Genomic DNA, 72089 nt, shown 5'->3' on the forward strand with positions numbered 1-72089 from the left:
ACGAAACTTTGAAAGTTACGGAACCGTGGACCGGAGGAGTATAAAAGGGACAGAGAAACCAGAGAGCTCAGTTTGGCTCGAAATTCGAAGGAGCAACATCTCCTCACAGAAGCTTAATCAGGCTCTAAAACTTACCTTGTGTGTCCTGGCCTACCTGAAGAAGACAAAGAAATGTCGAAACGTCGTGAGCGCCACCTGCAGGCACACAAAAAAACAAGGGTTAACCAATACAAGAAAAGGAAAAATGGAAATATAAATAATTAAGCCAAACTGATAAGCAAAGAAACAAAGAAAGAAAAAAACAAAAAAACAAAAAAAACAAAAAAAAGAACAATTATACTTGATATAACAAAGGCGAACCAGACCAATATATAAATACAAACCTCAGTAGAGAAGATGGGAATGGGGGGCTGGCCATCCAGGTTGATGGACCGTGCATTTCCGGGAACCACGTGAGTGGATGCCCGGCTCTGATTCTCAAACCTAACCAGCCAGTGCCTCGCTTGGGTTAATGGTCAGTCCTCCACCCCATATTATGCTAACGCTACCCTGATCCCTACTCTAAACCTAACCAACCCCAATTGTGGCCCTAAACCTAACCCTAACCCTAGCCCCAGTTGTGGCTCTAAACCTAACCCTGACCCTGGCCCTAACCCCAACCCTGGCTCCCAAACCCTAGCCTCAACCTCTCCAAAGTCCAGAAAAGGATAAAAATAAGTCCAAGAAGAGAAATATGAAAAAGCTGAAGAAAAATACCAGCAGATACAGAGAGAGAAATAAACAAAAAGCTGAAGAAGAATGCCAGCTCATACAAGAAACAAAGGGGTCCATGAAAAACAAAGAAAGAAGGCTAAGGGTGAAGGATGGAGAGCAAGGTTACAGGAAGGGACAGAAGTTACGGGAAGAGGATTAGTAAATAAATAAACAAGGACAATAAAAAAATGACAAGAGGGTTTCATAAATATAATTTTATTGATTAAAAACAAGAAAGTTCATCATAAATTGACATAAAAGGGTTAAAACAAGCCAATTCAATGGCACAACACGAAACTTTGAAAGTTACGGAACCGTGGACCGGAGGAGTATAAAAGGGACAGAGAAACCAGAGAGCTCAGTTTGGCTCGAAATTCGAAGGAGCAACATCTCCTCACAGAAGCTTAATCAGGCTCTAAAACTTACCTTGTGTGTCCTGGCCTACCTGAAGAAGACAAAGAAATGTCGAAACGTCGTGAGCGCCACCTGCAGGCACACAAAAAAACAAGGGTTAACCAATACAAGAAAAGGAAAAATGGAAATATAAATAATTAAGCCAAACTGATAAGCAAAGAAACAAAGAAAGAAAAAAACAAAAAAACAAAAAAAACAAAAAAAAGAACAATTATACTTGATATAACAAAGGCGAACCAGACCAATATATAAATACAAACCTCAGTAGAGAAGATGGGAATGGGGGGCTGGCCATCCAGGTTGATGGACCGTGCATTTCCGGGAACCACGTGAGTGGATGCCCGGCTCTGATTCTCAAACCTAACCAGCCAGTGCCTCGCTTGGGTTAATGGTCAGTCCTCCACCCCATATTATGCTAACGCTACCCTGATCCCTACTCTAAACCTAACCAACCCCAATTGTGGCCCTAAACCTAACCCTAACCCTAGCCCCAGTTGTGGCTCTAAACCTAACCCTGACCCTGGCCCTAACCCCAACCCTGGCTCCCAAACCCTAGCCTCAACCTCTCCAAAGTCCAGAAAAGGATAAAAATAAGTCCAAGAAGAGAAATATGAAAAAGCTGAAGAAAAATACCAGCAGATACAGAGAGAGAAATAAACAAAAAGCTGAAGAAGAATGCCAGCTCATACAAGAAACAAAGGGGTCCATGAAAAACAAAGAAAGAAGGCTAAGGGTGAAGGATGGAGAGCAAGGTTACAGGAAGGGACAGAAGTTACGGGAAGAGGATTAGTAAATAAATAAACAAGGACAATAAAAAAATGACAAGAGGGTTTCATAAATATAATTTTATTGATTAAAAACAAGAAAGTTCATCATAAATTGACATAAAAGGGTTAAAACAAGCCAATTCAATGGCACAACACGAAACTTTGAAAGTTACGGAACCGTGGACCGGAGGAGTATAAAAGGGACAGAGAAACCAGAGAGCTCAGTTTGGCTCGAAATTCGAAGGAGCAACATCTCCTCACAGAAGCTTAATCAGGCTCTAAAACTTACCTTGTGTGTCCTGGCCTACCTGAAGAAGACAAAGAAATGTCGAAACGTCGTGAGCGCCACCTGCAGGCACACAAAAAAACAAGGGTTAACCAATACAAGAAAAGGAAAAATGGAAATATAAATAATTAAGCCAAACTGATAAGCAAAGAAACAAAGAAAGAAAAAAACAAAAAAACAAAAAAAACAAAAAAAAGAACAATTATACTTGATATAACAAAGGCGAACCAGACCAATATATAAATACAAACCTCAGTAGAGAAGATGGGAATGGGGGGCTGGCCATCCAGGTTGATGGACCGTGCATTTCCGGGAACCACGTGAGTGGATGCCCGGCTCTGATTCTCAAACCTAACCAGCCAGTGCCTCGCTTGGGTTAATGGTCAGTCCTCCACCCCATATTATGCTAACGCTACCCTGATCCCTACTCTAAACCTAACCAACCCCAATTGTGGCCCTAAACCTAACCCTAACCCTAGCCCCAGTTGTGGCTCTAAACCTAACCCTGACCCTGGCCCTAACCCCAACCCTGGCTCCCAAACCCTAGCCTCAACCTCTCCAAAGTCCAGAAAAGGATAAAAATAAGTCCAAGAAGAGAAATATGAAAAAGCTGAAGAAAAATACCAGCAGATACAGAGAGAGAAATAAACAAAAAGCTGAAGAAGAATGCCAGCTCATACAAGAAACAAAGGGGTCCATGAAAAACAAAGAAAGAAGGCTAAGGGTGAAGGATGGAGAGCAAGGTTACAGGAAGGGACAGAAGTTACGGGAAGAGGATTAGTAAATAAATAAACAAGGACAATAAAAAAATGACAAGAGGGTTTCATAAATATAATTTTATTGATTAAAAACAAGAAAGTTCATCATAAATTGACATAAAAGGGTTAAAACAAGCCAATTCAATGGCACAACACGAAACTTTGAAAGTTACGGAACCGTGGACCGGAGGAGTATAAAAGGGACAGAGAAACCAGAGAGCTCAGTTTGGCTCGAAATTCGAAGGAGCAACATCTCCTCACAGAAGCTTAATCAGGCTCTAAAACTTACCTTGTGTGTCCTGGCCTACCTGAAGAAGACAAAGAAATGTCGAAACGTCGTGAGCGCCACCTGCAGGCACACAAAAAAACAAGGGTTAACCAATACAAGAAAAGGAAAAATGGAAATATAAATAATTAAGCCAAACTGATAAGCAAAGAAACAAAGAAAGAAAAAAACAAAAAAACAAAAAAAACAAAAAAAAGAACAATTATACTTGATATAACAAAGGCGAACCAGACCAATATATAAATACAAACCTCAGTAGAGAAGATGGGAATGGGGGGCTGGCCATCCAGGTTGATGGACCGTGCATTTCCGGGAACCACGTGAGTGGATGCCCGGCTCTGATTCTCAAACCTAACCAGCCAGTGCCTCGCTTGGGTTAATGGTCAGTCCTCCACCCCATATTATGCTAACGCTACCCTGATCCCTACTCTAAACCTAACCAACCCCAATTGTGGCCCTAAACCTAACCCTAACCCTAGCCCCAGTTGTGGCTCTAAACCTAACCCTGACCCTGGCCCTAACCCCAACCCTGGCTCCCAAACCCTAGCCTCAACCTCTCCAAAGTCCAGAAAAGGATAAAAATAAGTCCAAGAAGAGAAATATGAAAAAGCTGAAGAAAAATACCAGCAGATACAGAGAGAGAAATAAACAAAAAGCTGAAGAAGAATGCCAGCTCATACAAGAAACAAAGGGGTCCATGAAAAACAAAGAAAGAAGGCTAAGGGTGAAGGATGGAGAGCAAGGTTACAGGAAGGGACAGAAGTTACGGGAAGAGGATTAGTAAATAAATAAACAAGGACAATAAAAAAATGACAAGAGGGTTTCATAAATATAATTTTATTGATTAAAAACAAGAAAGTTCATCATAAATTGACATAAAAGGGTTAAAACAAGCCAATTCAATGGCACAACACGAAACTTTGAAAGTTACGGAACCGTGGACCGGAGGAGTATAAAAGGGACAGAGAAACCAGAGAGCTCAGTTTGGCTCGAAATTCGAAGGAGCAACATCTCCTCACAGAAGCTTAATCAGGCTCTAAAACTTACCTTGTGTGTCCTGGCCTACCTGAAGAAGACAAAGAAATGTCGAAACGTCGTGAGCGCCACCTGCAGGCACACAAAAAAACAAGGGTTAACCAATACAAGAAAAGGAAAAATGGAAATATAAATAATTAAGCCAAACTGATAAGCAAAGAAACAAAGAAAGAAAAAAACAAAAAAACAAAAAAAACAAAAAAAAGAACAATTATACTTGATATAACAAAGGCGAACCAGACCAATATATAAATACAAACCTCAGTAGAGAAGATGGGAATGGGGGGCTGGCCATCCAGGTTGATGGACCGTGCATTTCCGGGAACCACGTGAGTGGATGCCCGGCTCTGATTCTCAAACCTAACCAGCCAGTGCCTCGCTTGGGTTAATGGTCAGTCCTCCACCCCATATTATGCTAACGCTACCCTGATCCCTACTCTAAACCTAACCAACCCCAATTGTGGCCCTAAACCTAACCCTAACCCTAGCCCCAGTTGTGGCTCTAAACCTAACCCTGACCCTGGCCCTAACCCCAACCCTGGCTCCCAAACCCTAGCCTCAACCTCTCCAAAGTCCAGAAAAGGATAAAAATAAGTCCAAGAAGAGAAATATGAAAAAGCTGAAGAAAAATACCAGCAGATACAGAGAGAGAAATAAACAAAAAGCTGAAGAAGAATGCCAGCTCATACAAGAAACAAAGGGGTCCATGAAAAACAAAGAAAGAAGGCTAAGGGTGAAGGATGGAGAGCAAGGTTACAGGAAGGGACAGAAGTTACGGGAAGAGGATTAGTAAATAAATAAACAAGGACAATAAAAAAATGACAAGAGGGTTTCATAAATATAATTTTATTGATTAAAAACAAGAAAGTTCATCATAAATTGACATAAAAGGGTTAAAACAAGCCAATTCAATGGCACAACACGAAACTTTGAAAGTTACGGAACCGTGGACCGGAGGAGTATAAAAGGGACAGAGAAACCAGAGAGCTCAGTTTGGCTCGAAATTCGAAGGAGCAACATCTCCTCACAGAAGCTTAATCAGGCTCTAAAACTTACCTTGTGTGTCCTGGCCTACCTGAAGAAGACAAAGAAATGTCGAAACGTCGTGAGCGCCACCTGCAGGCACACAAAAAAACAAGGGTTAACCAATACAAGAAAAGGAAAAATGGAAATATAAATAATTAAGCCAAACTGATAAGCAAAGAAACAAAGAAAGAAAAAAACAAAAAAACAAAAAAAACAAAAAAAAGAACAATTATACTTGATATAACAAAGGCGAACCAGACCAATATATAAATACAAACCTCAGTAGAGAAGATGGGAATGGGGGGCTGGCCATCCAGGTTGATGGACCGTGCATTTCCGGGAACCACGTGAGTGGATGCCCGGCTCTGATTCTCAAACCTAACCAGCCAGTGCCTCGCTTGGGTTAATGGTCAGTCCTCCACCCCATATTATGCTAACGCTACCCTGATCCCTACTCTAAACCTAACCAACCCCAATTGTGGCCCTAAACCTAACCCTAACCCTAGCCCCAGTTGTGGCTCTAAACCTAACCCTGACCCTGGCCCTAACCCCAACCCTGGCTCCCAAACCCTAGCCTCAACCTCTCCAAAGTCCAGAAAAGGATAAAAATAAGTCCAAGAAGAGAAATATGAAAAAGCTGAAGAAAAATACCAGCAGATACAGAGAGAGAAATAAACAAAAAGCTGAAGAAGAATGCCAGCTCATACAAGAAACAAAGGGGTCCATGAAAAACAAAGAAAGAAGGCTAAGGGTGAAGGATGGAGAGCAAGGTTACAGGAAGGGACAGAAGTTACGGGAAGAGGATTAGTAAATAAATAAACAAGGACAATAAAAAAATGACAAGAGGGTTTCATAAATATAATTTTATTGATTAAAAACAAGAAAGTTCATCATAAATTGACATAAAAGGGTTAAAACAAGCCAATTCAATGGCACAACACGAAACTTTGAAAGTTACGGAACCGTGGACCGGAGGAGTATAAAAGGGACAGAGAAACCAGAGAGCTCAGTTTGGCTCGAAATTCGAAGGAGCAACATCTCCTCACAGAAGCTTAATCAGGCTCTAAAACTTACCTTGTGTGTCCTGGCCTACCTGAAGAAGACAAAGAAATGTCGAAACGTCGTGAGCGCCACCTGCAGGCACACAAAAAAACAAGGGTTAACCAATACAAGAAAAGGAAAAATGGAAATATAAATAATTAAGCCAAACTGATAAGCAAAGAAACAAAGAAAGAAAAAAACAAAAAAACAAAAAAAACAAAAAAAAGAACAATTATACTTGATATAACAAAGGCGAACCAGACCAATATATAAATACAAACCTCAGTAGAGAAGATGGGAATGGGGGGCTGGCCATCCAGGTTGATGGACCGTGCATTTCCGGGAACCACGTGAGTGGATGCCCGGCTCTGATTCTCAAACCTAACCAGCCAGTGCCTCGCTTGGGTTAATGGTCAGTCCTCCACCCCATATTATGCTAACGCTACCCTGATCCCTACTCTAAACCTAACCAACCCCAATTGTGGCCCTAAACCTAACCCTAACCCTAGCCCCAGTTGTGGCTCTAAACCTAACCCTGACCCTGGCCCTAACCCCAACCCTGGCTCCCAAACCCTAGCCTCAACCTCTCCAAAGTCCAGAAAAGGATAAAAATAAGTCCAAGAAGAGAAATATGAAAAAGCTGAAGAAAAATACCAGCAGATACAGAGAGAGAAATAAACAAAAAGCTGAAGAAGAATGCCAGCTCATACAAGAAACAAAGGGGTCCATGAAAAACAAAGAAAGAAGGCTAAGGGTGAAGGATGGAGAGCAAGGTTACAGGAAGGGACAGAAGTTACGGGAAGAGGATTAGTAAATAAATAAACAAGGACAATAAAAAAATGACAAGAGGGTTTCATAAATATAATTTTATTGATTAAAAACAAGAAAGTTCATCATAAATTGACATAAAAGGGTTAAAACAAGCCAATTCAATGGCACAACACGAAACTTTGAAAGTTACGGAACCGTGGACCGGAGGAGTATAAAAGGGACAGAGAAACCAGAGAGCTCAGTTTGGCTCGAAATTCGAAGGAGCAACATCTCCTCACAGAAGCTTAATCAGGCTCTAAAACTTACCTTGTGTGTCCTGGCCTACCTGAAGAAGACAAAGAAATGTCGAAACGTCGTGAGCGCCACCTGCAGGCACACAAAAAAACAAGGGTTAACCAATACAAGAAAAGGAAAAATGGAAATATAAATAATTAAGCCAAACTGATAAGCAAAGAAACAAAGAAAGAAAAAAACAAAAAAACAAAAAAAACAAAAAAAAGAACAATTATACTTGATATAACAAAGGCGAACCAGACCAATATATAAATACAAACCTCAGTAGAGAAGATGGGAATGGGGGGCTGGCCATCCAGGTTGATGGACCGTGCATTTCCGGGAACCACGTGAGTGGATGCCCGGCTCTGATTCTCAAACCTAACCAGCCAGTGCCTCGCTTGGGTTAATGGTCAGTCCTCCACCCCATATTATGCTAACGCTACCCTGATCCCTACTCTAAACCTAACCAACCCCAATTGTGGCCCTAAACCTAACCCTAACCCTAGCCCCAGTTGTGGCTCTAAACCTAACCCTGACCCTGGCCCTAACCCCAACCCTGGCTCCCAAACCCTAGCCTCAACCTCTCCAAAGTCCAGAAAAGGATAAAAATAAGTCCAAGAAGAGAAATATGAAAAAGCTGAAGAAAAATACCAGCAGATACAGAGAGAGAAATAAACAAAAAGCTGAAGAAGAATGCCAGCTCATACAAGAAACAAAGGGGTCCATGAAAAACAAAGAAAGAAGGCTAAGGGTGAAGGATGGAGAGCAAGGTTACAGGAAGGGACAGAAGTTACGGGAAGAGGATTAGTAAATAAATAAACAAGGACAATAAAAAAATGACAAGAGGGTTTCATAAATATAATTTTATTGATTAAAAACAAGAAAGTTCATCATAAATTGACATAAAAGGGTTAAAACAAGCCAATTCAATGGCACAACACGAAACTTTGAAAGTTACGGAACCGTGGACCGGAGGAGTATAAAAGGGACAGAGAAACCAGAGAGCTCAGTTTGGCTCGAAATTCGAAGGAGCAACATCTCCTCACAGAAGCTTAATCAGGCTCTAAAACTTACCTTGTGTGTCCTGGCCTACCTGAAGAAGACAAAGAAATGTCGAAACGTCGTGAGCGCCACCTGCAGGCACACAAAAAAACAAGGGTTAACCAATACAAGAAAAGGAAAAATGGAAATATAAATAATTAAGCCAAACTGATAAGCAAAGAAACAAAGAAAGAAAAAAACAAAAAAACAAAAAAAACAAAAAAAAGAACAATTATACTTGATATAACAAAGGCGAACCAGACCAATATATAAATACAAACCTCAGTAGAGAAGATGGGAATGGGGGGCTGGCCATCCAGGTTGATGGACCGTGCATTTCCGGGAACCACGTGAGTGGATGCCCGGCTCTGATTCTCAAACCTAACCAGCCAGTGCCTCGCTTGGGTTAATGGTCAGTCCTCCACCCCATATTATGCTAACGCTACCCTGATCCCTACTCTAAACCTAACCAACCCCAATTGTGGCCCTAAACCTAACCCTAACCCTAGCCCCAGTTGTGGCTCTAAACCTAACCCTGACCCTGGCCCTAACCCCAACCCTGGCTCCCAAACCCTAGCCTCAACCTCTCCAAAGTCCAGAAAAGGATAAAAATAAGTCCAAGAAGAGAAATATGAAAAAGCTGAAGAAAAATACCAGCAGATACAGAGAGAGAAATAAACAAAAAGCTGAAGAAGAATGCCAGCTCATACAAGAAACAAAGGGGTCCATGAAAAACAAAGAAAGAAGGCTAAGGGTGAAGGATGGAGAGCAAGGTTACAGGAAGGGACAGAAGTTACGGGAAGAGGATTAGTAAATAAATAAACAAGGACAATAAAAAAATGACAAGAGGGTTTCATAAATATAATTTTATTGATTAAAAACAAGAAAGTTCATCATAAATTGACATAAAAGGGTTAAAACAAGCCAATTCAATGGCACAACACGAAACTTTGAAAGTTACGGAACCGTGGACCGGAGGAGTATAAAAGGGACAGAGAAACCAGAGAGCTCAGTTTGGCTCGAAATTCGAAGGAGCAACATCTCCTCACAGAAGCTTAATCAGGCTCTAAAACTTACCTTGTGTGTCCTGGCCTACCTGAAGAAGACAAAGAAATGTCGAAACGTCGTGAGCGCCACCTGCAGGCACACAAAAAAACAAGGGTTAACCAATACAAGAAAAGGAAAAATGGAAATATAAATAATTAAGCCAAACTGATAAGCAAAGAAACAAAGAAAGAAAAAAACAAAAAAACAAAAAAAACAAAAAAAAGAACAATTATACTTGATATAACAAAGGCGAACCAGACCAATATATAAATACAAACCTCAGTAGAGAAGATGGGAATGGGGGGCTGGCCATCCAGGTTGATGGACCGTGCATTTCCGGGAACCACGTGAGTGGATGCCCGGCTCTGATTCTCAAACCTAACCCTAACCCTAACCCTAACCCTAACCCTAACCCTAAACCTAACCACACCCCTATACATAAACCTAAACCTAACCCTTATCCTAAACCCAACCCTTGTTTTACCTTAAACCCAATCTTGGACTATACCTAAGCCCAGCCCTGGCCCTAATTCTAAACTCAACCACATCCCTAACTCTAAGCCCAATCCTGGCCCAAACCTAACCCTGAGCTCAACCGTAGCTCCTAAACTCAACCCTAGAAAGGTAGAAAGAAAGACACAACAATATAATATTATAATTTTAATAATTAAATAAATACATATAATAATAATTCACTTATCACTCTATAACAATTAATTTATTAAGGGGAATAATCTTTACATAGTATATAATACAACATTTCCAAAGCCATTTGGCATTTAGGGGGTTAATTACACACCAATTCAAACACTGGTTAGAAAAAGTTCCGTACGGAACTTGGGAGGGTATATAAGGGAGACAGAGAAGGCAGCTCATTCAGCCACTGCCCTTCGAAGGAGAAGCATCTCTTCATTCAAAACCTAACAGCTGAACATTTTTTTCGTGTGCCCAGGCCTGAGGAAGATCCTTAGCGGATCGAAACGTTGCCGACTGGCACACGCTTCATAAAAATCAATATTTGAATTCTTAAAACTCGAGTTCGAGATATTTTATTTACTTTAATTTGAGAAAACTTAAAAAAGTACAAAAAAAGTATAAAATTCAAAAAAATTCATAAAACAAAAAAATCACAAAAAAATATATTAACTAGAATAACAAAGGCTTCACAAAAGCATTATAACAACAACAACAACAACAATTCAATTGGATATACAAACCCGGACACTTACCTGGAAAATTAACATACTTACCTGCTACCTAAAACAAACAACAGCAACCACAATTGGATACATACAAACCTGGACACTTACCTGAAAAATAAATTTAAAACAATACTTACCTGCAACCGAAAAAAAACAAACAACAACAAAACATGGATGGACAATGGACCACAGTGTCCTATAGGAAGAGGGGTCCACCTTCTTACATGCAATATGGGAACAGGGGGGATGGTGCTAACTGGGGGACGGCCCGTGCATTCTCCCGGACCTACATTGGTGGGTCTGGGGTTTTGATCCATAACCCTAACCCTAACCCTAACCCTAACCCTAACCCTAACCCTAACCCTAACCCCTAACCCTAACCCTAACCCTAACCCTAACCCTAACCCCTAACCCTAACCCTAACCCTAACCCTAACCCCTAACCCTAACCCTAACCCTAACCCTAACCCTAACCCTAGCGCCACCTGCAGGCACACAAAAAAACAAGGGTTAACCAATACAAGAAAAGGAAAAATGGAAATATAAATAATTAAGCCAAACTGATAAGCAAAGAAACAAAGAAAGAAAAAAAGAAAAAAACAAAAAAAACAAAAAAAGAACAATTATACTTGATATAACAAAGGCGAACCAGACCAATATATAATACAAACCTCAGTAGAGAAGATGGGAATGGGGGGCTGGCCATCCAGGTTGATGGACCGTGCATTTCCGGGAACCACGTGAGTGGATGCCCGGCTCTGATTCTCAAACCTAACCCTAACCCTAACCCTAACCCTAACCCTAACCCTAACCCTAACCCCGCATCACCCGGGATTCATTCCCGGGTTCCTATATCCCCCAACCTAACCCTAACCCTAACCCTAACCCTAACCCTAACCCTAACCCTAGCCCTAATCCTAACCAAGCCTGATTATGGCCTAAACCTAACCCTAGCACCTTTGACCTAACCCTAAATTTGACTCCCAAACCCTAACCCTAACCCCCAATCCTATCCTAACCCTAATAGAGACCTTCTGTCCCCGAATATTGTCCCCTGAGGACCGACATCCCAATCTGGGATACACATGCCGCATGGCCTATGACCTCCCATATGGCAACTTCAACATGCTTGGCACTTTCCACATGGCCTATGACCCCACATATGGCAAATTAAACATGTGAGGTACGCTTGAATCCGGGATAGAAGTGTGGAAAGAAGGAAGGAAAAGTGAGGGGAATTGGATGACGGGGAGGGATGAAAACATATGGGAATTGGGAATTTGGAATAGGGATCGGGAAAACTAGGAAAGAAGACTGAAGGAATGGAAAGATGCCTTGTAAGACTCCCAAATCGGGAGCATAGAGAGATGGAATTATGATGGGAATATCGGAGAAAGGAAAAAGGTGGGATACCTGTTGAAAGTCAAAAACAACTAAATAAATACATTTTTATTAAATTAAAACACAAATAATACTTACCTTGGTATTAATAATTACAATTGGAATCTGAAAAGGGAAAAGAAAGGGTTAAAACACAATTTGACATGGGAATATGGGCCAAAAACAACTAAATTCAAGGGACACGGAAAAAATTCAATTCGGCACGAAATTACGGAGGGCGGGTATAAATAGAGGGATACTATGCAAGCAGCTCAGTTTGGCAGAGGCAGCGAAGGAGCAACATCTCCTCCTCCTCAAACAGGTCCAGGTGGCTAGCCTGAGGAAGTCCCAAACGAGGACGAAACGTCGCGAGCGCCACCTAGGGACCAAAATGAATATAGGTTAACCGATAATTGGACATTCTAAAAGCCAAACCAAAAAAATGAAAAAAAACAAAATAAAAAAAGAAAAAAACAAAAAGAACAAAAAAATATATATTTATACTTGATATAACAAAGGCGACTTGACTTAAACGCTATTTAGCAAGATGGGGAGGGGGACTGGCCATCCACAGTGATCGGACCGTGCATCACCCGGGATTCATTCCCGGGTTCCTATATCCCCCAACCTAACCCTAACCCTAACCCTACCCCTAACCCTAACCCTAACCCTATTATTCTGTATGTTACAGTTGGTTTGACATCATTCACTCAAATGGTTGAAGCACAATATAGTTTAGTATTTTGAATGTTGAATATTAAACTTACGTTAATGTCGCTATGAAAGGAAGCTCTGCCTGTCTGAGCCGTAATAAAGTGAAATTGTGTTTTCCTGAATGAACCTGATTGTGTGGTAAGGGACATGAGAGGTTGTGGTGTGTTGTTAGGTGTGGATGTGTGTCTATGTGTGGATGTAACTCTGAAAGTATTAAGCATGAACAGTGGAGGGCTCTTACCTTGTGGATGCTCCCGTGGTGTTTCCAGGGTGGGAGGAGATGGATGTTTTCTACCTCCGATGGAAGACAGGGTTGCTGGTAGGCTGATGTTTGTAGCTGCAGGCTTCAGTCTTATAAGAACTTTAAAGGCAGGTTTGTGGTGGATTGAGAGTCTTGATGCCGGTTCTGGGGCTGGCAGAGCCCTCCCCCATGGATTCAAATTAACTTTATTATTCTAATTTAAAAATGGTTATAGAAACCAATTAAGATTATTTTTCTAAATTTAAAAAAAGGCAACTGAGAAAAAACCACTGTAAAAGGAGGTTTTAAAACAATAAAAAAAGAGTAAATCCTTACACAGAAGAGCCGGGTCCTCAGGGGATGCTCCAGGATGGCTCTCTAAGTCCTATATGTAGTATATTCTGAGGGAGGGAGGTTGGTCCCTCCCCCAAAGGTGTGTGTAGGGTGGTGATTGGAGGAAAGGGACAGGTGGTTAGGGTGTCCAGATCTGATTGGGTTGTTGAGGGAAACAATCTGATTGGAGGTTGGTGAGAAAAGGCCGGTAATAGGAACCATGTGGTGGTTATGTGGTTCATGTGTGTAGCTCACCGGGTTTGTCCCAGCCGGTTCAAAACCCGGTGAGCCCAAAGGAATGTACTTCTTTGTGAGATGTGGTGACTTAACCAACTACAGTCATGTAGTACTAACCCTAACCCTTAAAAGCTTTTAAGCATAGTTGACAATCATGATGGATTCAATTCATGAAAATCTAACAATGGGAGGAAATAACATCTTGGAACACGATGACAACGTGACTGCTTTTAGTTTATAGCACTTATTATTAATAATTAATATATTCTGATTATACCCTGGAGACCTAAAGGCTGCAGATGGAAAGATAAACGGTAAACTGGACTAAGAAACATACAGTTTGACAATGTAATGAAAATAAAATAATAGGATTTAAACAATCAAAAGGCTGCGTGCTATTTAGTGCTGAGAGGCTAATATATAAAACTTAATCCTAACTCATCTTTTATCTGAGAAGTTGAACATTCATGTTATTTTTTGACCCCTTTCCTGCGTTGCCAACGTCCTGCGATATACCTGAGTATTTAATTTATTTCATCTCTCTACGACATTCCTGCCAAAAATAGTACAAATTGCAGTAAAAATTAAAGGTAAAGTCCCCCTGGAGCACCTGGCGCTCCATCTGAACCTTGGTACCCAGGAATAAACACCCTTCCCTGGATAAGAACCAGACCGAGTCCCTCTGGACCTCCAGGGATCATAGAAGTATTAAAGCCACAGTTATGAAGTTTATCTTTATTTACATGAAACTGTATGTATATACATATATTTATATCAATATGTAATAAGTCACATTTATAAACTTAGGGAGAAGAAAAGTTATTTTATTAACTGTTTTTTGTTTTCTGCTTGAACTTCAAACAAAGGGACAAATATAAAGCTTGAAGTTCATTTAAAGGAGCATAATAGCTAATAACCATAATATCATGTAAATCTGGTCTCATATTGGTTTTATTTCTATTTAAAGAGGAGCAATAATATGTTTGGCTACAAAAACATAAAAAACTAAATGAGAATAAACATTATTACATGTTTTAACAGAATATAAACACTTCATCCTGGACAGATGATTCAGAGTATTTAAGGTTTCCAACCTGAGAGTCGGGTCCTCCAATAGGCCACAAGATGAGTGTTTATGATGTTTCAACCCTAAATATACTGAAGCATTGTATCTAGCAGATATCGCTTTTAAGAGGAGCAGTTGATGTATCCTTCAGCTCGTTTGGAGATTTCCTGGCGAAGATCATCCACTTGTTTTAACAAACCAGCAACGACAGCAGCTTTCTGCTGTTTACTGCTGATTAGCTGCTGGATCTTCTTCTCCACGTCTGACAACACAGAAACACACACTTCACTACTCTTCATACCACTACTGTACAATACTGCTGATGATACTAACTGTATCTGTATATACAGTAGTTCAGGTTCTATTTACATAAGAAAAACACTTAAATAATTAAAAATGAGATGCCAAAGGTCAATAAACATATTAGGGAGGATGTTAATTAAAGGCCAGTCTATATAAGAGGTGGCCTCTTTCATTTCTGCAGGTAGGTTCAGATGCTAACCCTAACACTATGCCCTCAGTGTTTTTATGTGTGCAGTTCTGTGGGAGCAGCAGGTCATCAGAGGACCTCAGGGTTGGGACATTATGGGTTAGGGTAAGGGTTGAGCAGGTTGGGACCCTCCCATCAGGGTTAGGGTTGAGCAGGTTGGGACCCTCCCATCAGGGTTAGGGTTGAGCAGGTTGGGACCCTGCCATCAGGGTTAGGGTTGAGCAGGTTGGGACCCTGCCATCAGGGTAAGGGTTGAGCAGGTTGGGACCCTCCGATCAGGGTAAGGGTTAGGGTTGAGCAGGTTGGGACCCTCCCATCAGGGTTAGGGTTAGGGTTGAGCAGGTTGGGACCCTCCCATCAGGGTAAGGGTTAGGGTTGAGCAGGTTGGGACCCTCCCATCAGGGTTAGGGTTGAGCAGGTTGGGACCCTGCCATCAGGGTTAGGGTTGAGCAGGTTGGGACCCTCCCATCAGGGTTAGGGTTGAGCAGGTTGGGACCCTGCCATCAGGGTTAGGGTTGAGCAGGTTGGGACCCTCCCATCAGGTTAAGGGTTAGGGTTGAGCAGGTTGGGACCCTCCCATCAGGGTTAGGGTTGAGCAGGTTGGGACCCTCCGATCAGGGTTAGGGTTGAGCAGGTTGGGACCCTCCCATCAGGGTTAGGGTAAGGGTTGAGCAGGTTGGGACCCTCCCATCAGGGTTAGGGTTAGGGTTGAGCAGGTTGGGACCCTCCGATCAGCGTAAGGGTTAGGGTTGAGCAGGTTGGGACCCTCCCATCAGGGTTAGGATAAGGGTTGAGCAGGTTGGGACCCTCCGATCAGCGTAAGGGTTAGGGTTGAGCAGGTTGGGACCCTCCCATCAGGGTTAGGATAAGGGTTGAGCAGGTTGGGACCCTCCCATCAGGGTTAGGGTAAGGGTTGAGCAGGTTGGGACCCTCCCATCAGGGTTAGGGTTAGGGTTGAGCAGGTTGGGACCCTCCGATCAGCGTAAGGGTTAGGGTTGAGCAGGTTGGGACCCTCCCATCAGGGTTAGGATAAGGGTTGAGCAGGTTGGGACCCTCCGATCAGCGTAAGGGTTAGGGTTGAGCAGGTTGGGACCCTCCCATCAGGGTTAGGATAAGGGTTGAGCAGGTTGGGACCCTCCCATCAGGGTATGAATGTGTGTGAATGGGGTTAGGGTTATAGTGCGATATAAGTACAGTTCATTAACAGCATCTCGGAGCCAGTGTTGAGTAGCAGACATTGGTTGGATATTGGTTCTCATTAATAGCCTGGTGGCTGAGATCATTGCAGTAGTAAATGTGACTACAGACAAAGGTGTGAATGAAGGTTTTTAAATCTTATTTTGTTACAAATTATTAGACTCAAAATTTCTGAAGAGACAGAATTTATGTTGGAGTTAAAATTGAATTCAATCTAAAATCAGACCCAGGCTGAGATTATTAGCCAGGTATCTCATTATGAAGATTCCCTTCTTGGCCCAGTCAATAAAGTAAAAGAAAGTAATAATAATGGAGGAATTTACAATGGTTACAATGATGAAAGTATTCAAATGAAAGGTAATAATACTACCTTCTATGAGTCGCTGTTTGTCCTCCACTTGTCTCCTCAGCATCTCCACTTCGTCCACGATGTTCTTCAGACGTTTTCCAGCTTCGTCCTGAACTGTCTGGTTCCCTTTTTCCTGCTTTAAGACCTCAAACTGCTTCCTCACATTGTCCAGCTCCTGTTAAAGACAGGGTTAGGGTTAGTCTGTGGTAACCATAGCAACAATACTGCAGGTAATAACAGGTGGAACTAACAAAACTGACATAACCATGAGTTAAACTACTGATCATTGTGGTACTGGGTCTGTAATCTTACCGTCTCTGCGTCTTTACTGCTGTCTGTAGCTGAGTCCGAAGCCTCTTTGGCCTCTTCGGCTTGCTCTCGGTTCTGGTCAGTTTTCCTCTTGAGGGCGTCGATGTCGTCCAACAGCTCTTTAGGTCGAGGGCTCATAAGCTTCGTCTCAATGTCGCCCAGTTTGTCTGTAATCTGAGGACACGAACGCGTTTAGACAGGATGAATATACATTTAAAATGTTCAGTATATTTATCAATCTTTACTTCTCGGATTCGGTCTTTGGCCATATCCTTGTCTTCGCTGGCGGTCTCCAGGTCGTCGTTGGCTTTGCTTTGAGCTTTCTCTGCTTCATAAATATCTTGGCTGATCTTCTTCATATCGATGTTCTTCGTCTGTTCCCTAAACAACAAAACGCAACAACGTGGCTTCAACAAACAGAGATTTCTCCACTAGGAAGTAGACATTAGTTCATTATAGAGGAAGGTATAGAGCTAGGGTCAGGGTCAGGGTTTAATGGGTTTAATGGGTTAGGGTTAGGGTTTAATGGGTCAGGGTTAGGGTTTAATGGGTTAGGGTTTAATGGGTCAGGGTTAGGGTTTAATGGGTTAGGGTTTAATGGGTTTAATGGGTTAGGGTTTAATGGGTCAGGGTTAGGGTTTAATGGGTTTAATGGGTTAGGGTTTAATGGGTTTAATGGGTTAGGGTTTAATGGGTCAGGGTTAGGGTTTAATGGGTTAGGGTTTAATGGGTCAGGGTTAGGGTTTAATGGGTTAGGGTTTAATGGGTCAGGGTTTAATGGGTCAGGGTTTAATGGGTCAGGGTTAGGGTTTAATGGGTTAGGGTTTAATGGGTCAGGGTTAGGGTTTAATGGGTTAGGGTTTAATGGGTTTAATGGGTTAGGGTTTAATGGGTTTAATGGGTCAGGGTTAGGGTTTAATGGGTTTAATGGGTTAGGGTTTAATGGGTTTAATGGGTTAGGGTTTAATGGGTCAGGGTTAGGGTTTAATGGGTTAGGGTTTAATGGGTCAGGGTTAGGGTTTAATGGGTTAGGGTTTAATGGGTTAGACACCAACTTGAGCTCCTGGGCTTTCTGTAGCAGGTCCTGGGCATCCTTGGCCTGCTGTTCCAGCTTCTTCATGTCTGCCTGGAAGTTGGTGGCATTGGACAGTAGATCGTTGATGGTACTGATCATGGAGCGGATCTCATCAGGTGATCGTGGTAACTGGATGTCCAGCACTGCTCGGGCCATCTTCTCGATATCCTCTGGAGGAACCATCTCATCTGTCACATGAACAGTAACCCGGTTACAGCGGTACCAGAATCAGCACTGCTTCACATTAACTGTGATATTAAACACTGACCCAGCAGGTAGTCTTTGACTCGCTGAATGAGCTCCTTGGTTTGGTTCTTGTCTCTCTCCCAGCTGTCCGTGTTGTTGTTGATCCGATCCTGAAGGTTCTTGGTCAGAACTTTAGTGTTCTGAGCCACCTGTTGGGCGTCATTGATCTGAAACAGAATAAACACTCAGTACTATTAATGTGTTCATAGTCTCAGGACTGTTAATGTGTTCATAGTCTCAGTACTATTAATGTGTTCATAGTCTCAGTACTATTAATGTGTTCATAGTCTCAGGACTGTTAATGTGTTTATAGTCTCAGGACTGTTAATGTGTTCATAGATAGTCTCAGTACTATTAATGTGTTCATAGTCTCAGGACTGTTAATGTGTTCATAGTCTCAGGACTGTTAATGTGTTCATAGTCTCAGTACTATTAATGTGTTCATAGTCTCAGGACTGTTAATGTGTTCATAGTCTCAGGACTGTTAATGTGTTCATAGATAGTCTCAGTACTATTAATGTGTTCATAGATAGTCAGTACTGTTAATGTGTTCATAGATAGTCTCAGTACCAATAATGTGTTCATAGTCTCAGGACTGTTAATGTGTTCATAGATAGTCTCAGGACTGTTAATGTGTTCATAGTCTCAGGACTGTTAATGTGTTCATAGATAGTCTCAGTACTGTTAATGTGTTCATAGATAGTCTCAGTACTGTTAATGTGTTCATAGATAGTCTCAGGACTGTTAATGTGTTCATAGATAGTCTCAGGACTGTTAATGTGTTCATAGATAGTCTCAGTACTATTAATGTGTTCATAGATAGTCAGTACTGTTAATGTGTTCATAGATAGTCTCAGTACTATTAATGTGTTCATAGATAGTCAGTACTGTTAATGTGTTCATAGATAGTCTCAGTACTATTAATGTGCTCATAGTCTCAGTACTGTTAATGTGTTCATAGATAGTCTCAGTACTGTTAATGTGTTCATAGATAGTCTCAGTACTGTTAATGTGTTCATAGATAGTCTCAGTACTGTTAATGTGTTCATAGATAGTCTCAGTACTGTTAATGTGTTCATAGTCTCAGGACTGTTAATGTGTTCATAGTCTCAGGACTGTTAATGTGTTCATAGTCTCAGTACTATTAATGTGTTCATAGTCTCAGTACTATTAATGTGTTCATAGTCTCAGGACTGTTAATGTGTTTATAGTCTCAGGACTGTTAATGTGTTCATAGATAGTCTCAGTACTATTAATGTGTTCATAGTCTCAGGACTGTTAATGTGTTCATAGATAGTCTCAGGACTATTAATGTGTTCATAGTCTCAGGACTGTTAATGTGTTCATAGATAGTCTCAGTACTATTTATGTGTTCATAGATAGTCAGTACTGTTAATGTGTTCATAGATAGTCTCAGTACTATTAATGTGTTCATAGTCTCAGGACTGTTAATGTGTTCATAGATAGTCTCAGGACTGTTAATGTGTTCATAGATAGTCTCAGTACTGTTAATGTGTTCATAGATAGTCTCAGGACTATTAATGTGTTCATAGATAGTCTCAGTACTATTAATGTGTTCATAGATAGTCTCAGTACTATTAATGTGTTCATAGATAGTCTCAGGACTGTTAATGTGTTCATAGATAGTCTCAGGACTATTAATGTGTTCATAGTCTCAGGACTGTTAATGTGTTCATAGATAGTCTCAGTACTATTTATGTGTTCATAGATAGTCAGTACTGTTAATGTGTTCATAGATAGTCTCAGTACTATTAATGTGTTCATAGTCTCAGGACTGTTAATGTGTTCATAGATAGTCTCAGGACTGTTAATGTGTTCATAGATAGTCTCAGTACTGTTAATGTGTTCATAGATAGTCTCAGGACTATTAATGTGTTCATAGATAGTCTCAGTACTATTAATGTGTTCATAGATAGTCTCAGTACTATTAATGTGTTCATAGATAGTCTCAGTACTGTTAATGTGTTCATAGATAGTCTCAGGACTATTAATGTGTTCATAGATAGTCTCAGTACTATTAATGTGTTCATAGATAGTCTCAGTACTATTAATGTGTTCATAGATAGTCTCAGTACTGTTAATGTGTTCATAGTCTCAGGACTGTTAATGTGTTCATAGATAACCCTCCTCCTGCTCCTAACCCTCCTCCTCCCTCCTCCTGCTCCTAACCCTCCTCCTGCTCCCTCCTCCTGCTCCCTCCTCCTGCTCCTAACCCTCCTCCTGCTCTCTCCTCCTGCTCCTAACCCTCCTCCTGCTCCCTCCTCCTGCTCCTAACTCTCCTCCTGCTCCCTCCTCCTCCTGCTCTCTCCTCCTGCTCCTAACCCTCATCCTGCTCCTAACTCTCCTCCTGCTCCCTCCTCCTCCTGCTCTCTCCTCCTGCTCCTAACCCTCCTCCTGCTCCCTCCTCCTGCTCCTAACCCTCCTCCTGCTCCCTCCTCCTGCTCCTAACTCTCCTCCTGCTCCCTCCTCCTCCTGCTCTCTCCTCCTGCTCCTAACCCTCCTCCTGCTCCTAACCCTCCTCCTGCTCCCTCCTCCTGCTCCTAACTCTCCTCCTGCTCCCTCCTCCTGCTCCTAACTCTCCTCCTGCTCTCTCCTCCTCCTCCTAACCCTCCTCCTGCTCCTAACCCTCCTCCTGCTCCCTCCTCCTGCTCCTAACTCTCCTCCTGCTCTCTCCTCCTGCTCCTAACCCTCCTCCTGCTCCTAACTCTCCTCCTGCTCCCTCCTCCTGCTCCTAACTCTCCTCCTGCTCCCTCCTCCTGCTCTCTCCTCCTGCTCCTAACCCTCCTCCTGCTCCCTCCTCCTGCTCTCTCCTCCTGCTCCTAACCCTCCTCCTGCTCCTAACTCTCCTCCTGCTCCCTCCTCCTGCTCCTAACTCTCCTCCTGCTCCTAACCCTCCTCCTGCTCCCTCCTCCTGCTCCTAACTCTCCTCCTGCTCCCTCCTCCTCCTGCTCCTAACCCTCCTCCTGCTCCTAACCCTCCTCCTGCTCCTAACCCTCCTCCTGCTCCCTCCTCCTGCTCCTAACCCTCCTCCTGCTCCTAACCCTCCTCCTGCTCTCTCCTCCTAACCCTCCTCCTGCTCCTAACCCTCCGCCTGCTCCTAACCCTCCTCCTGCTCCTAACTCTCCTCCTGCTCCCTCCTCCTGCTCCTAACTCTCCTCCTGCTCCCTCCTCCTGCTCTCTCCTCCTGCTCCTAACCCTCCTCCTGCTCCTAACCCTCCTCCTGCTCCTAACCCTCCTCCTGCTCCCTCCTCCTGCTCCTAACTCTCCTCCTGCTCCCTCCTCCTCCTGCTCCTAACCCTCCTCCTGCTCCTAACCCTCCTCCTGCTCCTAACTCTCCTCCTGCTCCCTCCTCCTCCTGCTCCTAACTCTCCTCCTGCTCCTAACCCTCCTCCTGCTCTCTCCTCCTGCTCCTAACCCTCCTCCTGCTCCTAACCCTCCTCCTGCTCCCTCCTCCTGCTCCTAACCCTCCTCCTGCTCCTAACCCTCCTCCTGCTCTCTCCTCCTGCTCCTAACCCTCCTCCTGCTCCTAACCCTCCTCCTGCTCTCTCCTCCTGCTCCTAACCCTCCTCCTGCTCCTAACCCTCCTCCTGCTCCCTCCTCCTGCTCCTAACCCTCCTCCTGCTCTCTCCTCCTGCTCCTAACCCTCCTCCTGCTCCTAACCCTCCTCCTGCTCTCTCCTCCTGCTCCTAACCCTCCTCCTGCTCCCTCCTCCTGCTCCTAACCCTCCTCCTGCTCCTAACCCTCCTCCTGCTCCCAGACTGAACCGACCTTGTCTTTGGACTCCTGCAGTTTTCCAGAGAGCGTGATGAGTTTCTCTTTGGCGTTATCTGCCGTCTCTGAAGCGTTTTCACCAGGGGGGAACGACGCCATCACAGTTCGGACCGCCACACTTCCTGTTTCCCAGCGGCAGACGACAGAGAGCGCCACCACATCCTGAACAGTCCTCCTGTGCTGCTCCTGGTTCTCCACAGATCTGCATCAGACCACAACAGTCAGCCTTCATGTTTCTGCCAGATTCTCCTGCTGGAGGATAGTTTGTTAAACTGATGATAAAACTCACCTTGCGGTTCAGGCCGACCACGCTCAGCGCTTTGACCGACTTCTCCAGAGGTGCCAGGTCTCCTCTGCTGCTGCACATGCTCAGTTTGTGTTTGGCCTCCTGTCTGGTGTCCATGGAGTCCTCCAGAGCTTCGTTAGCGTTCTTCACTCTCTTCTCATCAGACAGGAAAGCTTTGTGAAGCTTCTGGATCTCATCCAACATTTCTACACATCACCGTTTCCAAAGAAACCAAAGAAGAAGAAGTGGAGCTCATACAGCTGCAGTATATAAATGCCATCAATCTCAAATACATTATTATTATCATCAACATGTTAGATAGATAGCACTAAGTAGTAAGCATCACTGTGCATATCACAGTTAAAAGGGTTAAGGATGTGAGAGCTAAGGTAGAGCATGGCCTCTGCATAGGGCCTGATATGCACAATAAGATTTAAAGACCCTAACCCTATATTCATAAAACTGCCACAAACATCATTAATGTAAAAATAGTGTAACAATGCTTTAAACCAGTAACTGTAGAAAAGAAGCTTCAACTCCAACATTATGCTACAGATTCGTTACACATACATATACATATATGTATATGTATATACATATATATATATATATATATATACATATACATATATGTATATGTATATACATATATGTATATACGTATATACATATATGTATATACGTATATGTATATACATATATGTATATGTATATACATATATATACATATACATATATGTGTATATATATATATGCTACACACAATCGGCCATAATGAGAAAGCTTTGCTTGTCGTCTCTTTGAGATAGCAGAACTGGATTAGACTCCAGCTGTGAAAATATTGAAATGTTAATACGTTTAAATAACTAAGAACAACATTTCTCTACCTTCCAGGTCTTCATCATCACCATCATCATCATCATCTGGCTGCCCCATGAGCTTCTCCTTCAGGTTGTTCAGCAGCTTCTTGAACTCGTGATGAATGTTGTCTATTTCAGTGTTGAGGAGTGAAGTCGGGCTGATCAGGATCATGTTGGGGTCGATACTGTCTTTCAGCTTCCTGTGAGGAAGGGTTAGGGTTAAAGGGTTAAAGGATTAAAGAGAGCACAGATCTGCTTCACCCCTAAAAACAGGTTCATTCTGTGTGACTGTATTGGACCGCCGGTTCTGAAGCAGGTTGTCACACCTCTGCTTTTAAAGACAATAGTGACAGAACAGTAAAGTCATTATAAGACATTTCAGCCTCATCATCAGTCATTCTACAACTTATTAAAATATTATTCATCATGTTAAACTCAGTTACTGATTTCTTGCTTCACTCATGATTTCTGTGTAGAAGTGAAATCAGACTAAAGTCTAACTGAGCTTGTTCCACACAGTAATTCACTCAATAAAACCAAGATTACTAAACAGGAAAATTGAAACTGAAATCAACAGTACAGTGACAGCACATCCTCCATCAGAGCTCTGCAGCGATGATGTCACTACTGTCAAATGATTGGTTCAGTTTCAGGGTAATAAAATAGTTCCTAATACTTTAGTGTAGAGACCCATCAATAACCGATATGGTGGCCAATATAATGAGTTTGAACTGGAATGTAAGTAGAGCTTTTCTATGTGGATCGCTCACTGACGAAGCTGCTTTATTAAACTAGTAACTAATGAAGTATTTCTAACATTGTTAAGCATTGCAAGAATAAATTAAAATAAAATAAAAATAAACATCAGTACTGAACGGTATCCGTCATTATTTCAATTGATTGAACTCCAATCAGAAATGCTTCTTTTCTTGTTATCAGTAAATGTCATTATCAATATTTCAGCATGTATAACTATAACTAACAGCAGAGATGAAGAGATGATCAGGGTCCTGAACACGTTACTGTTATATTAGTTATATTGACGGGCTCATTGTTTATTAACTTCTCAGTATGTGTTTCACAAGATGTTGGTAACTTACTGTGGAGGCGCCGTTACTACCGTTAGCTCTGATGCTAACTCCGCCCCTCATGCTAAAGGACACCAAGCATCAATTTCTGCATTAAATGTTCTGTAAAAAAGTTTTCATATTGGAAAACGTACGCCAATACTATAAATCTATGAAAGGCTCATATTGGCCGATAGTACCGGCCCGATTTATCGGTCGGCAATACTTTAGTATGAGTCCATCTTTTGTCTGATGCAATTCATTCATTTGTAACTTTTACCGGTGCGTCTCTTCTTGTCATGAAGCTCTTTCAGTTTGTTAAGCTGTCATTGTCCCTGAACTGTGATTGGCTCAGCTGCTTCAGAGGCATGAGAGCAGTGATGTGATTGGTACAGTCTCCCCCTTCTGTCAGTGAGAGGAATTACGCTGGCGACATGTTATGAAGAGAGCGAACTGGAAGTTCGGCTGGTGGAAGTCTGGTGAGCATTCAAACCACCAGCGTGTTAGATAATAACTGAACAACGTACCCGATCTTCTGATACAGTTTTGCCATCTTCTCCACCTTGGGCGGAGAAAGTGCCGTCAGGTTGGCGAGACCTTCCAGCTTAGAGTGCATCTCCAGCATCCTTTGCCGGTGGCGATTATGTCCAGGCTGATCGTCACCCTGGCGAGGAATGAAGGTTCTCATTCTCTGGGCAGCACGCTGGACGTCAGTAACGTTTTCGGCCCAGAGGGCCGTGCAGGGGTGACACTCCTCACAGCTGGGGAACTTTGAGTCGTAGCCAGGAGCGCATTCATCACAGAAGATACCGGTGACACCGGTCCGACACATGCACTCACCAGTTTCAGGGTCACATGACGGGCGCATGGTTCCCTCCATGTTGCAGTCACAAGCTAAGAACAACATGAGATTAAATAACTGAAAAACTAAGTGACACAGAAAGGTTTAAAGAAATATTCGAGGTGTTTGTGTTTTCTCTCACAGATGCACTGCAGGTCGGGGTTCCCAAAATGATTTTCTCCACATTCATCACACTGTCTTCCTCCGAACTCAGGACGACAGGGACACTGTCCCGACACCTGAATACATCACAGTTTAATTCAGTTTGATCTATTATTTCTGATTATTGAACAAATTCTCTTAAAGTATTACAGCATGTTTCACTTTGTGTTCAGCAGTGTGAGTAAAATACAGAATAAATGTCAGCATGTAAATGAAAAGGAGCAGCTCTGTGATTGGCCAGCGTCTTGCCTTGTTGCAGATGTTGGAGAAAGAGTTAGCAGGATCACAGCTGCAAGGCTGACAGCCTGACGCTCCGTCCAGGTTCCAGTATCCGTCCTCACACTCGTCACAGAGGACGCCCATTGCACCCGTCCTGCAGGGACACTGTCCGGTCGTCTGATCACAGAAACAGGGACTCCCCAGAGGACACCGAGTCACCTCTGTCCCCCGCCGGTCACAGGAGCACTCTGGGAAATCAATCAGAACTAAATATATGAAACGCAACACGTATACAGACACATTCAGTTTAATATTCAAGTTAAAAAAATGTGGTGATGAAAATAAATCCTCCTTACTTTTTAAGCCCTCATTTAAAATATTTTAAACTGTTATATTTACCTATAAACTCATGTTTACCTTTGCAGCCCTGCTCTAGGGCGTTGCCATAGTAACCCGGTTTGCAGTTTTGGCAGCGTGGTCCCATCGTGTTGTGGAGACAGTGCAGACATTTTCCGGTCACACTGTCGCAGGCGTCTCGGTCGTCGGGGTCGATGTTGTTGTTGCACGGACACTCTTCACAGCGGGCACCCGGCAACGTCAGGTCGCCATAGAAACCAGGACTGCATCTGTTGCACTGCGGACCTGAGAGCCATTGTCAGTTATATTTCCATTGGTGCATTTTGACTGTGTACACACTTTTAAGGTAAAATTGTATTGACTCTCTAAACACATGACTCACAAGATGAAAGCTACCTGACCTACAGGAACCTGAACTCCTGAGTGAAAGTAGAGCAGAGTAAATACAGGAGACACAGAGCTCCTACCTATGTGCCCCTCCCAGCAGCTGCAGGTCAGACCGAGGGTTTGTGGGTTTTGGTCGCAGGAAGAGGCGAAGAATCGTCCGCTGCCCTGAATGTCTGGACACAAGCATGGCTGACAGGGCTGTCTGGAGGCTGGGTTACCATAGTAACCCTCCACACACCTGCATCAGTAAAACAGGTTGGTCATCAAATGTCTAAGACTTTCTGTTATGTGTGGCCATGTTTGATTTTCTTTCCATCAGATTAATTTATTAAATAAAGGTTATAAATGAGGGAATGTGTTCATCCCAACCGAGGAGCTGCTCTGGAGGCTCGTGATGACCTGACTCCATACTAGGAGTTAGGGTTAACCCTAACCCTGACTCCATACTAGGAGTTAAGGTTAACCCTAACCCTGACTCCATACTATACATAATGTTTGACTGATTAAACTACAATGAAAGGTCAGCACAGTCTTCTGTAATGAGGCTCTGGGTTTGGACCCAGATGTTCTGTCATTCCTACATATAAATCTTATATATCTTTTTATAATACTGTGTAAATGTGTTTGGTTGGATTCAGGTCTGAATAACCCCTAACCCTTTATAGAGGATATTATAGTTTATAGTCAGTGTGTCATCTTTTCATTCAGTATTTTATTACACACATTTGCATTCAAAGTGCCATCAGTGTATAAATAAATGTCCACTACACCTTCAGCACACTCCCACCTCCATGTTTCATGGTCTCAGGACCAGGCAGTCACTGTGGTCCTGGTCAGGTCCACACCCAACATGCTGGACCCACCTGATCCAAACTCATTTATTTTAGTTTCTTCTGAACAGAGAATGTGCTGCCAGCGCTCAACCGGCTTCTTTTTATATTCTTTTGCAAAGTTAAATCTGCCAGTTTTCCTTTTGGGGCATTGCTCATAGAAGTTGATTCATGTACAAAGATCATCCTTGTACCATGTCAGGGTCAGGGTTAGGGTTAGGGCCAGGGCCAGGGTTAGGGTCAGGGCCAGGGTTTCCAATGCAAGGTTGCCTCAATAGCACATTGCACCTTCTGTTATTGGTACTAAGGATCCTCCTGTACCTTCAAACCACAGCTGCAGCTGTATTTGGGCTCCTGTTCAGTAGCCTATTAACCCTAACCCTCCTGTTCAGTAGCCTACTAACCCTAACCCTGACCCTGTTCAGTAGCCTACTAACCCTGACCCTGGTCAGTAGCCTACTAACCCTCCTGTTCAGTAGCCTATTAACCCTAACCCTCCTGTTCAGTAGTCTACTAACCCTGACCCTCCTGTGATCTTATATCCTCTCTCATCTTTTGTTTTCAACATGTGGAGTCATATTGCATCACAGCCCCGGCCAATGAGCACAGGTGAACTCACTTTGATGACTGTGTATATAATATGTATTTATATATATAACCTATCAGATATATAATATGTATTTATATATATATAACCTGTCACAGTGGGATCCGGTGGCGTGCTCTCTGCAGTTCTGGCACTCTCCGCTCTGATCATCACAAACGTCCGACAGGCCGTTGCATTCACAGGGTCGACAGCGAGGGAAACCCCAGAATCCCGTCTGACAGTGTCCACAGCGTCGACCGGTCACCCCCGAGCGACACGCACACTGACCTCTGACCTGATCGCAAAGCTCGGACACTGAACCGCTGGAGTCGCACTGACACGCTGCGGATAAACCGGCAGGGAACAAAAAGTTATTCACAGATTTTCACTCCGGCTCTTAAAGCTGTCAGAATTTAGTATTTCAGTTTCTCACGTTTGCAGCCGTCAGGTCCAAAACCAAACGTCTGTGGCGCACAGGTATCACAGCAACGGCCAATCACGTTGGGTTTACATTCACACAACCCGCCCAATTTACTGCAGGATGGTCCAAGAGAGCCAATCACATTACACCTGCAAGCTGTCGACAGGCAAAGTTAAACACTACGAGAAACTTAATAGGATATAAAGCAGCTTAAAAGTGTATTTTATTATATATTTTATTTTATTGTCCCTTTCTGTTAAAGAACTTACAAACGGCTCCGTTGTGGATTCGGGCCGACATGCTCCCGATTAGAGCTTCACAGACTTCTGGCAGCGACTCCTGTGAGTCGAGTTCGGCGGCTAATCCAACGCAGCGAAAGCGTCGGAAAGAGTCGAGGTCGCTCTGGGAGCAGAAGTCACGGATGGACTCGATGATGGGAATCAAACCCATCTGAACAAGTAAAAGAAGAGACATCGTCAACAACGGGAGTCCCTCTGAATGACTTTATACTGTTACAGGACCAACGGGAGTCCCTCTGAATGACTTTATACTGTTAGAGGACCAACGGGAGTCCCTCTGAATGACTTTATACTGTTAGAGGACCAACGGGAGTCCCTCTGAATGACTTTATACTGTTAGAGGACCAACGGGAGTCCCTCTGAATGACTTTATACTGTTAGAGGACCAACGGGAGTCCCTACTGAATGACTTTATACTGTTAGAGGACCAACGGGAGTCCCTACTGAATGACTTTATACTGTTAGAGGACCAACGGGAGTCCCTCTGAATGGAGACTCACTCACCGAATCGATGAGGATGTGCGAGGTTTCGGGTCCAGACTGAACGTTAAACGAGACGTCCACCAAGTATCGAGCCGCTGCGTTCAGACACAGCGGAGAGTCCAGAACGCCGCCTCTGCAAACAACAAAAGAGTCATGTGACCTGCTCACCTGAACCATGTGAGCTCTGAGCAGGTCTCTGATTGGTCTCACCTGGCGTTTCCAGGAAGAATCAGAGTTTTCCTTCCTGTCGGGTTGCTGCTGCAGCCGCTATCACCGGGCGACAGCGGGATGACGCTGACTGATGCCAGCCAATCAGATGGAGTCTGAACAGGTTATAATATTTTTATTAAATTAAGCCTAAATTAAGTTTATCATTAATAATGATTGATTGGTTCACCTCGGGCTCGTAGCGGATCACCAGCTGATAGTCCATGGAGGAAGGAAGGTTGTCAACAGTGAACCTAAGGCCCGCTCCGTCCTGGACTCTGACCAATCCTAGGCCGCTCCATGTGATTGGCTGGCCGGGCGCCCTCTGGCGGGGGATGATCTGCAGGGCGTGACCCGGTTCCAGTGGGATCCGGCCCGGCTGCCGAGTCTGCCTCCTGAGGCGGGCCCGCCGAGTCCTCCGGATCAGAACCACTCGACCGTTAGAGAGCTGGAAGCCAAATCCTCGTTCCCTGAAATACTGAGCGCAGTCCGGGGAGACCGTCGGGTCCCGCTGAGAACACGCATACAACATACAACACGTCAAACACGTTAAACACACGCCTAGCCCCAGGAACGGGCCTGGACTTCCTCCCTAACAGGCCAACCACCCAACCGCATACAAACAGTCCTGATGTCTCCTCAAAAAGTTAAATATTATACCAACCAAGGTATTTGTAGCAAGTAATGAAACCAGTTGATGAGTTACTATCAGTTTCTTCCTTAATAATAATGAAGCTGTATACAAACCCCAGGATGCTAGCCTATGTTAGCCTAAATGTTAGCTCATAGCCCACCACGCTAATAACAGAGAAACAAACATTACTGGATTGAAGACGGTGAGATTTTAACTCCCTAAACTTCTGGTTAAATGTGGAGCTTTATTTAGCCTCTTTCCTCACTTGCTAGCATGAGCTTTATCAATGGATGCTTTAGGTCCACTTCCATTCAACACCTTAGTCTTCTACCTGTAACGACGATTAACGCGATTAATTTTTAATATGTTTATTTATACATTTTTTCATATTAGCTTGACAGCAACATTTAACACCTTAATTTTAACAGCACTAAACGGAATGATATTTTCATCACCGTATTACACAAACCTGGTTGATAAAAGCTGAGAGATCAACAGTAACCTGAATAAATGCAGACTACTGTTTTGTGTCCCTGTCCATTATATAAAGTCTCGTATCAGATTAAACTCACACAGTTTAATCTGTTCCCTGTGTGACATCATCAGTGACATCATCATTCATTTTACACACCAGAGCAGCAGCAGAGTTCCCATCATCCAGCGCGGCAGCGAGCTCCGCCTCATACAGGAAGTAGTCCAGCGGCGGCAGGAAGTGCCCGGGGGTGGGTTCGGTGCAGCGCCGACCCGCCATGTTGGGCAGACAGGTGCACTGTCCGTCATAAGGAGAACACCTGAAGAGACAGGAAGGAGGTACAGTGATCACATCACCTGTTTCCTGTTTCCACCAATCAGCTGCGAGGAAAAGCCGAAATATTTCTGATTGATCTCGTCTGTGTTTTATGTTGAAGGTCATTCTGTGAATGTTCATCATCAGCCCCTCTTCATTTATATTTAATATACACACACACACACATATATATATAACTATATATATATCTATATATAGTTATAGTTATTAATTAAAGAAGGAACATACGTGTTGCTTTGGGCTCCTCCTGTATCGCAGTCACACGGTGAACACCTGAACACAGAGTCTCCCAGACCCCAAAAACCTGCCTGAACACACACACACACACACACACATACACACACACATACACACACACATATATATATTATTATCATCACTTCAGGAATTTAAACATTTATAAAGCTTCTTGGGTTTATTATATTTATATAAAAGTTATATGAGAACACTTCACACAGAGCAGCTCAGACGAACTTTAACAGTTGATGGTCGCCCACCTCAAGTCAGTTCTGTTTAAGTTTGTCTTTGTTGCTCACGTTAACATACCACACATCGGTCACAGACACGTTAACGTACCACACATCGGTCACAGACACGTTAACATACCACACATCAGTCACAGACACGTTAACGTACCACACATCGGTCACAGACACGTTAACGTACCACACATCGGTCACAGACACGTTAACATACCACACATCAGTCACAGACACGTTAACGTACCACACATCAGACACACTGTCAACACAGACACGTTAACGTACCACACATCGGTCACAGACACGTTAACATACCACACATCGGTCACAGACACGTTAACGTACCACACATCAGTCACAGACACGTTAACGTACCACACATCGGTCACAGACACGTTAACATACCACACATTAGTCACAGACACGTTAACATACCACACATCGGTCACAGACACGTTAACGTACCACACATCAGTCACAGACACGTTAACGTACCACACATCGGTCACAGACACGTTAACGTACCACACATCAGTCACAGACACGTTAACATACCACACATCGGTCACAGACACGTTAACATACCACACATCAGACACACTGTCAACACAGACACGTTAATGTACCACACATCAGTCACAGACACGTTAACGTACCACACATCGGTCACAGACACGTTAACGTACCAAACATTAGTCACAGACACGTTAACGTACCACACATCGGTCACAGACACGTTAACGTACCACACATCAGACACACTGTCAACACAGACACGTTAACGTACCACACATCGGTCACAGACACGTTAACATACCACACATCGGTCACAGACACGTTAACGTACCACACATCGGTCACAGACACGTTAACGTACCACACATCGGTCACAGACACGTTAACGTACCACACATCGGTCACAGACACGTTAACATACCACACATCAGACACACTGTCAACACAGACACGTTAACATACCACACATCGGTCACAGACACGTTAACGTACCGCACATCGGTCACAGACACGTTAACGTACCGCACATCGGTCACAGACACGTTAACGTACCGCACATCGGTCACAGACACGTTAACGTACCGCACATCGGTCACAGACACGTTAACGTACCGCACATCGGTCACAGACACGTTAACGTACCGCACATCGGTCACAGACACGTTAACATACCACACATCGGTCACAGACACGTTAACATACCACACATCAGACACACTGTCAACACAGACACGTTAACGTACCACACATCAGACACACTGTCAACACAGACACGTTAACGTACCACACATCGGTCACAGACACGTTAACGTACCACACATCGGTCACAGACACGTTAACATACCACACATCGGTCACAGACACGTTAACGTAGCACACATCGGTCACAGACACGTTAACGTACCACACATAAGTCACAGACACGTTAACGTACCACACATCAGACACACTGTCAACACAGACACGTTAACGTACCACACATTAGTCACAGACACGTTAACGTACCACACATCAGACACACTGTCAACACAGACACGTTAACGTACCACACATCGGTCACAGACACGTTAACATACCACACATCGGTCACAGACACGTTAACATACCACACATCAGACACAGACACGTTAACGTACCACACATCAGACACAGACACGTTAACGTACCACACATCGGTCACAGACACGTTAACGTACCACACATCGGTCACAGACACGTTAACATACCACACATCAGACACACTGTCAACACAGACACGTTAACGTACCACACATCGGTCACAGACACGTTAACATACCACACATCGGTCACAGACACGTTAACGTACCACACATCGGTCACAGACACGTTAACGTACCACACATCGGTCACAGACACGTTAACGTACCACACATCAGACACAGACACGTTAACGTACCACACATCGGTCACAGACACGTTAACGTACCACACATCGGTCACAGACACGTTAACGTACCACACATCGGTCACAGACACGTTAACGTACCACACATCGGTCACAGACACGTTAACGTACCGCACATCGGTCACAGACACGTTAACGTACCACACATCGGTCACAGACACGTTAACATACCACACATCGGTCACAGACACGTTAACGTAGCACACATCGGTCACAGACACGTTAACGTACCACACATCGGTCACAGACACGTTAACGTACCGCACATCGGTCACAGACACGTTAACGTACCACACATCGGTCACAGACACGTTAACATACCACACATCGGTCACAGACACGTTAACGTAGCACACATCGGTCACAGACACGTTAACGTAGCACACATCAGACACAGACACGTTAACGTACCACACATCGGTCACAGACACGTTAACGTACCACACATCGGTCACAGACACGTTAACATACCACACATCAGACACACTGTCAACACAGACACGTTAACGTACCACACATCGGTCACAGACACGTTAACGTACCACACATCGGTCACACTGCTCTCCGCTTGCCAGACGGTCACATTCACATCTTCCTGTCAGCTGGTCACATGACCCCGAACTTCCCAAAGCATGACACCTGCATTCTGTAAAACACACAAAGAAGAAATTACAAATGATTCATTATAAAAGTGTTTCTGTCATTTATTAATAAATAAAAACTGTAATGAAAATTCTTATTATTCATATTCTCTGATAAAATGAGTAACTATGTCATATGATTAGCTGTGTGTGTATGTGTGTGTGTGTGTGTGTGTGTGTGTGTATGTGTGTGTGTGTGTGTGTGTGTGTGTGTGTATGTGTGTGTGTGTGTGTGTGTGTATGTGTGTGTGTGTGTGTTTGTGTGTGTATGTGTGTGTTTGTGTGTATCTGTGTATGTGTGTGTATGTGTGTGTTTGTGTGTATCTGTGTGTGTATGTGTGTGTGTGTATGTGTGTTTTTGTGTGTGTGTCATAACCTGCTGAACATTGAGTGAACATCATGTGTGTTATAATCTACTAACTATTGTTCTGATGGTAGAACATAATAATAATAATAATAATAATAATAATAATAAGGGTTAGGGTTAGCCTAACCCTCATCTCACACTGAGACAGCAGAGTTAAGGTTAACCTAATTACTGTAGTGTGTTATTTATGTTTGTATACTGATTCAAAAAATGTAATGGTGAGACAAACATCTCTCATATTATATAAAATATATTGCAATCAACATATAATCATGAATATATACATATATATATAATAATATATATATAATAAGAACTATAAAACATGAACACCAGGGTTACAAAAGTGCAGTTTGTGATAAAGACTTAATTTCAGAATCAGACAATAAACACATTAAACATTATATAAGTATATAAATATTAATATAGGTGTATACATATAAGTAATATATATATATATGAATATAAATATAAGTAATATAAGTATATATATTCTCACTCTGGCAGCCGGCCAGGTCGTCGTGTCTCAGACCGTAGAATCCGTGTTTGCAGCGGTCGCATCGTTGCCCGTCGACGTTTCCTTTACAGACACACTGACCGCTTAGAGGGTCACACAGACCCCCCCCCTGTGAGCCCAGCGGGTCACAGTCACATGCTGCAACACACAGACATTACATCATCGTTACATCATCGTTACATCATCATGTCACAAATAATAATATATTCTTCAGTTTTTTTTGGGTTAGGGTTAGTCCTGGAGTCCCTGGAGTGTAAAGAGTTGAGCAGCGGTGACGTGTTCTCAGTTTAATGACCCTAACTAACCCTTACTAACCCTTACTAACCCTTACTAACCTTCACTAACCCTCACTGACCCTCATTAACCCTAACTGACCCTTACTAACCCTAACTGACCCTTACTAACCTTCACTAACCCTCATTAACCCGTACTAACCCTAACTAACCCTTACTAACCCTTACTAACCCTTCCTAACCCTCACTGACCCTCACTGACCCTCACTAAACCTTACTAACCCTAACTAACCCTTACTAACCCTCACTAACCCTTACTAACCCTTACTAACCCTTCCTAACCCTCACTGACCCTCACTGACCCTCACTAAACCTTACTAACCCTAACTAACCCTTACTAAACCTTACTAACCCTTACTGACCCTAACTAACCCTTACTAACCCTCACTAACCCTTACTAACCCTTACTAACCCTCACTAACCCTTACTAACCCTTACTAACCCTTAGCTGCTGTTTCCAGCTGTGACAGCAGGGGGCAGCGTTTCTCCTTCTGGTATCTGTGGACCTGGAGGATCTCTGGAAGCTCCCACATGTTTGAATAAGTTAGTTTAGACTCGAGTGATCGATGAATCCTTTTACAAGTTTTATTCATTTGAAACTTTGTTTGAAGTCTCATTTCAGTTTTTAATTATTAACGTTTTAAACTCCAAGAAAAACAAAGTGGTGTCGTATCGAATAACACAAGACGTTGCACATCAGGATGAATGTCAGCTGGGGAGATGAACATCATCATCTGAGATGTTTGAGGGATCAGTTGGATCTTATTTAACGTGGATTTTACAATCTTTCATTTTCTTGTGAATAAAAATGAGAGAATAAATGAAAGCAGTGTAAGCGTACGTATGCAGGCGTTGGGGTCCTCCGGCGCTCGCTGGGGGTCCTGGAACAGAAACGGCCGACACCGCTCACACTGAGGCCCGACTCTGTCGTGGCGACAGTCGTCACACACGCCTCCGCTCACGCCGCCCGTCGCCTCGAAGCGAGCGGCATCGAAGTGACACGAGTCAGAGTGACCGTTGCAGTCGCACCCTGAAGAGATAAATACACAGAAACATTATTATTAGGTCTTCAATGCAACACAGACTCATCATTACATTACAGAACCATCAGAATCATTAAAAACTACTTAAACAAATATTTAATCATGATATGATTATTATTATTATTATTATTATTATCATTATTATTATTATCATTATAATTATTATCATTATCATTATTATCATTATTATTATTATTATTATCATTATTATCATTATCATTATTATTATATCATTATTATTATTATCATTATTATTATCATTATTATTATCATTATTATTATTATTATCATTATTATTATTATCATTATTATTATTATCATTATTATTATTATTATCATTATTATTATTATTATTATCATTATTATCATTATTATCATTATTATTATTATCATTATTATTATTATCATTATTATTATTATTATCATTATTATTATTATTATTATCATTATTATTATTATTATTATCATTATTATCATTATTATTATTATTATATCATTATTATTATTATTATTATTATTATCATTATAATTATTATTATTATTATCATTATTATTATTATTATTATTATCATTATTATCATTATAATAATAATAATAATTATTATTATTATCATTATTATCATTATAATAATAATAATTATTATTATTATTATTATCATCATTATCATTATTATTATCATTATAATTATTATTATTATTATCATTATTATTATTATTATTATTATTATTATCATTATTATCATTATAATAATTATTATTATTATTACTATTATCATTATTATGATTATTATTATTATTACATTTATAATGTGTCTGAACCGATATTGTAAATTAAATGTTTAATATAAAACTAAGATAACATATTAAATATTGTTAACAGAAGTTGTGAAATGAAGTAAAGTGTTTACTCCTGCAGACGTCGTCTTCCCCTCCAGGCCTCCAGGGGGAGCCGTGGTGAAAGTCTCGACATCTCTCACAGTTTTCTCCGGCCGTGTTGTGGTGACAGACGCATCGTCCGTGAACCTGAACACACAACACAACTTTCACCTTTGACCTTTCATGCATTTAGTTTAATTTTATTATATATTCAAAGAAAGAACAAAATTAAATATATAAGCAATAAGTTAAACATATTTTAACATACTGTGATATATATATATATATGTATATGTAAAGTATTGCTTTGGATCCTTTTGAATGTAATAAATGTAATAAATGTTTAATAAATGTAATAAATGTTTAATAAATGTAATGAATGGGTTAACCCTAACCCTAACCCTAACCATGCCAGGCTGGCTGAAGACGTCTCCGCGTCCTCCATCCAGAGGCATGCACTGGCTGGCGTGGCCATTACAGAAGCAGCTGCCTCGGACCACCATGTTATAAAGAGCGTAGTAATATTTGTCCTGAGGGTTCCTGCGTCTGCGACCCAGCAGAGTGTCGCCAAGCGTGAAGAGACGAGTGAAGTTGATCCGGATGTTGGTCATGGTGATCAGCTCTGAGGACGATAGAAGGGTTAGAAACATGTCATATCATCTCTGGAGCACATCTCTACTGTCAGCTTCTTTTAAAGTGTTAAGTTTATTCACCTTTATGTAAACTGAACAATCAGTCCTGTTGCTATGGTTACCTGCAGGTTAACATAAAGAAGGAAACCCTCAGTATGAATCCCACTGATGTGTATATTTAGTCTAATCTAGATCCAATATATAATGTGTTTTATCTAATATCAATATTTATTGTTTTGGTACAAACATCATTGCCCTTAAATCACAGACATGTGAAGGTTCATTAATAACAGTTTTAAATAGTAACTTTATTTGTATGGTTTTTAATGTTTAAATGTCTGATACCAGCTGGTGTAGGGTTAACCTGAGAATGGGTCAGGGTTAACCTGAGAATGGGTCAGGGTTAACCCTGAGAATGGGTCAGGGTTAAGCCTGAGAATGGGTCAGGGTTAACCCTGAGAATGGGTCAGGGTTAACCCTGAGAATGGGTCAGGGTTAACATGAGAATGGGTCAGGGTTAACCCTGAGAATGGGTCAGGGTTAACCCTGAGAATGGGTCAGGGTTAACATGAGAATGGGTCAGGGTTAACCCTGAGAATGGGTCAGGGTTAACCCTGAGAATGGGTCAGGGTTAACATGAGAATGGGTCAGGGTTAACCTGAGAATGGGTTAGGATTAACCTGAGAATGGGTCAGGGTTAACCCTGAGAATGGGTTAGGGTTAACCCTGAGAATGGGTCAGGGTTAACCTGAGAATGGGTTAGGGTTAACCTGAGAATGGGTCAGGGTTAACCTGAGAATGGGTCAGGGTTAACCTGAGAATGGGTCAGGGTTAACCTGAGAATGGGTCAGGGTTAACCTGAGAATGGGTTAGGGTTAACCTGAGAATGGGTTAGGGTTAACTTGAGAATGGGTCAGGGTTAACCCTGAGAATGGGTCAGGGTTAACCCTGAGAATGGGTCAGGGTTAACATGAGAATGGGTCAGGGTTAACCCTGAGAATGGGTCAGGGTTAACCCTGAGAATGGGTCAGGGTTAACATGAGAATGGGTCAGGGTTAACCCTGAGAATGGGTCAGGGTTAACCCTGAGAATGGGTCAGGGTTAACTTGAGAATGGGTTAGGGTTAACCTGAGAATGGGTTAGGGTTAACCCTGAGAATGGGTCAGGGTTAACCTGAGAATGGGTCAGGGTTAACCTGAGAATGGGTTAGGGTTAACCCTGAGAATGGGTCAGGGTTAACTTGAGAATGGGTTAGGGTTAACCTGAGAATGGGTCAGGGTTAACCCTGAGAATGGGTCAGGGTTAACCCTGAGAATGGGTCAGGGTTAACCCTGAGAATGGGTCAGGGTTAACATGAGAATGGGTCAGGGTTAACCCTGAGAATGGGTCAGGGTTAACCCTGAGAATGGGTCAGGGTTAACATGAGAATGGGTCAGGGTTAACCCTGAGAATGGGTCAGGGTTAACCCTGAGAATGGGTCAGGGTTAACATGAGAATGGGTCAGGGTTAACCTGAGAATGGGTTAGGATTAACCTGAGAATGGGTCAGGGTTAACCCTGAGAATGGGTTAGGGTTAACCCTGAGAATGGGTCAGGGTTAACCTGAGAATGGGTTAGGGTTAACCTGAGAATGGGTCAGGGTTAACCTGAGAATGGGTCAGGGTTAACCTGAGAATGGGTCAGGGTTAACCTGAGAATGGGTCAGGGTTAACCTGAGAATGGGTTAGGGTTAACCTGAGAATGGGTTAGGGTTAACTTGAGAATGGGTCAGGGTTAACCCTGAGAATGGGTCAGGGTTAACCCTGAGAATGGGTCAGGGTTAACATGAGAATGGGTCAGGGTTAACCCTGAGAATGGGTCAGGGTTAACCCTGAGAATGGGTCAGGGTTAACATGAGAATGGGTCAGGGTTAACCCTGAGAATGGGTCAGGGTTAACCCTGAGAATGGGTCAGGGTTAACTTGAGAATGGGTTAGGGTTAACCTGAGAATGGGTTAGGGTTAACCCTGAGAATGGGTCAGGGTTAACCTGAGAATGGGTCAGGGTTAACCTGAGAATGGGTTAGGGTTAACCCTGAGAATGGGTCAGGGTTAACTTGAGAATGGGTTAGGGTTAACCTGAGAATGGGTCAGGGTTAACCCTGAGAATGGGTCAGGGTTAACCCTGAGAATGGGTCAGGGTTAACCCTGAGAATGGGTCAGGGTTAACCTGAGAATGGGTCAGGGTTAAGCCTGAGAATGGGTTAGGGTTAACCTGAGAATGGGTCAGGGTTAACCTGAGAATGGGTCAGGGTTAACCTGAGAATGGGTTAGGGTTAACCCTGAGAATGGGTTAGGGTCAGGGTTAGGGTTAACCTGAGAATGGGTTAGGGTCAGGGTCAATGTTCCCTCTAATTTTTAAAACTGCTGAGCAGAAATTCAACTCCCCTGATGACCTGCTTGAGCAACTGTGAGTGACAATACGTCCACATGCCGGTGCTATGGCCTCACCTCTCCAACTCCAAATATCAGTACAATTGACTATTACTATAATGATTAATAACAGATTATTTTGACAACATTACCTAGGCTACTCCATATCTAGGTCGCTGTTAATGAAAACAAAATACAATATTGTTTTGGCAACATTTATTTTGCATTTATTGCCATATGAACAATTATGTCAAAAAATAACTAAGTTGGTGTTATCAACTCTTGACACATTTTTGATATGAACAGTGATAAAAATCTCAGGAAAAAACTTTGAATTGAACAGAATTGTATAGGGCTGGGACGATATGCTTTTCTCCCGATTCGATTCTTCTAGGATTTTTTGGGTGGCGATTCGATGTAAATTGCGATTCTACGATACTGCCGATTCTCTCGATTTTTAGTCTGCATTTTAAACATTTATCTGCACACAAACACTGTAGGAGCCTATAAATTAACATACTCCATTATAAAGTGAACACTCTCTGTATGTAAAAAAAGGCTGACAAATGCACATTGCACAATATTAAAAAAAATGTTAAAAAAAACAAATAATTAAAAAAAAATGTTTTCCTGTGTCTGAGTGTGTGTGTGAGAGAGCTTGTAAAATTGTAATGAACTGTAACTGTAATGAATGGAAACATTGTCCAATGTCCACAGTAATCCACAGAGTTGTACTGTGTCCAGTGAAAGACCTCCTTTGCTCATTTGGCCTTATTCTGAAAAACAAAGAATAAAAACACACAGACAGCTGATATTAGCACTTAATACTAATGGTTAATTTTCATAGAGGATAATTATTAATGAGTGAGACAATATGAACATATATAATCTGATGACAGGGAATAAAATATCACCTTATTTTTCCCGCCTGTCCTTCTCACTTCTCCAGTGGTTGTAGACTTTGTCCACACTGATAGCAGCACCATCTTCTTCTTGCCTTGACTTTATTCGCATCAGCTGGTCCAGATGTGTCACTTCAAGATGATTTCTGGATTTGGTCTTGATGCGATTCATCAAACTAAAGCCTCGTTCACAGTCAGCACTGGATGCTTGAAATGTATCACAAATGTCCACAAGCAGTGAGACCTCCTTCAGCTCCTCACATCTTAGTGTTGCAGCCACCATGTCAGAGAATGTCTTAATTGACCCTTGTTTGTGTTTTTGTTTCACTATGTACTTGAAATCAGCATATTCATGCTTGATGTCATCCATAGACTCTGGGTGGAGAATGGTCTCATACTTTTGTGCTAGCATTGCAATGTCTGTGGTTCCATAATCAAAACTGACATCTGTGCACAGGACTTCAATGTTGAATGCAGACCACTCTTTCAAACCATCCACTGGAAAACAAGCATCCAAGTGATCACACAGCTTTGAAATAAACTGAGTAATGTCCTTGGTAATGTCCCCATCAGCTTCTGAAGCCCTTATCACCTCCATGACACGGTCACTCCACTGAGGCGTATTCTCCAAGTACTGGGCATGCAGCTTCTCAATCTTTGCTCTTGCATAGCAGTGTCCTTCCATCACAGTCAGGTTGCGTCTTTGAAGAGAAAGGCACAAGTTTGCCAGTTCACGTAACACATCTCCAAGAGCAGTGAGAGTAACCTTGTACTTTGGATCACTCAGCTTTTTGTAGCAGTATTTTGCCACTGGATCTCCATTGTCACTTGCTTGTGCTCTGCAGTATTTTTTGAGGACAGTGTAGTTTCGCAGAACAGCATTCACAGCTTGTTGGCGTGACAGCCAACGGACTTCATTCAGAGGCCTGAATGACAGTGTTTCCTCATTTAGAACCTCAGCTAGTTCTCTGAATTTGCACTTCTTCACTGATGATCTTGAGAAAATGGAATATATAGTTCTTAGAAGAGTTTCCACATCTCGCATTAAGGGAACATCTTTCCAAGCATCATCAATGCCCAAGTCCTCCCTGTGGGCCACACAATGTTGTTCTGTGAGGTGTGGTATTTGCTGCTTTAATAAAGCTGCTACACCATTGTGCTTTCCAAGCATTACTGAAGCACCGTCAGAGGTCAGCATCACCATTTTCTGCAGGTCTAGTTCATGGCTGGAGTAGAAGTCTGTGATTGCCTTCACAAGATCACGAGCAGTGCATGCCTTCAACTGAACGATGCCACCAAACACAGTTTTGCAATTGACGTCATTCTCCTCTCTGTATTTGAAATACACCACTAGCATTTTATGCAGTGTTACGTCTGTGCTCTCATCAATGATCAAAGTATGCCATGGGGCGTTTCGGATACTGCACATAGTCTCATTCTGTACAACTGCATTGATTGACTCAGCAAATTCAAAGGAGTAATTTTTGCTCCTCCAGTGTTCTGGTATACTCACATATTTTGCCATGTGGTCATGGATTTGTTGAACAGCTAGCATCGATGCGTTCATTTTGATGGCAAGTAGAACATCGTCAATGAGAATTTTGATTTGCTCTGGATCGGACTTTTTCTTGAGTGACAGTTCATTTCTCTTTTGCCGCTCCTCCGCGCTTTCTTGGAGTAACGATCCAATCCCAAGCCCCTGCTTTCATCGTTTTACAGTGTTAACAGCATGCAAATGTCCTTTTGTTCCAACATGTCGCTTTAGGTAGTCTAGCTTCCAGTCACTCCACACTTTCCCCTCTGAAAACTCGCCTTTTACGTTTGCGTCACTGCACGAGACTCCAGTCTCGGTTGAGAAAGAAAAAATGTCGCCGAGTTTCACCAGTGTTCCCTCGTCCGTATTCATGTACTGTGACAGCCACTCCACTTTAAACGACACACGTTTTTTCTTCACCTTTCCGCCGGCAGTCTCACTTCCCTCCCGTGTAGCCATGGCTGAATGCTATTGCTAATAACAACAATGCCACAAGTTAACAGCGGCTACTCGTCATCAGAGTTATTGATTGGCTGTCAAGCTAAACAACCGCTGCGTATTGGCTGGGCAGCGCCTCGTGGGCATGTTTTTTTTTTTTTAATGATCACTGGCTGACAGCAGCCCTGTCACCTGTCACTCATTGCAGTGATAAACGCCCACACGGTTTAGGTCATACATTTCAGAATTCGAAGCACACAGGGAGAAAAAAAAACAAAAAAACTAGTCGGGGATATTCAAGTGCGCAACTTTTTTTGTCTTCTGCGCAAAGAGGTGGGGGGCAGTGCGCAATTGCGCAGTAAAACAGAGGGAACAGTGGTCAGGGTTAACCTGAGAATGGGTTAGGGTTAGAATGAGGAAAGTAAAGCCTATTTTTAGAAAGACCAATGAAAGAAACACTGAATGGGACATTGAGAGGTTAACATCAGGACTGTGGTTCTGGTTTTACCCACAGAGCAGGATTTACTGGTTTAGTGCCACCTTACCTTGGATCTCTGGTGCATACGGATTCTCTATTTCAAAGATTGGATCCAGAGCTTTTAGCACCACCTAGTGGACAAACATGATTTACAGCATTCACAACATAACCATGCAAACAACATTTCTTAAAATCAAGAAAGTCCAACGATAAGTGTCCTCAATTAAACTCTCTTTTATGTTCTGGTTTTAATTCTCATTTCCTGGTTGTTATAAACTCTCGGTTCGGTTTGTTTTAAACAAACCCTAACCAAGCTCCTGGTTTAGGTTCAGGAAACTCAATGCTGACTGAAATATCCACCTTATGTGAACCTGAATGTTAAACTCCCCCAAATGTGAATGTGTGACTATTAAAATGACTTAATGATGTTAATCCTAGATACTCCTCCTCCTTCCTGACATTGGCTGGTGCCTAACCCTAACCCTGGGGACCAGATCAGGGCTGGTTGGTCTCTGGTCTTTTTTTATCTAGTTTTATTTTACCCCTCTAACAGGGGGAATGAATGTTAGACAGGAAGTGTGTTACCTCTCCGTCAGATGATGGCTCTGATCCCGAGTATCTGCTGTCACAGACCACATCATCGATGCTGTCTGCCGTCTGATCGGACACCGAAGGGAAATGAAGCAAACAATCCTCCGCAAAATATCGGAAAACCTTCCAGGTTCGTCCGAAGTCCTTCGAACGCTCCACCAACATAGCCGCCGGACGGAAACTCTGTCAACAGACAACACAGGAAGTAGCATCACAGATTCACAGAAGCTTTTAGTAAGAAATGAGGACCGGTTCTGACGGGCTTGATCGGGTCAGATAGACCCTCGTGGTCTTTGGGAGCTGGACCATTGCAGGGTCAGCCACCTTAGAGAACAATAAACCTGGGCGCCAGCTGGCAGGAAGGTCTTGAGTGTAGATCCTGACTCTCTGGCCCAACCTTTAGCAGGTGGAGGTTTGGAGAAGAGACACTCAGGCTCTTCTACAGAGGAGATGAGAGCAGCTGCTTGGGGAACCGGGGCGGCTGATAACCCTAAAAACACTAAGGAGGAAGGATTCAGAGACACCACATAGCGGAGCCCCCTCTTCAGCTCCTGGTTGTAACGTTACATCTGACCATTGGATTGGGTGTCTGTTGCCCCGAAGATCCGACAGAACTTCTTCCAGAAATGAGTGGAAGACTGGGGACCCCGCTCCAGGCAACAGCTGACGTTGGAGGAGTGGCCCCACTACAGAACAGGTGAATGGGTTAGGGTTAGCTTCTGTCCTCTGGAGCCAGGTCCATAGGACAGGGTGCCCACCTGGCTTGAAAACAGTTCAGTCTTTTAGTGGTCTTAATATATTCCGGGTTCTTGTGGTCCCACAGCGTTCCTCTTGGCAGGGGAAAGAAAGCACCTGGGGGAAAATAGTTATCCTTGGGAGAGTGTTGGGAGGACATCAGAAGCATTGACCTCAGGGGTTAGGCATGATGAGCATGGCAGCAGAGGAGAACCCTAAACCGGTCCAGGGTCTTCATCTCCCAGGGGTCTGAGAGAGGTTCCAGGACCATTAAAGCTGTTCCAAAGAGACCTCGGAGGAGATCAGATGAGTCAAGTCTTTGGAGGGATTACAAGAAGGTAACCCTCCTGCAGTAGATGCATCTAAACCCTAACCCATCTAAACCCATCTAAATCCTAACCCATCTAAACACTAACCCATCTAAACCCATCTAAACCCTAACCCATCTAAATCCTAACCCAGATAATACAGACCAGTATGAAGCAGATCAGACCAGTATTAAGCAGATCAGACCAGTATTAAGCAGATCAGACCAGTATGAAGCAGATCAGACCAGTATAAAGCAGATCAGACCAGTATAAAGCAGATCAGACCAGTACCTTAAAGGTGAGGACCAGATGGCTGAACTGGAACAGGGTCTCCAGGTCCAGCTGGACGCTGACGTGATGAACTCCTGTTAAAATCACACACACACACACACACACACACACACACACACACACACACACACACACACACACACACACACACACACACACACACACACACACACTGTGAGCTCATAAAGTTATCATAGTAGAATCATTGTTGAGGATATTATGTTATAATGCATGTTGTTGAATATTCAATGTTTGAGTTGAGGTCATATATATAATATATATAATGTATTATATATGATATATAATACATTATATATATTATATATATAAAATATATTATATATATTATATATATATAATATATATAATATATGATATATTATATATATTATATATGTTATATAAACACTGTCTCAGTCTCCTCTGTAAGAATCATCATCGCTGTCAGCTGTAGAGTCACTTTCACTTTCAGACTTCATACATGGACTCTACTTTTATTCCATTGTGGAAATTATAGAGAATAAGACACTGAACAACCCTGACCCTAACCCTAACCCTGACCCCTGACCCTGACTCTGACCCTAACCCTGACCTCCTCTCTCCCTACTGATAAATAAAGGCTAACCCATCTCAGGTTCATCTAGTCAGTGATGAACTGCTGCTCACCGTTCTCAGACTGCCACCACTTCATTTTACGCTCAGGGTCAAAGGTCGTGATGACGTTCTCAATGCGGTGGCTGTCGGGGTTGCTATAGCGACTGTACGGCAGCCGAGAGTCACACGTGAAGCATTTCTGCTCCTCCTGATGGATGAAGACACGTTAAACCTTTTAATATATAAAGCTGCTTTATTACTCTCTGTAACCAGGAGGAGTAATGAGGAGCTGAGAGACAGAGTGAATACATGAGGAGAGAAAAGAGAGGAGGAGTAATGAGGAGCTGAGAGACAGAGTGAATACATGAGGAGAGAAAAGAGAGGAGGAGTAATGAGGAGCTGAGAGACAGAGTGAATACATGAGGAGAGAAAAGAGAGGAGGAGTCATGAGGAGCTGAGAGACAGAGTGAATACATGAGGAGAGAAAAGAGAGGAGGAGTAATGAGGAGCTGAGAGACAGAGTGAATACATGAGGAGAGAAAAGAGAGGAGGAGTCATGAGGAGCTGAGAGACAGAGTGAATACATGAGGAGAAAAGAGAGGAGGAGTAATGAGGAGCTGAGAGACAGAGTGAATACATGAGGAGAGAAAAGAGAGGAGGAGTCATGAGGAGAAGTATTTCCTGGAGGTAAAGTCAACGCTGGGTAATAAAGAGACAGATCCAAACATGTTCCAGTATGAAACGCACAAGACGAGCCAGAAACACGTCAATCAGAGAGAGAGAAAAAAATACCAGTTCAGCTGTTATATAAACACTATATCAATATATAACCACCAGTAGCTGCAGATTATAGACACACATATATCCATCTATCTATCTATCTATCTATCTATCTATCTATCTATCTATCTATCTATCTATCCATCTATCCATCCATCCATCTATCTATCTATCTATCTATCTATCTATCTATCTAAACACAGCATAAACAGTAAGGTAATGTGTGTTTGTGGAGTTTCTCTTAGTTGTAACAAAGCTTCTTGGTAATAAATGTTTTACGGTTTATTTCCCTTTTAAATGGAGCCACATTAGTAAGGGTCAGTAAGGGTCAGTAAGGGTTAGTAAGGGTCAGTAAGGGTCAGTAAGGGTCAGTAAGGGTCAGTAAGGGTCAGTAAGGGTTAGTAAGGGTCAGTAAGGGTTAGTAAGGGTCAGTAAGGGTCAGTAAGGGTTAGTAAGGGTCAGTAAGGGTCAGTAAGGGTCAGTAAGGGTTAGTAAGGGTCAGTAAGGGTCAGTAAGGGTTAGTAAGGGTCAGTAAGGGTTAGTAAGGGTCAGTAAGGGTTAGTAAGGGTCAGTAAGGGTCAGTAAGGGTTAGTAAGGGTCAGTAAGGGTCAGTAAGGGTCAGTAAGGGTTAGTAAGGGTCAGTAAGGGTCAGTAAGGGTCAGTAAGGGTTAGTAAGGGTCAGTAAGGGTCAGTAAGGGTCAGTAAGGGTCAGTAAGGGTTAGTAAGGGTCAGTAAGGGTCAGTAAGGGTTAGTAAGGGTCAGTAAGGGTTAGTAAGGGTCAGTAAGGGTCAGTAAGGGTTAGTAAGGGTCAGTAAGGGTCAGTAAGGGTTAGTAAGGGTCAGTAAGGGTCAGTACGGGTTAGTAAGGGTTAGGAAGGGCTAGTAAGGGTTATCTGGTTGATCCCATATCTCCACAGTCTGGCACCCAACTCTGTCCTCCAAGATTCCAACGCTCCCACAGAGCAGCTTTATCACAGACTACCTCTACAGTCCTGACCTGGGGGGGGGGGGGGGGGGGGGGCAGGGTGACCAACACAACCACGTTGGCTGACCGAAGCAGGGGGAGGAGCTGCCAGGCTGTTCCTCCAGCAGGGGGAGGTAACAGGGCTGTTCCATCATTCCTCCAGCAGGGGGAGGTAACAGGGCGGTTTATGTACAGGCTCCCCTGCTCTTGTGTCAGATAAAGCAGCACGTCTCCCAGGAAATGAGGGTTCGGGTTTGATTGTTTATTTCTTTTGTTTGGAACAAAAAACAGAGAAAAAAAATCCAACCTGATAAAATTCCTCAGAAGTCAATAAATGGACTAAATGAACCTTCAGCTTAATGTTTGGTATCAATAACTTCCTGTAACCATGGTAACCAAGTTCTTCCACCAAACTGCTCCAGCTGACCTCTGACCTCTGACCTGGGTTAGGCTACACTGGGCTTTACGTTGTTTATCATGATGTCATCACACAGTCAACACATCTGCTGTCCACAGGAAGTTCTCATCTGTCCACAGGAAGTTTTCATCTGTCCACAGGAAGTTCTCTTCTGTCCACAGGAAGTTCTCTTCTGTCCACAGGAAGTTCTCATCTGTCCACAGGAAGTTCTCATCTGTCAACAGGAAGTTCTCTTCTGTCCACAGGAAGTTCTCTTCTGTCCACAGGAAGTTCTCATCTGTCCACAGGAAGTTCTCCTCTGTCCACAGGAAGTTCTCATCTGACCACAGGAAGTTCTCATCTGTCAACAGGAAGTTCTCTTCTGTCCACAGGAAGTTCTCTTCTGTCCACAGGAAGTTCTCATCTGTCCACAGGAAGTTCTCATCTGTCCACAGGAAGTTCTCATCTGTCAACAGGAAGTTCTCTTCTGTCCACAGGAAGTTCTCATCTGTCCACAGGAAGTTCTCTTCTGTCCACAGGAAGTTCTCATCTGTCCACAGGAAGTTCTCCTCTGTCCACAGGAAGTTCTCATCTGACCACAGGAAGTTCTCATCTGTCAACAGGAAGTTCTCTTCTGTCCACAGGAAGTTCTCCCAGAACCATTTAGACTTCGTCATGTTTGTGTGAAACCCCACAAAGATTGTAAAGATTTATCAATGAATGTTTTTGCTTTAAAGAGGTACGTGATCATTAGACTCTGTGTGTGTGTGTGTGTGTGTGTGTGTGTGTGTGTGTGTGTGTGTGTGTGTGTGTCTGACCTCTAAGTATCCGATGATGCAGTAATTATTGGGTCCATGAAGGCCGCAGGTGGAGGAGGCTGAGAGCTGAGGGGCCCGACCCACCATGAGGTCACCGAGCTGCGGATTACAGGAGCCGCGGGGACACTGGTCCAGCTGGTCCTGCTGGTCCAGCTGGTCCTGCTGGTCCTGCTGGTGCTGGAGCTGGAGCTGAGCTGCTGGAAGAAGACCTGCAGACAGCAACAGAAAGCTCAGGAAGGGTTAGGGTTATAAATGGAGTCAGCTAAGAACAGAGAGGAATGTATTTAATGTGAGTCAGAGGAAGAACAAGCAGCAGCAAGTGCAAATATTCTCCATCACAGATCAGCAAGTGGTCACATGTCTGCTGAGAGAGAGGCGTACCTGTCCCTGTCCATAGCCTACATAGTCTTACATAGTCCTACATACTGTCTGTCTACTGATACTGTCCTACATAGTCCTACATAGTCCTACTGATACTGTCCTACTGATACTGTCCTACATGGTCCTACATAGTCCTACATACTGTCTGTCTACTGATACTGTCCTACATGGTCCTACATAGTACTACATACTGTCTGTCTACTGATACTGTCCTACATAGTCCTACATAGTCCTACTGATACTGTCCTACTGATACTGTCCTACTGTCCTACATGGTCCTACATACTGTCTGTCTACTGATACTGTCCTACATAGTCCTACATAGTCCTACTGATACTGTCCTACATAGTCCTACTGATACTGTCCTACTGATACTGTCCTACATGGTCCTACATAGTCCTACATACTGTCTGTCTACTGATACTGTCCTACTGTCCTACATGGTCCTACATACTGTCTGTCTACTGATACTGTCCTACAGATACTGTCCTACTGATACTGTCCTACATGGTCCTACATAGTCCTACTGATACTGTCCTACATGGTCCTACTGATACTGTCCTACTGATATTTTCCTACTGTCCTACTGTCCTACTGATACTGTCTTACTGTCCTACTGTCCTACTGATACTGTCTTACTGTCCTACTGATACTGTCCTACTGATACTGTCCTACTGTCCTACTGATACTGTCTTACTGTCCTACTGATACTGTCCTACTGATACTGTCCTACTGATACTGTCTTACTGTCCTACTGTCCTACTGATACTGTCTTACTGTCCCACTGATACTGTCCTACTGATACTGTCTTACTGTCCTACTGATACTGTCCTACTGATACTTTCCTACTGATACTGTCCTACTGTCCTACTGATACTGTCCTACTGATACTGTCTTACTGATACTGTCCTACTGTCCCACTGATACTGTCCTACTGATACTGTCCTACTGTCCTACTGATACTGTCCTACTGATACTGTCCTACTGATACTGTCTTACTGATACTGTCCTACTGATACTGTCCTACTGTCCTACTGATACTGTCTTACTGTCCTACTGATACTGTTCTACTGATACTGTCCTACTGATACTGTCCTACTGATACTGTCTTACTGTCCTACTGATACTGTTCTACTGATACTGTCCTACTGTCCTACTGATACTGTCCTACTGATACTGTCCTACTGATACTGTCCTACTGATACTGTCTTACTGATACTGTCTTACTGTCCTACTGATACTGTCCCACTGATACTGTCCTACTGATACTGTCCTACTGATACTGTCTTACTGTCCTACTGATACTGTTCTACTGATACTGTCCTACTGATACTGTCCCACTGATACTGTCCTACTGATACTGTCCTACTGATACTGTCTTACTGTCCTACTGATACTGTTCTACTGATACTGTCCTACTGATACTGTCCTACTGATACTGTCCTACTGATACTGTCTTACTGATACTGTCTTACTGTCCTACTGATACTGTCCCACTGATACTGTCCTACTGATACTGTCCTACTGATACTGTCTTACTGTCCTACTGATACTGTCCCACTGATACTGTCCTACTGATACTGTCTTACTGTCCTACTGATACTGTCCTACTGATACTTTCCTACTGATACTGTCCTACTGTCCTACTGATACTGTCCTACTGATACTGTCTTACTGATACTGTCCTACTGTCCCACTGATACTGTCCTACTGATACTGTCCTACTGTCCTACTGATACTGTCTTACTGATACTGTCCTACTGTCCTACTGATACTGTCCTACTGATACTGTCCTACTGTCCTACTGATACTGTCTTACTGATACTGTCCTACTGTCCTACTGATACTGTCCTACTGATACTGTCTTACTGTCCTACTGATACTGTCCTACTGATACTGTCCTACTGTCCCACTGATACTGTCCTACTGATACTGTCTTACTGATACTGTCCCACTGATACTGTCCTACTGATACTGTCCTACTGTTACTGTCCTACTGATACTGTCCTACTGATACTGTCCTACTGATACTGTCCTACTGATACTGTCCTACTGATACTGTCCTACCTGCATCATGTCTGTGAGAACTGAGACAGAAACAGAGAAGTGATCTCACCGATGAAGATGAAGATGAAGATGAAGATCATGGTGATCGGTCTGATGGTCTCAGGCTGAAGCTGCAACAAAAAACTAAATCATTAAATTCTGTTTTTTACAAACAAGCTTTAAATCCAGACAGTTTTAGTATGTTTGGTTCTGTAGATCAAGATGTGATTGAAGTTCAGACTTTCAGCTTTAATTCAAGGAGTTGGACAAAAATATGGTTTAAAAATGTTTAAAATAGAACTGCAAACATTTTATACTAGTTGCAGAATATTCCACTTTTTCTCTTTCAGAACCTCCTGGTTGGCTTCACACTGTGTTTTGGGTCATTGTGCATCTGTACTGGGAAGCCTGGTCCAATGAGCTTTGCTGAATCAGAGTAGACCGGCTGCTTCTGTCCTCTGTCACTTCATCATTAACACTAATGACTCAGAGCCATTAGAAGCCAGTCCAACCATCACACTGCCGTCACCATGGTTACACATGATGTTTGATGCTTTGGATCAGGAGCCGTTCTGGTTCACGTTGATCACAGTTACATCGGTCCAGAGAAAGCTGGTCCTGAACTGAGTCTAATGTGGCCTTTCTATTCTGGAGGTTTATGGCATGATACACCTGATACTGTTTACCTCCTGGAGAGGGTTCTTCTCTTTATAGACCTGATAATGACATGTTTACCTCCTGGAGAGGGTTCTTCTCTTTATGGTAGACCTGATAATGACATGTTTACCTCCTGAAGAGGGTTCTTCTCTTTATGGTAGACCTGATACTGACATGTTTACCTCCTGGAGAGGGTTCTTCTCTTTATAGACCTGATACTGACATGTTTACCTTCTGGAGAGGGTTCTTCTCTTTATAGACCTGATACTGACATGTTTACCTCCTGGAGAGGGTTCTTCTCTTTATAGACCTGATAATGACATGTTTACCTCCTGGAGAGGGTTCTTCTCTTTATGGTAGACCTGATACTGACATGTTTACCTCCTGGAGAGGGTTCTTCTCTTTATAGACCTGATAATGACATGTTTACCTCCTGGAGAGGGTTCTTCTCTTTATAGACCTGATAATGACATGTTTACCTCCTGGAGAGGGTTCTTCTCTTTATAGACCTGATACTGACATGTTTACCTCCTGGAGAGGGTTCTTCTCTTTATAGACCTGATAATGACATGTTTACCTCCTGGAGAGGGTTCTTCTCTTTATGGTAGACCTGATACTGACATGTTTACCTCCTGGAGAGGGTTCTTCTCTTTATAGACCTGATAATGACATGTTTACCTCCTGGAGAGGGTTCTTCTCTTTATAGACCTGATACTGACATGTTTACCTCCTGGAGAGGGTTCTTCTCTTTATAGACCTGATACTGACATGTTTACCTCCTGGAGAGGGTTATTCTCTTTATAGACCTGATACTGACATGTTTACCTCCTGGAGAGGGTTCTTCTCTTTATAGACCTGATACTGACATGTTTACCTCCTGGAGAGGGTTCTACTCTTGGCTGGATGTTGTGAAGGGTTTTATGAACCATGGAAAGGATCAATCATCCACCACTGCTGTCTCCATGGACATACAGGCCTTCTGGTTTCCCTCAGAATGAACCAGACTGTTGGTTTGGACGCTCCGTATGTTCTTGAGATCTCTCTGAGGGAAAGTTTGTTGTTATTGCAGCCTGAGGATGAAATGTTGAACTTGCATTGAGAGCTCTTTAGATGGTTGTAGGTTTGCAGTGAGAGCTCTTTAGATGGTTGTAGGTTTGCAGTGAGAGCTCTTTAGATGGTTGTAGGTTTGCAGTGAGAGCTCTTTAGATGGTTGTAGGTTTGCAGTGAGAGCTCTTTAGATGGTTGTAGGTTTGCATTGAGAGCTCTTTAGATGGTTGTAGGGTTGCAGTGAGAGCTCTTTAGATGGTTGTAGGTTTGCAGTGAGAGCTCTTTAGATGGTTGTAGGTTTGCAGTGAGAGCTCTTTAGATGGTTGTAGGTTTGCAGTGAGAGCTCTTTAGATGGTTGTAGGTTTGCAGTGAGAGCTCTTTAGATGGTTGTGGGTTTGCAGTGAGAGCTCTTTAGATGGTTGTAGGTTTGCAGGAACAGCTTCCACATGCTAAGACCTGGAATCAACTCCAGACATTCTACCTGTTTAATTGATGATTGACTGGAGGAGCCGGGATCTTCTGATTGGTGGGCTCTACCTCCTGAGCCGCAGCCGCCTTATTATGTTTTGGTAAATAAATAAAATAACAAAAGTGAGCTGCTTCATGCTGTAGAGAACCCTGGTATAGCAGTGATCTGCTTCATGCTGTAGAGAACCCTGGTATAGCAGTAAAGTGATCTGCTTCATGCTGTAGAGAACCCTGGTATAGCAGTAAGCTGCTTCATGCTGTAGAGAACCCTGGTATAGCAGTGAGCTGCTTCATGCTGTAGAGAACCCTGGTATAGCAGTGAGCTGCTTCATGCTGTAGAGAACCCTGGTATAGCAGTAAAGTGAGCTGCTTCATGCTGTAGAGAACCCTGGTATAGCAGTGAGCTGCTTCATGCTGTAGAGAACCCTGGTATAGCAGTAAAGTGATCTGCTTCATGCTGTAGAGAACCCTGGTATAGCAGTGAGCTGCTTCATGCTGTAGAGAACCCTGGTATAGCAGTAAAGTGATCTGCTTCATGCTGTAGAGAACCCTGGTATAGCAGTAAAGTGAGCTGCTTCATGCTGTAGAGAACCCTGGTATAGCAGTAAAGTGAGCTGCTTCATGCTGTAGAGAACCCTGGTATAGCAGTGATCTGCTTCATGCTGTAGAGAACCCTGGTATAGCAGTGATCTGCTTCATGCTGTAGAGAACCCTGGTATAGCAGTGAGCTGCTTCATGCTGTAGAGAACCCTGGTATAGCAGTGAGCTGCTTCATGCTGTAGAGAACCCTGGTATAGCAGTGATCTGCTTCATGCTGTAGAGAACCCTGGTATAGCAGTGAGCTGCTTCATGCTGTAGAGAACCCTGGTATAGCAGTATGCTGCTTCATGCTGTAGAGAACCCTGGTATAGCAGTGATCTGCTTCATGCTGTAGAGAACCCTGGTATAGCAGTAAAGTGATCTGCTTCATGCTGTAGAGAACCCTGGTATAGCAGTAAAGTGAGCTGCTTCATGCTGTGTGGAAGGACCCTGGAGGGACTGATGAACTTTAACAGGAATGTTTGGGCCCCAGCAGTAATTGGGGGGATTTACTGAACTCCAAGTCAAACTACACTGTTAAAATAAACAATGTTAACAGGCTCATTCATGTTCTGTAACTGTGTGACTGCAGCCAGATAATATATTAATTAATAAATTATCAATATAATAAAGTTGTGATGTTATTTTTATGATAATTTAATGAAATGTAATTAAAGAACAAACTGCTGCTGACGGGTGCTTTTTAATGCTCCCACTAGGGGGCGCTGCTGTTAGAAAGGTTTTAATATAAACTGATTGTAATAAATAAATAAATAACATTTCCCTTCAATCCATTTAATAAACATAATATAAAGCTTCAATACTGTTACTGTTAATACTGTCGAGGCAGTTTTAGATATATATACGTATATATACATACATGTATATATATGTATATATACGTATATATACATACATGTATATATATGTATATATACGTATATATACATACATGTATATATATGTATATATACGTATATATATCTAAAACTGATATACATACATATATATACATATATATATCTAAAACTGATATATATACGTATATATACATACATATATATATCAGTTTTAGATATATATATGTATATATATGTATGTATATCAGTTTTAGATATATATATATATATATGTATATAAAGCTTAATTCCCACATTAGAACATTATTAGTCATTATGGAAGTTGAATGAAGTTACGGTTAGAGGTTCTGCCGTTAACGAGGTTCTGCCGTTAACGAGGTTCTGCCGTTAACGAGGTTCTGCCGTTAACGAGGTTCTGCTGTTAACGAGGTTCTGCTGTTAACGAGCAGTTTGAACCGCTTCATATTTAACTGAAGTCTGAGATGGGTCAGGGTTTACAGGAATCTGCTGAACGATGTTTCTCATCACTTTGCTTTAAAGTTTTTATCAAAGTCAATAAACCGGTTTAATATTTGAGTTATTGATCGAACAGAGAACAGAAATAATGACCTGGTCCCAGTATGAACCAGTGGATTCACTGGGAATCCCAACATGAAGTGCAATAATATCATTCTATTGCATATACATCTATTTTCATCGTTATTCTATACTTGTTATATTTTTATATGATTTCATTGTATTTACAATAAAAATTATTTCTATTGTTTTTTATTCACATGAAAGAAAACCTTAAACTTTCTGTTTAAATCTGCATTAATGAGATAAACACAGCATGCATCAGGTGTTCATGCTTTGGACTTATAATCAATAATGAAGCTCGATATGTATAAATGGTTAATATAAACCAAGCTCACAGATTATTTAAACAAAGTGAAATAAACAGTTCTTAGTTATATTTGTATCCGTTTGTGTAGAAATGCAGAATGTGTTTTCTTTTCCTTTCACCTGGTTTTAGTTTTAACGTCTTTCACATATGAACGATGTTTTCAGCATAGTTGAGCTTTTACTGCTCCAACCCGACCCGACCCGACCCGACCCGACCCTGCTTCACCCGGTAGCCGATGCACAGATGCTGCAGAGAAATCATGTTTCTCTCTTTCTCGCAGCTGCTGGAAAGAAATCCTGCAAAACTGCATTTCTTTGTTCTATTATTTTCTATAACGAGGTCTGCAGTTCTATTCCTCACTAACCCAAATGAAATATACATAATCTATACAAGATATATAAGAACATATTCATGTTTTACAGGTTAAAATGAGAGCAAATATGAGCCTACCTGTTTCTGTTTCTGCAGCCAACGGAGACACTGAACATATCTGGGCAGGTAACAGCACACCTGAGACAGATGTAGCCTGAGGCTGTGAGCGGGGGGGGGGGGGGGGGGGGGTAGAGAGAGGGAGAAAGAGAGAGAGACTTTGACTTTAACAATACTTTATTTACATTATTTCAACAGATATATTTAACAGGCAGACAGGTTTCATCGTTTATCTGAGACAAACTCCAAACCTGTGATCAGATGCTGCAAATAAAACTTGTTCACATCTCCGAATAAAAGCTAAACTCAGCATCAGTCAAATCGTTGGTTTAGCTTCTCCAAGAAATATATCGTTCTCCACCAATAGAAACAGGGACAGAGAACACAACACCAACCACACTAAAAACAGTAAAAAGTCAGTTTGCACATGAAGAACGCTCTCAGACTTAAAGGCTCTCAGATTTAAAACACAGGTGGCGATATGTGACCCTAACCCTGACCCTGACCATGACCCTAACCCTGACCCTGACCATGACCCTAACCCTAACCCTGACCCTGACCCTGACCATGACCCTAACCCTAACCCTGACCCTGACCCTGACGGCCCTCGGTGAGGCTGTCTGCTTTGTGCAGACTGTCAGCAGAGGAGCACTGAGCTCTTTGGACTCAGGGCTCAGATGGAGGTTGGGGTTCATACTTATGAAATGTTTTGTACTGAGCAGGAGTCAAATTTAATGCTCGTTATTTGTTACATTAATTTCAAAAAGTTTGATTCAATTCTACACATTTGATTTGATTTGATTGTTTGTTGGTTTAATCAGTTCAGTGTTCACAGAGCTTCAGAGGGTAAAACATAACTTATTATTATATCAGCATGTTGGGTTAGGGTCAGTCAGACTGAGAGGGTCAGGGTCAGTCAGACTGAGAGGGTCAGGGTTAGGGTCAGTCAGACTGAGAGGGTCAGGGTCAGTCAGACTGAGAGGGTCAGGGTCAGTCAGACTGAGAGGGTCAGTCAGACTGAGAGGGTTAGGGTCAGTCAGACTGAGAGGGTCAGGGTCAGTCAGACTGAGAGGGTTAGGGTCAGTCAGACTGAGAGGGTCAGTCAGACTGAGAGGGTCAGGGTCAGTCAGACTGAGAGGGTTAGGGTCAGTCAGACTGAGAGGGTTAGGGTCAGTCAGACAGAGGGTCAGTCAGACAGAGGGTCAGGGTTAGGGTCAGGGTCAGTCAGACTGAGAGGGTTAGGGTCAGGGTCAGTCAGACTGAGAGGGTTAGGGTCAGGGTCAGTCAGACTGAGAGGGTTAGGGTCAGGCAGACTGAGAGGGTTAGGGTCAGGCAGACTGAGAGGGTCAGGGTCAGTCAGAAAGAGGGTCAGGGTCAGTCAGACAGAGGGTTAGGGTTAGTCAGACTGAGAGGGTAAGGGTCAGGGTTAGGGTCAGGGTTATGTTAATGTTCACAGTCCTGCTATATAAAGATGTTTTAATGCTTTATTAAACATACTTGAATGTTACTGTCAGTCTTGGCAGTATTTATTTTCACATTATTACCAAAATATGATATTTAATAAAAAAATCAGGGAAACAAATATGTTTACAGTTGGAATGAATATAATAAAGAGATAAATAATAATAATATAAAACAGTTTGCATGAAACGGAGAAAACATAAAGGTCATTTTATAGAAGTACATTTTAATTTGGCTCAAGTGACTTCAGCCTGCATTCAGAGCATTTAGTCATTAAAGAACTGAAACAAACTAAAAGAAGTAAAAACAGATCAAAGCAGAGAATTTATGGATCATTAAACATGAAGCTGCAGATTGTTATGATCCTGTTGAGCCTCTAAACTGATAACTGTTGTTGTGATTTGGTGCTTTATAAATAAAGATTGAATTGAAATGAAAGAAGATGCAGGTGAAACCAGACAGGTGTGTGGAGCCACCTGGTGGACAGCAGAAGAACAGCAGGAGCAGAGAGGCAGTTTCATATTGACCTACAAAAAATACATTAATGTAAAACATGATAAATGTGTAATAATACAAATGTCCCTTATTTTACTTTTTAGAAAACGTAGTTAAAATGTGTTTCCCTATCGGTGAACTATCTAGATAGATATATATCTATTTATTACAGACGGCTCATAACTCTTCAGTCTCCTGCAGTTCAACTTAATACATCGTCTACATGGGTCCAAACTAACGCTCAGTAAAACTCTTAGCTCAGATGTTCTGGAGCGGTCCAATCAGATCAAAGGACTGGAGTAATGTTTTAGACCCTCTGATGGATCAGGAACCCAGCTAGTAGGGGAAAAGCAACACACTCAACCCGGTGGACATGGATTGTAAAATAAAGTGATATTTATTAGTTTATATCGACACGTGGTGACAAATAATAACTCCAACAGAAAGCAGCCAGGTGCTGATCAACCAATAAATAAAGAAGAAGAAAGAAAGAACTCCTTACAGATAACATGGAGCTTAATGAATAATGTGGATAATACACAACAAACCTAACTACCTACTCTATATTAAACAGTAACAGAAATACACGGGACCAGCACCCCTAAACCTAGCAGAAGATAATACAATGAAAACAGAGCAGCTAATATTATTTTCCTTACCCAAACACAGCAAACACACGACCTGAGACACAGACTGTCTGAGACTGATCAGAGGTGTCTGCAGCGCACACCTGCTTCTTATCCGCCGTCACTCACTGGAGCTCCCCCCCCCCACACACACATAACACACCAATCAGCCTGATTCAGCACCAGCCGCCAGTCATCAGCTCCCTGGATCTACTGCACACCACACACACCACACACACCACACACACACACACACACACACACACACACACACACACACAGACACAAGATTTTAGCATCTTTTATATATATATATATATACAAAAGATTTTAGCATCTTTTAACAGTTCAAATGCAGAAGCAATGAGGGGGGGGGGGGGGGGGCGGCTTGTTTTTAAGGCCACAGTAATCGGTGCAGGGACGACGGGACTCATCTGTCTTCTCCACGAAGAGGAAACCGACTCCAGTGTGTGACGGGCAGCGAGGGAAGCGATGTGTTCCTGTAGAAAACTAAATCTACTGAACTTTTAGATCTTTATCACTTATATGAGGAATGTAACGCACAGACAGACCATCAGGTTGTGTTATGGTTGCTATGGATACAGGTTGTGTTATGGTTACTATGGATACAGGTTGCGTTATGGTTGCTATAGATACAGGTTGCGTTATGGTTGCTATAGATCATATACTGTATATATAATGGACGTAACATCATGAGGTCACCCATTGGTTTGTGGACTGCTGCTCGGAGGCCAATAGTTTCGGATCTGAGCAGCGCCATCTTGAACATTTCAGGTGCATGCTGGGAAAAATAAAAACAGGGATTCTACTTATATGGGCATCAGGAGGAGCATGAGGCGCCCTCCTGAACCTGTGAACCAATCAACCTGTCAATCACCACGTAGCCACGCCCTAATGCATACCCTGCTTTATCGTCACATATAAAATCAGGGAGGCCAAAATGTCCCAAATGAACATCATACTGCATTGAAGAAGGCTTTAAACTAGCGATTGAGACCATAAACACATTTTGAAAACGTTTACTGAGGTTAGAAATCAAGTGAGAAGTTGGTGAATTCTCCATTGACTTGTATAGAGACGGAAGTCCTTTTGACACCAAAACGGTCGCCCCCTGGTGGCCTTTTGATAGAATGCAGTTTTAAGTTACTTCCTGGTTGGCCTCATTGCAGAGGACCGGAACTCCCCACTTGCTATAGATACAGGTTGTGCTATGGTTGCTATGGATACAGGTTGTGCTATGGTTGCTATGGATACAGGTTAGGGTTATGGTTGCTATAGATACAGCTTGTGCTATGGTTGCTATAGATACAGGTTGTGCTATGGTTGCTATGGATACATGTTAGGGTTAGTGTATGAACAAAGAATAACACAAATCACTGCTGGAGACATTTTAGAAGTTGAGGACTGTTGATCCTGGTTTTGGTACTCACTTTGTCTGAAATATGAGTGGAAACGCCTTAGCAACCAACCTAGCAACCATGGCTACAGAACAGACACATGTTAGTGGAGGTGTGATGATGATGAGTTTATAAAGTATCTGTTAGACTACAAACCGTTACTGTTCATATGGAGGATAGTTATAAAAGGATCTGATTGGCCGTCCACACTGCCAACTATTAATATTAACATCTAGTTTAAAATGTTGTTCTAATTCATGTAGATGGAGGAGTTCACACCACAACTATGAACCATACAGCAGCCTGACAGCCAATCAGAAACCTTCCTATAAACCATACAGCAGCCTGACAGCCAATCAGAATCCTTGCTATAAACCGTACAGCAGCCTGACAGCCAATCAGAATCCTTCCTATAAACCGTACAGCAGCCTGACAGCCAATCAGAATCCTTCCTATAAACATTAACAGTCAGATATCATCTTATGTATTAATATATTTATTATAAAGCAGCTCTGCTCCTCCTCAGACCGCTCTCTGAAGGTAAGACCATCAGACCGCTCTCTGAAGGTAAGACCATCAGACCGCTCTCTGAAGGTAAGACCATCAGACCGCTCTCTGAAGGTAAGACCACCAGACCGCTCTCTGAACGTAAGACCATCAGACCACTCTCTGAAGGTAAGACCACCAGATGGACCGACACTCTTCGACTTTTGACCGTTTATTGCCTGAATACAGCATGAAGTCCACTGGTCAGTTAGTAGGCACAGCAATGTTAATGCACAGTTCTATAGAGAAGTTAGCAAATGTTAGCTTAGCTTAGGAGCTAAGGAAGCTAACTACAGTATAAACACTGACAAAATATAAACTATTTGACGCATTAAAGTGAGAACAATGCAGTCGCCACTCTGTAATATAGTCGGACATAATATCATGCTAGCTGTGTCACTGAATTACGTTATTTAGACATATTTAATGTAACGCTGTGCTTCATGTAACCTAGCATGGGCTCAATCCTCTCATACTGGCACTGTAGGATAGGGTGACCAGACGTCCCCGATTTCCGGGGACAGTCCCCGTTTTGGGTGACCTGTCCCCGGTCAAAGGTGTCCCCGAAAATGTCCCCGATTTTGACACTGAATGGGGGAAAAATGCGCGCAGACTCAAAAAACAGTTATTACGGTAGCCATTTAACGCATCGCCAGAGAAGACGTCGTATGACGTAAAGACGTTATCAGGACGTACGACCAGACGCAGCAGCGTCAACAACAACAATCTAGAGGCGGCAAAAAGGAAAGAAAAGATCAGCGGTCATAAATGGTATGTTGTGTATGAACTTATTTATTTTGTGTGCAGTAGACTTGGCTGTGTGTGTGTGTGTGTGTGTGTGTGTGTGTGTGAGAAGTAATGTAACGTTAAAGTAAGTTTTTTATCTGAACTGAAGACCTAACGTAACTTTATAAAAGTCAGTGGACGTTAACATTATGACAATGTTTTCATATCTGTCATTAGTTACGATAACGTTAGCATGAGATTACCAGGTGATGACATTGTATGTGGCCCTGTTTTGGAAGAGGGGGAGGTGGAAGACTGCTTTGGTAACATATGATTTCCCTGTAGGCATAGGAACATGAGACTCTGTTAAAAATAATAAATGAATTAATAATAAATCAATGGTTGATAGTTGTGTGTGTTAGGCTAACTTCTGTATTTTGTGTCGGGCTGTGTGGGTAACTAATGACTGTAGTAGTTATAAATACAGACCATCTGATTAGCTGATGCCCTCAGTCATGTATAATATTAATATACTCATATGTTTTGACTTGGTAATTATTATTAATTACATCTTGATGATATTTACTAGCTACTGGTCTGGCAGCTGTCTTTGCACATGACACTTAACTTTGGAAGAGTGGCCTTTGTGTTTTGACACTGCTGTGCGCTACTGATACATGATATTGTGGGTGCTGATATTTTGATTTATTAACCAGGTCCTTTTGTGTAATAAAAGCTGGTTAAAATACATGAAAAAGTACTTGTCCCCATTTTTTATTTCATAATGATAATATTTAATGATTTTTCACTGCTGCATTGAAAATGTCCCCGATTTTCATTTCAGAAATCTGGTCACCTTACTGTAGGAGCCATTTCTATGTGGATGTGTGTAAGGTACCAAATTGGGCCAGTAGGTGTCCTCATGGTGTTGGATGTACATTTCTGTATAGGTGGGAACTTTCTGTCAGGTGTCAGGTGTTACTAGACGGAGGAGCACACCGTTTTTCACACACAGATAATGGACTTTATATGCACTGGCAAAGGATACTTGCATGTTTGAAGATCATTGAAAAGGTGAGAAATAAAGAACTGTTTGTTTCACAAGACACAAGTTATAGTCGTGCAGTAGCCAGCGTGTCGATTAGTGTTAGTCTGTCTATGCAGCTCCTCAGTGGCTTCAAGTTTTAGGCTTAGCCGCTACTGGCACTGTGCCGGCGTTGAGGAGGCCCGCCAACCAATGTGAACCCAAGGCCCGCCAACCAATGGGAACCCAAGGCCCGACAACCAATGGGAACCCAAGGCCCGCCAACCAATGGGAACCCAAGGCCCGCCAACCAATGGGAACCCAAGGCCCGCCAACCAATGGGAATCCAACATACAGGTACCAACAAAACTCTGTTACATCAGCATCAGATTCTCTGTTAGTGTTTCCTGTTGAGCTGTGCTGTAACCATAGTAACACAAAGACTTTGCTTTCCTGCGGCCTCAGCTCGGCTTCCTGCGGCCTCAGGGCGGCTCCCTGCGGCCTCAGTGTGGCTTCCTGCGGCAGCGCAGCAGACTGCAGAAGGTCTTCCTGAAGGTGGCGTTGCACAGAGCATAGCAGCCGGGGTTGATGGCACTGTTGGCGTAGCAGAGCCAGCAGCCGGCGGTCCAAAGGCCATCAGGGATGCAGGCGTGACAGAACGTGGCGACGACGGCCATGATGTTATACGGCGTCCAGGTGAGGACGAAGGCCAGCAGGATGGCCAGGACGGTCCTGGTGACCCTCCTCTCTCTCGCCATTACTCGCCGTCTCCGCCGCTCCTGAGACGTGGCGTTGGGGAAGGAGAACGCCGCCGAAGCCGCTCTGTGGAGCTCGGTGTTGGACGACGAGTCTTCTTCTGTGCTGTGCGGTGCCGCGGTGTGTTTCCTGTTCCTGTGGAGCGACGGCGAGCTGGACCCTGATTGGTTGTGAGAGAGCTCTGGGCCAGGCTCGCCGGTCGCCCAGCTGCGTCGCTTCAACAGGAAGTCTTTAACAGACGGACTGAGCGAGCCTCGCTCTGATTGGAACGTGCTCAGACGGCGGCGGCTGGCGGCGGACACGCGGCCGTACAGAACCATCATGACCAGCGCCGGCACGTAGAAGGACGGCAGCGTCGTCGCCAGGGTGACGGCGGGGCTGGCCAGCAGCTGCGTGTAACACTCTCCGTCTGGGACCAGGCGCTTCCCGTCGGCGCTCTGCCAGGACAAGATGGCGGGAGTCCACAGCAGGAAGGACAGCAGCCAGGCGGCGCCGATCATCAGCGCGGCGGTCCGGCCCGTGCGGCGCGCCGGGTAGCTGAGCGGCCGGGTCAGGCAGAAGAAACGATCCACGCTGATGATCAGCAGGTTCATGACGGACGCGCTGCTCACCGCGTAGTCCATCACTAGCCACGTGTCGCAGAGCGCGGCGCCCAGCGGCCACGTGCCGTACGCCACGTACAGCGAGGACAGGTTCATGGACACCAGACCCACCACCAGGTCCGCCAGCGCCAGGCTCAGCACCAAGTAGTTATTGATGGTCCGCAGGCGCCGGTTCACCGTGATTGACGCGATCACCAACGCGTTGCCCAGGACGGTGATGCTGCTCAGGGAGGTGGTTACCATGACGATGAGGACCAGCTGAGCCGTGCGGTACGGGCACAACGCTCTGATTGGACCAGAGGTGTTAGCGTAGGGGCGGAGCCACGTGGAGGTGTTCAGATCAGACTCCATGTTGGTCTAAAAACACACAATAACACACATTAATACACAATAATACACATTAATACACAATAATACACAATAATACACATTAATAAACAATAATACACATTAATACACAATAATACAGATTAATACACAATAATACACATTAATACACAATAATACACATTAATACACAATAATACACAATAATACACATTAATAAACAATAATACACAATAATACACATTAATAAACAATAATACACATTAATACACAATAATACAGATTAATACACAATAATACACATTAATACACAATAATACACATTAATACACAATAATACACAATAATACACATTAATACACAATAATACACAATAATACACATTAATAAACAATAATACACATTAATACACAATAATACAGATTAATACACAATAATACACATTAATACACAATAACACACATTAATAAACAATAATACACATTAATACACAATAATACACATTAATACACAATAATACACAATAATACACATTAATACACATTAATACACAATAATACACAATAATACACATTAATAAACAATAATACACATTAATACACATTAATACACAATAATACACAATAATACACAATAATACACAATAATACACATTAATACACAATAATACACATTAATACACAATAATACACAATAATACACATTGTGTCTTGTGTCTGTTAGTGTTAGAAACTACACTGCGTTCCAAATTATTATGCAAATTGGATTTAAGGGTCATAAACATTTAATTTTTTGTTTTTCAACTAAACTCATGGATGGTTTTGTGTCTGCTCTTTGGATCACTGAAATCAATCTCAGACACCTGTGATAATTAGTTTGCCACGTGAGCCCAATTAAAGGAAAACTACTTAAGAAGGACGTTCCACATTATTAAGCAGACTACAGGTTTCAAGCAATATAGGAAAGAAAAAGGATCGAATAGTGCAATGCCTTGGACAAGGTATGAAAACATTCGATATTTCACGAAAACTTAAGCGTGATCATCGTACTGTGAAGAGATTTGTGGCTGATTCAGAGCACAGACGGGTTTGTGCAGGTAAAGGCAAAATGAGGAAGATTTCTGCCAGACAAATTCATCGGATTGTAGTGTAAAATTTTGATGATAATTACTAACAATGAGCAATGTTGTATCTGCTAAAAGGGTACTTGATTGTTGACTATTATTTGCTGAAGATGTTCAAATTTGAAGGCATTATGTTAAACGAAGAAGGTGTATGTGATTCTGCATTTATATTATTATTATTATTAGTACTATAGAAAAGAATGCAGTAATAAGAGTAATTGGGTAATATTGAACTGAAAGAAATCTGTGATAAACCTGCCCACACAGCTAATACCAGCTAAGGAAGATAGGGGGCAGCACCTAGTAAATGGAAAAGTACAAGAACTGGAGGCGGAGAATGATGTAATCCGAAATCTCCTATAGCAAAACACCTGCTAGCATAGAAACGGAAGGAAGAGCCATAAAAGGTGTTTTAGGGCATCTTTAGGATAGGCGCCAAGAACGTGAGTTCATGTTGGGGGCAGAAAGAAGCGGATTGGTTGAAACCCACTCCACCGAGGGAGGGGGTCTAAACTTTTCTGCAAGGGTCAGCAATATAGAACAGGATAAAAGAGGCCCCAAGTTGTAGCTCTTTGTGTCATGTATGCATAGATTCTGTCTGTGTATGTTGGCTCCGGGTTTTTCTGTCGACAATAAAACTCTAAACTGCGTTCAGCTGGACGACTCCTGGTGACTTTTTGATTGAGTATTTTTTGGAACTCCTGACTTTCTCCGAAGACGAAGTACTCAGAATGAGTTAGATACTACAGGATCAAAAGAGCAGCTGCTAAAATAGCATTACAAAGCAGCAAACAGGTATTTGAAGCTGCTGGTGCCTCTGGAGTCCCGCGAACCTCAAGGTGTAGGATCCTCCAGAGGCTTGCAGTTGTGCATAAACCTACTATTTGGCCACCCTCAACCAACCCTTAACGGCTGCAGTGGGCCCAGAAATACATGAAGACTAATTTTCAAACAGTCTTGTTTACTGATGAGTGCCGTGCAACCCTGGATGGTCCAGATGGATGGAGTAGTGGATGGTTGGTGAATGGCCACCATGTCCCAACAAGGCTGCGACGTCAACAAGGAGGTGGGGGAGTCATGTTCTGGGCCGGAATCATGGGGAGAGAGCTGGTAGGCCCCTTAAGGGGTCCCTGAAGGTGTGAAAATGACCTTGGAAAAGTATATAGAGTTTCTGACTGACCACTTTCTTCCATGGTACAAAAAGAAGAACCGTGCCTTCCGTAGCAAAATCATCTGCATGCATAACAACGCACCATCTCATGCTGCAAAGAATACCTCTGTGTCATTGGCTGCTATGGGCATACAAGGAGAGAAACTCATGGTGTGGCCCCCATCCTCCCCAGACCTCAACCCTATTGAGAACCTTTGGAGCATCCTCAAGCTAAATATCTATGAGGGAGGGAGGCAGCAGCTCTGGGAGGTTATTCTGACATCCTGCAAACACATTCAAGCAGAAACTGTCCAGAAACTCACAAGTTCAATGGATGCTAGAATTGTGAAGGTGATCTCACAGAAGGGTCCTACCTGTATGTTAACATGTAACTGGGCCTGTTAGAATATGACCTCCTAATGCTCCAAATTCAACAAATCAGACAACCTATAAAATGTTTTGAAACTGTGTTGTGCATAATAATTTGGAACAGTGCATTTTGAGTTAACTGTTATCATTGGGACGTTTGTTCAATAAAATTTGAATTATACTCTAACGGTTGATGACTTAAATTATACTGACTGTTATTCTCATTGACTATTTAGGAAAATCAGAGAAAAATATCATTTGCATAATAATTTGGAACGCGGTGTAACTCATTAATAATAAACATGACGTTCACTCTGTTTCATATTTACTCATTAACCTCACAGCAGCAGCTTACCTGTCAATCATCCAGCACCTCCTCTCCTCCTCAGTCATCCAGCACCTCCTCTCCTCCTCAGTCTTCCAGCACCTCCTCTCCTCTGTCAGCACCTCCTCTCCTCCTCCTCAGTCTTCCAGCACCTCCTCTCCTCTGTCAGTCATCCAGCATCTCCTCTCCTCTGTCAGCATCTCCTCTCCTCTGTCAGTCTTCCAGCACCTCCTCTCCTCTGTCAGCACCTCCTCTCCTCCTCCTCAGTCTTCCAGCACCTCCTCTCCTCTGTCAGTCATCCAGCATCTCCTCTCCTCTGTCAGCATCTCCTCTCCTCTGTCAGTCTTCCAGCACCTCCTCTCCTCTGTCAGCACCTCCTCTCCTCCTCTATCAGTCTTCCAGCACCTCCTCTCCTCTGTCAGCACCTCCTCTCCTCTGTCAGCACCTCCTCTCCTCTGTCAGTCTTCCAGCACCTCCTCTCCTCTGTCAGCACCTCCTCTCCTCTGTCAGTCATCCAGCACCTCCTCTCCTCTTTCAGCACCTCCTCTCCTCTGTCAGTCTTCCAGCACCTCCTCTCCTCTGTCAGTCATCCAGCACCTCCTCTCCTCTGTCAATCATCCAGCACCTCCTCTCCTCTGTCAGTCATCCAGCACCTCCTCTCCTCTGTCAGTCATCCAGCACCTCCTCTCCTCTGTCAGTCATCCAGCCTCTCCTCTCCTCCTCTGTGGGTTTGGGTTTATGTAGCAGAGGAGTCATCAGCGAGGCTCCTCCTTTGTGACATCAGCTTCATGTGGGCTGTAATGACACTCCGTTACCGTGGAGACCGTCTCTGTCTAACTTTATTTCTACACTGTGGAGTAAAAAACGTTCAGCAGCTCCGAGAAACTGACTGAAATGATCCTGAGATCCAGGTTCTAGGTTCCAGGTTCTAGGTTCTAGGTTCCAGGTTCTAGGTTCCAGGTTCTAGGTTCCAGGTTCCATGTTCCATGTTCCAGGTTCCAGGTTCTAGGTTCCAGGTTCCAGGTTCCTGGTGCTGGGTTGTTCTGTGAGGTTTACGGTGCTGCTGGCAAACAGCTTGTAGTGCTGAACTTCGTGTGGCGGCAAATGAAGGTTTACGTTAATCTGCTCACTGTGAGATGCAGGGCAGCAACAGCCAATCAGAGGCTCTGTGTGGCGATGCGGGGCAGTAACAGCCAATCAGAGGCTCTGTGTGGCGATGCAGGGCAGTAACAGCCAATCAGAGGCTCTGTGTGGCGATGCAGGGCAGTAACAGCCAATCAGAGGCTCTGTGTGGCGATGCAGGGCAGTAACAGCCAATCAGAGGCTCTGTGTGGCGATGCAGGGCAGTAACAGCCAATCATGAAACTATGGAGATAGAGCCTCAAACTGTTCCTTACTCTCTCATTTTTACTGATTTTTTGAACCTGCAAAAAACGGCCGTGACGTAGAGACCTTGGCCCCGCCCCTAATATATAACATCGAGAGGCTGCTCTGCTCAGTGGTTAACCTGCCTAGTGGTGAGTTACTGTTACTACATCTAACACTACTACTACTACTACTACCTGCCTAGTGGTGAGTTACTGTTACTACATCTAACACTACTACTACCTGCCTAGTGGTGAGTTACTGTTACTACATCTAACACTACTACTACTAGTACTACTACCTGCCTAGTGGTGAGTTACTGTTACTACATCTAACACTACTACTAGTACTACTACCTGCCTAGTGGAGAGTTACTGTTACTACATCTAACACTACTACTACTGCTACTACCTGCCTAGTGGAGAGTTACTGTTACTACATCTAACACTACTACTACTAGTACTACTACCTGCCTAGTGGAGAGTTACTGTTACTACATCTAACACTACTACTACTAGTACTACTACCTGCCTAGTGGTGAGTTACTGTTACTACATCTAACACTACTACTACTACTACTCGCCTAGTGGTGAGTTACTGTTACTACATCTAACACTACTACTACTACCCGCCTAGTGGTGAGTTACTGTTACTACATCTAACACTACTACTACTACTACCCGCCTAGTGGTGAGTTACTGTTACTACATCTAACACTACTCATTGAAATGTGGCAGGGTGGTAACAACACTTTTCTGTTGTATGTCAAACTCAGAACACATTCTTACTTTACACAGACTTTAATATAATTAATATCATTATATTAATATAATTAATATCAGGAAGTTGTAAATCATATTTTGGGGACTCAGGTAGACCTCAGGTGTTTCCAGATACATTATTTATTAGCTGTTAACGAGCTGAGTGTTAATGAAGCTCAGAGTCACAGAAACGTCTCAAAGCTCTTTAATTACATCACGTCTAAAAGTCAAAGCAAAGAATCAGTCGAGCTGTACAAACTCCAGTCAGGTGACACAGGTGGGATCACACAGGTGACTCACAGGTGACTCACACAGGTGACTCACAGGTGGGATCACACAGGTGACTCACAGGTGGGATCACACAGGTGACTCACACAGGTGACTCACAGGTGACTCACACAGGTGACTCACAGGTGGGATCACACAGGTGACTCACACAGGTGGGATCACACAGGTGACTCACAGGTGGGATCACACAGGTGACTCACAGGTGGGATCACACAGGTGGGATCACACAGGTGACTCACACAGGTGACTCACACAGGTGACTCACAGGTGGGATCACACAGGTGACTCACAGGTGGGATCACACAGGTGACTCACAGGTGGGATCACACAGGTGACTCACAGGTGGGATCACACAGGTGACTCACAGGTGGGATCACACAGGTGACTCACAGGTGGGATCACACAGGTGACTCACAGGTGGGATCACACAGGTGACTCACAGGTGGGATCACACAGGTGACTCACAGGTGGGATCACACAGGTGACTCACACATGTGACTCACACAGGTGGGATCACAGGTGACTCATAGGTGGGATCACACAGGTGACTCACACAGGTGGGATCACACAGGTGACTCACACAGGTGACTCACACAGGTGGGATCACACAGGTGACTCACACAGGTGACTCACAGGTGGGATCACACAGGTGACTCACACAGGTGACTCACAGGTGGGATCACACAGGTGACTCACAGGTGGGATCACACAGGTGACTCACAGGTGGGATCACACAGGTGACTCACAGGTGGGATCACACAGGTGACTCACAGACACCAGATGGTCTTTAAAGTGTTCATTGATCAAGTAAAACCAGGAGGAGCACTCAGGTGACATCATCAGGTCACCTGTCTGACATGCAGCTGCTGTCCTCGCAGGTCGCCGTGGAAACGACATCCCTGATCTCACCTGCAGAGATAACGGTTAAATAAAAAGTAAACAGTTCCAATCAGGACTCTCCCTCCTCCAGGCTTCACTCTGATAGGTCCGTTAATCACATGATCACATGACCACACACACACCTGCAGCGACAGTCTGGAGGAAAAAAAGCAGCTCGATCAGAAATTCAAGTTTTTATTCTGCAGGAGAAGGAAGGGGGGGGCACACACACTATACACATACACACACACACACACATTGTACACACACATTATACACACACACACACTATACACATACATACACACACACACACACACACACACACACACAGGAAATGGTGAAACAGGAAGTGTTTCTTCTCTTCTGCATTTCAAACTAAAAGTATGAGTTTGATGAACTGCAGCATTATTGAAGACATGCAGTGGATTCAGTCTCAGTTCAGTCAGTGATGATGATGATGATGATGATGATGGTGATGGTGGTTGTCATGGTAACCACCTCCATGATAAGAGTCTGTTGAACATAATTACAGCGAGTAGAAAAACCGTAGTGCTGACTTCACTTCAATCACTATTTCACATCACATGGCACCGATTGCAGCACGTTGGAGTAAATGTGTGACCCCCCCCCCCATCACCCCCCACTCCCACCCCACCCCCCCCCCCCCACCAACATGGCACTTTAAAAACAGGAAGTGAGTCTCTGTCACGCCGATGAGCTCAGAGCCCTTTCTGACGTGGAATGATCAGCTTCAGTCTGTCAGAGGAAGCTGGTGCCTCTGCGGGGGAGGGGGGGGCAAAGCAGGGGGAGGGGGGGCAGCGGGGGGGGGGGGGGGGGGTAGTCAGGTTTGGGTCCTTGTGTCCCTTCTCTCCCCGTGCAGAGTCCCAGCAGCACCGGTTCATAAGGCTTTGAGCAGCGCCGATGCTCCGCTCCTCTCGGCCAATAGGAGGACTACCTGCTGTACGGGTCACCGGGGTAACTGTTGGGGCCCCCCCCTACCCCGCCGGTCCCAGGAAGGGGGCTGTGAGAGGAGGAAGAGGAGGAGGAGGGAGAAGACAGGAGCATGGAGGAAGAGGAGGGGCCCGGCAGCGAGTCATCGTCCGTTCGTCCCCCTTCAAACACATCGTCCACGTCCAGGCGGGGGGGCCGCGGACCCCACAGGGGGGCCAGCTGTTCAGAGGGGCCGGGGGCCGGAGAGGGGGGGTAGATGTGGGCCGGGGGCTGGGTGAGGAGCAGGGACCCCGAGGAGGGGGGGGGTCTGGAGGCTCCGGTCTGGGAGCCGCGGTGGATCCGATGGCTGACGATGATGTTGTTCCCGAAGCCGCCCATCGACGCCATGGTGGTGCTCTGCTCCCGCTGGACCACCGCCGTCATCCCCCCCTCCGCGATCAGACGGCGGATCCGGGCCAGAGCGTCTTCACCAGAACCAGAACCCACCTCTGGAGACTCTCCTGGACCAACGAGACCAACTGTTACTGATCATACTGCTGAACACAAGAAGGAACATTTAAATCACCCATCAAACCAAAACATCACAGCAGCTCATCATGTGACTCTGTTTGCTCCTTGTCTCCTCTCAGACCCGGACCTGGACCGGGACCGGGACCTGGACCGGGACCAGGACCGGGACCTGGACCTGGCTGAGCTGAGACAGAGGCTCTACCGGGTCACCACAGTGTCCTGTCCCCCTTATGGTATAGAAAGGGCTGCAGGGTTTGGGTGTGACGGAACTTCTCAGTTCAACCACCATGTCTTCAGTTCTATAAACTGAAGACATGGTGGTTGGTTCTATGGTTAGGGTTCCTGCAGTTGGTTTTAGGGGTTAGCGTTCCTGCGGTTGGTTCTAGGGGTTAGGGTTCCTACGGTTGGTTCTAGGGTTAGGG

At 43.5% G+C, this 72089-nt stretch overlaps 3 protein-coding genes across 3 annotated transcripts in view; all 3 read right to left on the reverse strand.

Moving 5' to 3' along the window:
- Positions 1–14795: 14795 nt before the first annotated feature.
- On the reverse strand, positions 14796–56657 carry lamb4 (laminin, beta 4). Its single transcript, XM_062420652.1, is given in 35 exon segments — positions 14796–14935; positions 16731–16884; positions 17022–17192; positions 17264–17399; positions 18074–18281; positions 18362–18506; positions 22129–22218; positions 22220–22333; positions 22421–22623; positions 23305–23477; positions 24872–25238; positions 25328–25424; positions 25597–25814; positions 25984–26208; positions 26391–26548; positions 27837–28068; positions 28160–28303; positions 28417–28597; positions 28951–29062; positions 29140–29252; positions 29327–29647; positions 30402–30561; positions 30807–30886; positions 33545–33648; positions 34510–34665; positions 35662–35850; positions 36772–36886; positions 37147–37361; positions 43200–43263; positions 43718–43906; positions 45058–45131; positions 45724–45859; positions 48610–48818; positions 51107–51167; positions 56559–56657. Coding segments are annotated over 35 exon segments (5553 nt in total).
- A 6104-nt stretch (positions 56658–62761) lies between these two features.
- Positions 62762–63967, reverse strand: chrm4b (cholinergic receptor, muscarinic 4b). Its single transcript, XM_062420653.1, has one exon. The coding sequence runs from the start codon at positions 63965–63967 to the stop codon at positions 62762–62764; it is 1206 nt and encodes a 401-aa protein (XP_062276637.1).
- A 6045-nt stretch (positions 63968–70012) lies between these two features.
- The window catches only part of ambra1b (autophagy/beclin-1 regulator 1b), a 23734-nt gene continuing 21657 nt past the window's right edge, over positions 70013–72089 (reverse strand). The window contains 1 exon segment of the mRNA XM_062420355.1: positions 70013–71657. Coding sequence (XP_062276339.1) covers positions 71158–71657 — 500 coding nt within the window. The 3' untranslated portion in view covers positions 70013–71157.

The sequence above is a fragment of the Scomber scombrus genome, chromosome 6, assembly GCF_963691925.1.
Source record: "Scomber scombrus chromosome 6, fScoSco1.1, whole genome shotgun sequence".
NCBI classification, from domain to species: Eukaryota; Metazoa; Chordata; class Actinopteri; order Scombriformes; family Scombridae; genus Scomber; species Scomber scombrus.

Coding starts and splice junctions, on each gene's coding strand:
- chrm4b (XM_062420653.1), bottom strand. CDS start 63,967: ATGGAGTCTGATCTGAACACCTCCACGTGGCTCCGCCCCTACGCTAAC.